Below are 72089 nucleotides of genomic sequence, written 5' to 3' on the forward strand. Positions count from 1 at the left end.
TGTCAGATGGTTTAAGAGCACAGTACCAGCTGTGGGTAAGAGGGCTTATTAACATATCCTCATCAACATTGGGTCTAATCAATATTTTAATTAAATACTTTTTAAAAAATATTAAGGAATTAAAAACCATACTCCATTGATGTTGAGAATGAACATTGGTTTTCAGCAGTAGCACATGAAATATCTTTGTTGGAGGTGAATCTAGGGAGAAAGGTTTGATAGATAACATGGGAAGTACCCTGGCTTAGAATGAATGAAAAACTGATTTCACCTTTACCTCTAAAGGAGGTTTTAGGGTTCTTCATTGGTTTGACTTTTTTTCCTTAATAGCATTTCCTGTGACTACAGAACTCAACAGCACACCAACAAAATAACACCGATATGGAGGTCTCAGTCTGGATGCATAGCATCACTGAGCATCATATATTACACTTTTGGAACATACATCTGGACAAAAGTTAGGTACAAGAAGCTGCTGGATCAGTTTAGACAGTTGTGACCAACTCATTGTGAGAATGGAAAAAGAAGATCCTGCCCAGAGGACATTTCTTTTCTTAGTTATGATGGTTAAGAAATAAGCCTTCAGCGAGGAAAATTAATAGTCATCAATTGATTAATAATTATCACACAATTAGCCTTCTTTATGTGTATATGTTGGAGAAGGCAATGGCACCCCACTCCAGTACTCTTGCCTGGAAAATCCCATGGGTGGAGGAGGAGCCTGGTAGGCTGCAGTCCATGGGGTCGCGAAGAGTTGGACATGACTGAGCGACTTCACTTTCACTTTTCACTTTCATGCATTGGAGAAGGAAATGGCAACCCACTCCAGTGTTCTTGCCTGGAGAATCCCAGGGACGGGGAAGCCTGGTGGGCTGCCGTCTCTGGGGTCGCACAGAGTCAGACATGACTGAAGCGACTTAGCAGCATGTGTATATGTGAGCAATGTGCTGTTTTTTCCATATGTTTTTACACTCAATGCCTACAATAACCTTTTTCATCCCTGAGTGAGGAAACTGAGACCCAGAATGTTTAAAGTTCCTTAAGGTCACATAGGTAGTAAATTGGAATTTGGGGTAATAGATTTCCCTCCTTCTTTCTCCCGCTCCCTCATCACTGTAGGCAGTAAAGCAAAGTATTAAGAGCATGAACTCTGAACTGACAATACAGGTCTCTCAATTTTTGTTCCAATATTTGTTATCTCTATGAATCTGGGCAACTTAACTCTTTATGGTTTGGCATGCTCACCTATGAAATGTATCTATTAACAGGACCTTTTGTATTGATTATACTAAATGCAAAACAAGGCAGTACTGATGAATACAGAACACTATCTAGTATTTACTAAATAAGTAATAAAATACAAGCATTTTAAGATATATTGAGGGCATTTATTTTTCTTATTTAAAAATTACAATAACACTTCAAGGCAGGTGCAATTATCATTAGCATTTTAAAGATGAAAAAAGAGAGAGTTAGAGAGATCATGCACCTAGCCCAAGACTGGACCACAGTAAGCGGTTAGCCAGTATTTAAATCCACACAGTCTAAGTTAGAAGCCTCTGTGCTAACCCACTGGATTCTATGGGCCAGTGCTCAAAAGCCCTATTTTCTTCAGCCTATTTCATTGCCTTGCATTGGTACACTGCTTTCATTTGTCCAAGTATTCCATTATTTGTCTCAATTTTAAGATGTTTTATTATTATATTCCCCCACATTTTGTAGATAAATTGAGACTCAGTAAAACACTTTCCTAGCTAATCTAGTACGAAAGTGGCAGAATCTAAGTCTTCTGACATCCTGCAAAATGACATCCCGAGCCTCACAGCCTCAGGTTCAAATGTCAGCTGAGGCTTCACCTGCTTCCTAACAGGAAAAACTTGCAAGGCAATCAGCTTGAGTGGGAAATAGATTGGAAGAGATAGAGACAGATTGACATGTATTAATAAAACAAGGCAGACATGTAACTAAACACAGAATCTGTCATTTGTTCTGTTTTTCAAATGCCCCTTGGAACTTACTGCATTATAGTTTAATTGATTTTTACACTGATAGGTTGAGTCTTATGACTGACCAATCACAAAACATGAAGGACGAACGTTGGAGAGACTAAGAGCAAATGGTCAGAGATAATATTTAAGATTCTCTATTACTCAGAAGGTGGAAGAAAGATCATTATTTGACCTGACTACTTTATTAGCATAACCAGTGGAGATGGTTCCCATTTAGGAAACTATTAGTACAGATGGTGTTACCCAGGCCCTCCTTTATAGCTCATATGACCTAAGGACAAGATTTGTGTCCATCTCATTTATCTCTGTATGCTGATACTTTGAATGGTTCTTGTCACTTAGCAGACACCCAAACAATTATTAAATAAATTACTTAATCTGAAAACTACACCAGCCTTCACGGATTGTCCTGTGGTTAATAAAGATTTCCAAATACCAGGGCATTCCTGTTGTTGAATTGGGAGACCGACTATCTTTGCTCTAACGACTGGATTACATGGGGTTTCCCAGGTGGTGCTAGTGGTAAAGAATTTGCCTGCTAATGCAGAAGAAATAAGAGATGCAGGTTCAATCCCTGGGTCTGGAAGATTCCCCTGGGGTAGGAAATGGCATCCTACTCCATTATTCTTGTCTGGACAATCCCATGGACCGAGGAGCCTGATGGGCTATATTCTCTGCTAAAATAAATGGATTACATATTCTCTGATAAATCAAAATTATGTAAAACAACCCCTTAAGTGTCTGTTCTCATTACTTTATAATTATGAAATTTTGGTTGTCATTTAAATTCTCAGAGCCTTGGTTTCCCACTTTATAAGATGCTAAATATTTTTATTCAGATTAACTATGAGTAAACATATTATAAAAGGAAGATAATGATAGCACCACTTCATAGAAGATTCTGTAATTCTAAATATTAAATGAGCTCATACTAGTTAGAAGCATTTAGATCATTGACTGGCAGATTGTAAGCATTCAATCAATGTTAATTAAAATATTATGATCATGAGTACACATGGAAAATAAATGAATTTATTGATTAAATTGAACTTTTAACAGGCAAAGATTAAAAAGCAAAGATTCATTGATCTGAAAACATTGAAATATCCAGATAGGGATTTGACACCAAGGGGATTATTTTGTCTTGTCCTTTGTCCCACATGTCCTAGAGTATTTTGTCCTCAAGAAGATAAATGCTTTTGCTATATCTTTTGCACCATTTAGCATGGTGCCTTGTAAGTAGATATTCAGTACATATTTTCTGTTTAGTCCCTTAACCAGAACATGAATCTAAAGTTAAGAATCAGAGAGGAAACATTTTGAATATCGTAATTGGTGACAGCACCATATTAAGCATATGGTATGTTTTCCATGTATTCTGACTTGGTTACCTTCTTAAACAGCTACCCCTATTTGGACTTAATAAAATTAGCTTATACTAGAAAATGAAAGGGATCTAAAAACATCTTTAAGTAATCAAAAGAGTCTGGTTCTGATGACGCTCTACTAAATGTCAGTGGCCATACTGATGGAAGTATGAGGGGAAAAAAGGTGAGCAGCCATCCGTTGGTTACTGCTAACTAGAAACTGCTAACTAGAAACCATCCATGTCACTTTGGTAGTCAAAGGGAAAAGAAAAAGCATTAGAGCTGAGGATGGCCATGGATGCCAGGCAAGCTCTGAAAGATGAAATAGACGGTGGTAATTGTGTCTTCTTTCAGGTTAGAGTCAGTAATATAAGATTCCCATTACTCTTTGTCAAAATGTTGATGAGAGTCAATACTAATGAACCAAAAGCCCTTGAATATCCAGACTTTGCAACCTAAAAACGATCGGTAACTCACAGTTTGTATAGTTCACTTGGAAGGAAAGGTGGTGAGGAGTACTTATGCTATGCTATAACTCTCTCTGGTGAAAACAAAAACAAAGTTGTTTTTCTAAAGACGTAAATACCCACCCATGTTTAATTTTAGGCTTCCCAGGTGGCGCTAGTGGTAAAGAACCCATTCTGAAAATGAAGGAGACTGAAGAGATGTGGGTTCTATCCCTGGGTGGGGAAGATCCCCTGGAGGAGGGCATGGCAACCCACTCCAGTATTCTTACCTAAGAATCCCATGGACAGAGGAGCCTGGTGGGCTACAGGACATCAGGTCACAATGGGACACTACTGAGGCAACTTAGCATGCACACGTTTAATTACAGCAAGGGCAGAACATAACCACATGTAAGACCCTACATATTTCACAGTTCATTCATGTAATAAATCCCAAACTATCTATTGTGAAAAATCTTTTTTTTCTGTGTGTATGTATATATGTGTGTGTGTTTCATCCTTAGTCCAACGTGGACCTATATGTTGATCAACTGCCCATGACTTGTTCATAGTTTGAATGGCTGTAACTCACTCTATGATACTCAAACTAATTGGCACCCAGATCAATGCAACAAGTATGAATATCATACATTTGAATATCCAGGCAACACCAAATTGTTAGAAAAGATTCTAAATTCTTTATCTCAGTTTCTGTCATCAGCTCATCATAGAGCAGCAAGTAACAAAGACTTTGTGTATAAGCATAAGTTGGTGAGCATACTTTCAGTTATGCTGTAGTCAAGACTCTCCAGTCTATAAGCAGGACAGAATTGTATGATAGAAGATGAAACAGAGAAAGTTAGAAATGCTGGCAGTTAAATTACCATGAATGAAACAATGAAAACACACTAAGATAAAAAATCTTGTGGGAAAAAGATAAAAATCTTAACTTCAGTTTTTGGGTAATAGGGAACCTCAAGTTTATAAAAGCAACAACAAAAAGCTAATGTTCAAGATTTAAGCTGAGGAAATTGTGCCATAAGTAAGCACACTGATAGACACAAGTCATCTATTCATTTACGTACAAACATATTTTAGAGGTCCATTCTGTGGACAGCATTGGTTAGTTGCTAGGAGAGCTATTAAAAAAGCATAATACTTACTGATGGTCCTCAAGAAACAAAACAGAGATGAATGATAGAAGATACACAAGTGAATATTTAAATAATAATATGAGCTAAACATTAAAATTAAATTAATAAAAATATAAGAAATTCAACTGACATTCAGTATGTCATTCAATATTACTCCTTGGGACAATTAGCTATTTTAGGCTGAGATTGAGAGTGGAAAAATAATTAAAGGAGCAGAAATGTGTGTAAAACAATCATCAGTGATAATTATAATAATCATTTATTGAAAGACAATTATATGCTAATAATACTTATTTAGAGGTATCATTCAAAATACTTTAGAAAAGGATATTATTTAATATTACAATAGAAAGATTTTTTTTTTAGCTTTATTTGATGTTTAAAAATATTAAGTAACTTGTTCAGGGCCACACAGCTAATAAATATCACAGGTCTGTTTGAAGGTATTTCAACTGAAATACCTTTGCTAAATAATGACTGTATATAATGTGCCATTTAGAAAGGTTAGCTCTAAGCTGTTACCATTAGCTACTATACCCCTATACACCTTATGAAATGTGAGGCACTATACAAATGTTAGCTACTATCATCATTATGTCTTAAAAATTTTTTCATAAGAATCAAAATATGTATTCTTATGAAGATAGGGCTTCCCAGATGGTGCTAGTGGTAAAGAATCTGCCTGCCTACACAGGAGACATAAGAGACTTGGGTTCAATCCCTGGGTTGAGAAGATCCCCTGGAGGAGGGCATGGCAACTCACTCCAGTGTCCTTGCCTGGAGAATCCCATAGACAGAGGAGCCTGGTGGGCTATAGGCCATAGGGTCACAGAAGAGCTGGACATGACTGAAGCAAATTAGCATGCACATGAATGCATGAGTAGCTGTATATGTAAAATGAAAACCTAACAATGCCAATTACAAAATCATGCTATAAATCTTAACTCAAAAGTGGAAAGTCAAATAATCTAATCACAATTTCCCTTTCTTTTGACAGTTTATCAGTTAGAATCCATCTTAAACATTATTCAAATATTTATCTCTCACATAAAAGAAATCTGGGAGTAGACAGCTCAGAATGGTATTGTGACTTCATATCTATTGTAGATTTATCAATCCTCAAGGTCCTCATGGTCCAAGATAACTGCCAGAATTCCAGCCGTCTTGTATGAATTCCCAGAAGCACAAGGACTTCAGTTAGCTTCTTTATAAATGCTTTCCAAAGCCCTACCTATCAATTATATTCAGTTTCATTTCATTTGATAAGCTGGAAACACAGACTCACGTAGCCAAAAGGATATGGGAAATATGTTTTAGGTGAGCATATTATTGTCCTGAATATTAATAAAATCAGAATAAGTAAGGGGAGGAGAAATTTATACTGGTGAGCAATTAGCATTTCCTAAGTATGATACAAAGTAAAGAAGTCAAATTAACAAAAGATGGTATTCATAGGAATATGATTTGCTCTTCTAATTATGTTTATACAAAAATTAAAATGTTTGCACAGACTTATTGTTCCCTGAGTGATTGAAAGCTTCTTGTGTGTCCTTCATCCCATGAGAAAAATTAATAAGATAATGTGATGTACTGAATTCATGCCTTTTTAACAGCGATATTTTGAGTATTAAGAATGCAACATTTTAGTTATAAGAGGAGAGGAATTTATAAGCAATTTACGAAGATCAGAAAAGATGTGGCAAATTTACTAAAGGCATAGAGGAAGTAGCTGTTCTCTATGTCGGGGAAGAGGCTTTAAAATAGTACCTATGAATTGTTCAGAAGCGCTTTGTATTAAAAATGGTGTGAGAAGTAGATAGTCCAAGATCTATGGCAAAAACTGTCTCTGAACTGTCACAGACAAATACTAGAGAAGAAACAGCCATTGTGTACAAATACAAACACACTGAAAGATCAAAACAGTTTTACAGGGAACACTTTCCACAAACAACAGGTGATTTACATTGTTGTATATCAAAGGGAAAAATAAAATTGTTGAAATGCTGAGAACAAAAGATCTAGAAAGAACTTGTACTTTGACTCCTTTATTATTCATCAGCTTCTCTGATGTGGCTTAGCCAGTGGCTCAGACAGTAGAGTCTGGCTGCAATGCAGGAGATCTGGGTTTGATCCCTGGGTCAGGAAGATTCCCTGGAGAAGGGAATGTATGTACTCCAGTATGTTTGCCTGGAGAATTCCATGGACAGAGGAGACTGGTGGGCTATAGCCATTATTACTCTTATTAAATATTTAAGAAAATAATATTGTATTTCCAATTACCATAAAATCTCAGAAATATATTTTCATTTTTTAAAAATGGAAAAGGACTAAATAAGTGAAAACTTTAAAAATTATTGAGGTGTAAAATTAGCAGATTCATCATAGACAGTGTTAGGTGAGAGAGGCAATAAGGAGGTAATTTAAAAGTAGTAAAAGCATATAATTATTTATTTCTGAAAAAATTAGTGGGTTAATCACAAAACATTTTAAATTTTGTCTCTTTAATGGTTAAAGTACTATTTATGGAGGACTATCTTCTACTTAGAGATAAACTAGACATAAAAGATAAAATTGCAACATTATTCAATGTATTTAAATGTGCACTGCAAAATTATTTAAAATTTCCTCCTACCAAATAAAACAAAAAAGCAAAAGAAGCTGAGACTTTACACGTGGCATTCTCCATGAGTAAACTATTTAAAATGACTTCTAAATTTGTTAAAGCAGGTAATTCAGAAGATATGCCCACTGATTGACCTTTGATCTAGACGAGAGCAATCTGAGTTCCTCACCCCTCTCCTTGTTCTTAGAATGTAAGTTCTGCACCCCCTTCCTATGACAAGAGCTGAGAGCTGTTCCAAAGACACAGCCGAGAGCACAATGTGTCACTGGACAGTATAAGTGGCTGAATACAAGTAAGGCCTCTATATCAACTTTCAAGAATCTGGCAGGTGGATGCAGAGACTGACTTGTCTTGCAACTGCCCAAGATAAACCTCCATGTAAGTTTCCTCCCTTACTAAACTTGTCACCTACCAATGTGAAAGCCCTTGGTGGCTCGGTGGTAAAGAATCCACCTGCCAATGCAGGAGATGCAGGAGATATGTTTGATCTCTGGATTGGGACGATCCCCTGGAGAAGAGAATGGCTACCCACTCCAATATTCTTGCCTGGAGAATGCCATGGAAAGAGGAACCTGGCAGACTACAGTCCATGGGGTCACAAAGAGTTGCACATGACTGAGCACACACATACAACAAAACAACCATTTTTCTTTAGTTTTTCCTTGCCCTGTGTATGCAGGGACCATTTTGCAAGCCAATGAAATTTAGTTGTCACAATCCCATATAGATAAGAACATATTAAAAATATTCACATGACAAAATTCAACATAAATTAGAATTTTTAAAAGATGTGGTGTTAACATTGAGAAAAAAAACTCTTATGGAATGGGGACAAAATGCAAAATCCAACAAAAATATCATAAGTCCAAGCCATTTTAAAAGATGCAGCACATAATGCCTGCAATGACTTTAAAAAGACCAAAATAAGTATTAAAAACAATTGTGAAAGCAGAGTATTTTATTAGCAGCAAAAGTAGGACACTATATAATGGAATCTGAAAGATATTTGGGAATTAATAAATGGCATCATGAGCCAACATGTCCTATCCTAAATTCTAAATCTACAAAGCAGACAGCAACCACTAAGCTTCAATTTAAAAGTAAATTAGACAATAAGGTCAAACTTCAAATACCTATGAACTTGGTGGTATCAGGTTTTTGATTCATAAGTAAAAATTACTCAGGTTAATGTGCTCAGGGTCACCCAGGAAATGATATCCAGCGTGAGACCTGGGCCCAGACAGGATCTGCTTTTTCCCCCATGTTAAGGAGAGGAAGATCTTCTGTTTGTTAGTTTATCTTATTCAGTAATTTTGAGATATAAATCTTTATAAGAGTAATCTCAAGATAATAGTTCAAACATATTTGTCATCAACCAAAAATATTTTCTATTTATTTTCAGTAAAATAAAGCAGTTCTATTGAATAGCAAATTCACCTTGCTTTTTAGGGAAAAAACAGTATCTATTTGCAATAAACAAATATAAAAATACCTTTAAAATAACATAAAGCATAGCATTATCTCTGGAAAACTATGAAAGTTTCATTTCATCCATGAAATGTAGATAGGTGGCAGATAAGTGCTATAGCATTTTCATTATTTAAGGACACTCTTCCTACATAAATAAAAACAGAAGAGAAAGGTAAGACTACACCAAAGTCTATTTTTTCAAAGTGAAAATTTAAATCATATAGCTGTTGAACGTACATGCAGAATATCTTAATTTTTTTCATGGAAACATTTGGCAGTAAGAACATATTTCTGTATGATAGCTGATAAACATTTTGAGAAGAAAATGAGAGAGACTATGATAGGAAAAAGAAGATCAAGAATATCCTTCCATACTAAAATAATGAATATTTTATCCTTTTTTGATGATTCAATAGAATGCTTATTACTCTAGCAGGCTATCAGTATTCAATTAAATATGAGAAACATCGATAGCACCTGGACTCAAATCTACTAACTCTTTTAAAGATAAAACAGGCAGAACACTTTAAGCACAGAATGCTCTAACAACCGGAGGTCTTTGATATGAATGTATAATTTTGGCATCAGAATTTTTCAGATATTGTTCACATCAAGCATGTGTTACTTGATAAAAGACAACATACTAAAACAAAAGAAAACCAAAATGACTATAATATCTTAATTTAAGAATTCTACTCCAGTATTCTAGCCTGGGTGAATTCCATGGACAGAGGAGCCTGGTGTGCTACAATCCATGGGGTCGCAAAGAGTCAGACACCACTAAGTAACTAAACAATAACAACAAGAATTCAGACAAGGTGTTGAACAACGTTAACAGAGAGATGGGTTTGGAGAGCAAGCAATGGACTGGGTAGCTGTCAGAAGAACAGGGCTTCAGGACTAAGCATCATTCAATTTGCCAGTTATGTTATTTCAACACAGTCACTGCTCTTCAGCCTCAGTTTTCTCATCTATAAACAGAAGCATTACCATTCACTGACAATCTCATAGGATCACTTTGTGACAAAAGACAAAATAAACATCAAAATAAACAAATGAAAATATCTAATTCTAAAAATGATATGTTAGATTGTAGGCAATCAGAGAGAAGAGAATCTACCTGTGTCATCTTCCAATCCCCTGAAGTGCTTATTATAATGCCTTATACATAGTTGAGATTTTAAAAGTAATTGCTAAATTCAGTTGTCCCAGACACCCTCTTAAAGTTATTTGTCATGTCTTGCAAGAGCAGGGGCTTACCGACGCACATTTCCCTAATGGCCTAGCAGAGCGATAATGAACAAAGAAATCTGAGTTACAGGTCACTGTACAACTTCAAGAAGACCTCTGTTGATGCCTCTGCAGGTCAGCTGGCTAAAGCACAAAGTAGTCAGCATACAGAGATCCTGTCTCACTCTGGGTAAAGCAGGTATGGCTGGGAGGAAAACTTCCTGAAAAGCTTAAGTCATGCATAAGTGAATGGTGGCGCTAGTGATAAAGAACCAACTTGCCAATACAGGAGACAGGAGATGCAGGTTGGATCCCTGGGTTGAGAAGATCCTTTAGAGAATGGAATGACAATGCACTCCAGTATACTTGCCTAGAGAATCCCATAGAAAGAGGAGCCTGGTGAGCTACAGTCCATGGGGTCGCAGAGTCAGAAACCACTGAAGGAACTTAGCACACGTGCATTCATAAAGGGTGTCTTCTATGAAAAATTCCTACAATGGTAGAATGTGGCCCTCATGTTATTTTAGGCACGCAAATAAGGGTGACTCAGGAATTGTTAGGGGAAAAAAAGCATCCTGTGCCACAGTGGTTCTAATACTGTAATTTCTAGGATACAAGGGATCCAAAAGCGTGTAGTAATAGAGCTCCAAATCCCAGGCCCTCCAAAACTTTTAAAGACCTAATGAAAACTGGACAATTACTATTCAATACTCTTATTGCATGTTCAGTAGCATGTGGCCCTGAAATGTATATACAGAGAATTAAATAGCTTAATGTGTATGTGCTAAGTCACTTCAGTCATGTCCAACTCTTGGCAACCCTATGGATCATAGCCTGCCAGGTTCCTCTGTCCATGAGATTCTCCAGGTGAGAATATTGGAGTAGATTGCCGTGCCCTCCTCCCGGGGATCTTCCTGATCCAGGGATCAAACCCACATCTCTTATGTCTCCTGCATTGGCAGGCAGGTTCTTTAACGCTAGCACCACCTTGGAAGCCCAAAACAGTTTAATATATGAGCTCAAAATGGGAAAAGCTGAAAGGGGAAAGATTAGGAACCATTGGACCAGACACTCTAATAGCTAAAAATTCAGTCTTATATTAAAAATTTGAAAAAATTAAATTAAATTAAAAACATAAAAATCTGAAAAAGAGTAAAACTCATTGAATTATTTATCAGAAGTTGATACAGGCTTCTGGTTCCCTTGAGATGGTGAAGGAGAAAACGTTGTCAAAGATTACATCACACAGATTCAGAAAATGCCCCTTGTATTTAGGTTAGAGGTCACAGGATAGCTCCAAATTCAACTTGGCTTATCCAGCCACAGTTCTGCGGCTAGTAGTTCCACACCAGTTACTTGCAATACACAGACTGTCACTCTAATTTATGACTAATGGGAGGCATTTACCTCAGTTGAACTAAAGTAATTTGTGGACAGGAGATTTTCTGGACTTTAACCATATGTTTCCTTGTCTTCAAGGACCTGGTCATTAGAAAGGAAAGGAGCAGATTGTCAAGGATGCTCTGAATCAGATACCTAAGGACACGTGACCCATCAAAATTTACCAAGTCCCTGGCCACTCGGATAGCTCCATATGCAAATACATCCAATATAATGAAATTATTGTTGTTGTTGTTATTCAGTCGCTCAGTCATGTCCAACTCTTTGTGACCCCATGGACTGCAGCATGACAGGCTTCCCTGTCCTTCACCATCTCCTGGAGTTTGCTCAAACTGATGTTCATCGAGTCAGTGATGCCATCCTATCATCTCTTTCTCTGTCACCCTCTTTCTCCTCCTGTCTTCAATCTTTGCCATCATCAAGATCTTTTCCAATGAGTCTGCTCTTCAGATCAGGTGACCAAAGTATTGGAGCTTCAGCTTCAGCAACAGTCCTTCCAGTGAATATTCATATCCTTTAGGATTGACTGGCTCAATTTCCTTACTGTCCAAGGGACTGATAAGAGTCTTTTCCAGCATCACAGTTCAAAAGCATCAATTCTTCAATGCTCAGCCTTTTTATGGTCCGGCTCTCACATCCTTACTGAAAAACCATAGTTTGACTCTATGAACCTTTGTTGGCAAAGTGAAATCTCTGCTTTTCAACATGCTGCCTAGGATAGCAAATTGAGGGCTTCCCTGATGGCTCAGTGGTAATAAATCTACTTGCTAATGCAGGAGACATGAGTTTGATCTATGGGTCAGGAAGATCCCCTGGAGAAGGAAATGGCAACCCACTCCTTGCTTGGGAAATCCCATGCACAGAGGAGCCAGGCAGGCTACAGTCCATGAGTTCACGAAAGTGTCGACATAACTTAACGACTAAACAACAACAACAACAAAGTTAAAACTTGCAAATTATGAATCAGCTATGCACAAAGTATACCTTTACTTTTAAAAACTGAATAAAACTTTGCTCTCAAATTTCCATCCATCTAAAATGGTTAACTTCTATTGCATTCCTGTCAACCCAGTCCCACCTAGCTATACTTTAGCCATACTCAGGTAGTGTTGTTTCAGAGAGTGTCCGTGTGGCCATTGAGTCACTTGGAGAACAGTGTCTCAGAGTTTCTTCTCTTTCTTCCTAGCTTGGCCCATCGTTCTGGCAAAGATCTGAGTTTAGGATCAGTGCAAAGAATGGGTTTGCCCACCTTTCATGGAAGGGGCATATATCAGGTTCTTCCTGGTCTCATTGAAGTGTCTCTTCCTGACTGATCTGGGCCTGTTTACTGAATGCTCTGTTCTGGCACCTGCTGAGTCAAAAACTAATCCTGTGTGCACTCTGGGTTATTGTACTAACTAATGGGATATAGTAAAGGACATGGGAGCCTGGTGTGCTGCATTGCATGGGGTCACAGAGTCAGACAAGACTTAGTGACTGAACGATACACTACTGATGATGGAGGAGACTGCCAAAGTCTACAGTCTTGGCAGGTCCCTAGACTCTGAAGGCTTTTTTTTTAATTTACATCTTTGCGGAAATAGTTTGTCACCAATAACTGTTAATGTCTTAGAATATTGTTAATTGAAATTCTGAAGAAATAACCAAGGACTCACATACACTTGTAAGAAAGAATTCACAGGGATCATTTGCACATTTTTCCAAGTTTTCCTCAGTAATAATGCTTTTGCAAAACTATAGTATGATAACCAGTATATTGATATGATACAATCCACCAACCTTATTCAGTTTCCTAGTTTCACTTGTATTAATATGTGTATACATATGATGTTCTATACAGTTTTATCATCTGTGTAGGTTCATGTATCAACCCCCACAGCTAGGATGCTTAACAGTTCCAAAATCATAAGAATCCCTTATTTTGTCCTTTTATATACCACACTCATATCCCTCTCACCCCCATGTCTCTACCTCAATCCCTGTGCAAACCTCTAATCTGTCCTCTCTTTCTAAAAGTTATTATTCCAGAAACGTTATAAAGATAAAAACATAATTTATGTAGCATGTGGGTGTTTTTTGTTTTTGTTCCTTTGCTCTTTTGGTTCAGCATCATCTTCTGGAGAGCAATTCAAATTGTCCCATGTACCAACATTCATTCTTTTTCATTACTGACTAGTATGCTATCATAGGGACTTCCCTGGTGGCTCAGCAGTAAAGAATCTTCCTGCCAATGCAAAAGACATGGATTTTATTCCTGGGTCAGGAAGATTCCCTGGAGAAGGAAATGGCTACCCACTCCAGTATTCTTGCCTGGAGAATTTCATGGACAGAGGAGCCTGACAGGCTACAGTCCAAGGGGTCACAAAAAGTTGGACATGACTTAACAACTAAAACAACAGCATGCCATTGTAGGTATATACAATCTTTTGTTTAGCCAGTCACACCAGGACATCTGGGCTAATTGCAGTTTTAATTATTATTATTAACATTTATGCAAAGTATTTGTGTAAACATAAGTGTTCATTTTTCCTGGGATTAATGACAAGGAGTAAAATTTCTGGCTGTTAATGTATTTTCATGTTTAGTTTATTTTAAGAAAATGTCTTAAGTATTTTCAAAAGTGACCATACTGTTTTGTATTCCTAACAGCAGTGTATAATTCAATTTCCCCATATCCTCACCAGCATTTGGAGTTGTAGCTGTTTTATATTTTAGCCATTTGGAAGATATGTAGAATGGCTCAGTGTGGTTTTAACTTACATTTGCCTAATGTTTAATGATAATGAACATCTTTCCATGTGCTTATTTTCCATCTGTGTATCATCTTCAGTGAAATATGTTCATGTGATTTTTCCATTTATAGTTGGATTGCTTGATTTTTACTGTTGAGTTTTGAAAGTTTTTATATTCTAGAATTTTAAAAGTTTTTTATATTCTATATACTAGTCCTTTGTCAGAGATGAGGCTCTCCCATTCTAGAGCTGTCATTCATTCTCTTCACATGGGCTTTCACTTAGCAGGGTTGTCAATTTTGTTAGGATGGAATTTAACTAACTTTCCATTTATGACTCATTGTTTTGGTGTTATGTCCAAAGTTTTTCTAAATCTTTATAGGCTTACATTTTTTTAAATTTTATTTCTTTTTGGATGTGCTGGATCTTCACTTCTGTGCAGGCTTTTTTTCTCTTTAGCTGCGGCAAATGGGGTCTCCTTTCTAGTTACAGTGCACAGGCTTCTCATTGCTGTGGCTTTTTTTGTTGCAGAGCACACGCTCTAGGGCATGTGGGCTTCAGTAGTTTCAGTTCATGGGCTCAGTAATTGCAGTTCCTGGGCTCTAGAGCACAGGCTCAATAGTTGTGGTACACAGGTTCAGTTGCTCTGTGGAATGTGGGATCTGCCCGGATCAGGCATCAAACTTGTGTCTCCTGCACTGGCGAGCAGTTTACCACTGAGCTACCATGGAAGCTCCTACACTCTACATTTTAAATCTCTATTTCATTGTCAGATAATTTTTGTGTACAGTATAAGGTTTTGACTTTTGCTGGACCATAGGTGTTCAATTGCTCCAATACTATTGGTTGAAAAGTTAATCCTTTTGGCACTTCATTGCTTTTTCAATTTATCAACATCAGTTACGCATAGCTGAGTGGTCAATTTCTAGGTTCTCTCTTCTGTTCCATTGATCTGTGTCTGTATCCTGACATGCTCTACTGTTTTGATTGTTACAGATATACATGAAGGTTTAATTAACAATGCATTATCAGTTGTCCTATTTTATTCTTTGCCAGGATGTTTGCTCTAACTATCCTATACATACCTACGCCTTTTTATGAGCATTTTAGAATAAACTTGTCTATGTCTCTAGAAAAATAACTTGCAGGAACCTTGATAGGCTTCCCTGGTGGTTAACATGGTAAAGAATCTGCCTGCAATGCAGAAGACCTGGGTTCAATCAGTGGGTTGGGAAGATCTCCTGGAGGAGGGCATGGAAACTCATGCCAGTATTCTTGCCTGGAGAATCACCACGGACAGAGGAGCCTGGTAGGCAATAGTCCACAGGGTCACAAAGAGTTGGACATGACTGGCCGTCTAAGCACATAAATGACTTTGGTGAAAATGGACATCTTTACTATGTTCAGTGGCTCAATCAATTAAATAAGAACATCTCTCCATTTATGCAGGTCTTATGTGATTTTTTTTTTAATCAGTACCTTGTAATTTTCAAAAACCAGATTCTGTACATGTTAAGTGTATAATTAAGCACACCATTCTGTGGAGAAACTACAGATTTTTATGGGTTTTTAAGTTTGGTCTCTTCATGCTTATTGTTAGGATACAGAAATGTGTATGTATTATTTGTGTAATCTGTCTGTGACCTTGCAGTTCATGGGAGGAGCTTTTGGTAGAGTCTTCCTTGTTCTCCTTCCTTTTCTAATAGGAATATATACACTTCTTCATGAATGGCTGACCACAGGAAGGCTCCAAATGAGGCTTGATTCTTTATTTTTACCTTGATAAAGCTCAGATATGAGATTGTTTCTGAAATTTTTCTCTCAGAAAACCTCATTTTGCAAACAGAAAACTTCAGACTGAAAATACGCTTAAATTTAAGATGACTATTTTGAAAGATAAAGCCAAATAGTGAATTTATTATTCCAATCTGTAGCCATCCTTTTCCAGGAATCATAAAAGTTTTTATTTTAATGGATACAGAGCAGGATGACAACTAGGAATAATTAGTGGATTACTGAAAATGAAAATACTTTCATTTAATAAATTCCTATTATCTCTGTGACAAACTAATGGGTCTGGCAGGAACATTTTCCATTCAACCTTATTAACTGAAATGTGCAAGACAAACAAGAATGGAGACTACATTTAAACTTTGTTTAGTTTTGTGACACAAGGTAGACTAATCAGAAACTCCAGGAGTAAATCATATTGATTTCTCATACAACCATGCAAGATAGTGAGCACAGACTGACCAGCGTAGCATGTAAGTGCTGACTGATGGTGTATGGCTCCCAAGACAAATTGACAATGGAAGAAGCATGCTTTCTAGAGGAAAGATTGGCAAATTTACTGTAAGGGCTCTGATGGTAAATATTTTAAAGTCAGGGGCTCTACTGTTTCTGTGAAAACTACTCAGCTCAGCCACTACAACACAATAGAAACCACATAGAAATGGATGGCCATGGTTATGTTTCTATATAACTTCATTAGGTACTGAAATTTGAATTTTATATAATTTCCACAAAACAAGAAATAGTATTCTTCTTTTGATTTTTCAATCACTTAAATTTTTCAAAATCACCCTTAACTCCTTGCATGTACAAAACCAGGTGGTGAGTTTGATTAGACCTATGAGCCATAGCTTGCCAGTTCAGTTCAGTTGCTCAGTCATCTCTGACTTTTTGTGACCCCATGAATTGCTGCACGCCAGGCCTCCCTGTCCATCACCAACTCCCAGAATTCACTCAAACTCACGTCCATCGAGTCAATGATGCCATCCAGCCATCTCATCCTGTGTTGTACCCTTTTCCTCCTGCCCCCAATCCCTCCCAGCATCAGAAACTTTTCCAATGAGTCAACTCTTCGAATGAGGTTGCCAAAGTACTGGAGTTTCAGCTTTAGCATCATTCCTTCCAAAGAACACACAGAACTGATCTTTAGAATGGACTGGTTGGATCTCCTTGCAGTCCAAGGGACTCTCAAGAGTCTTCTCCAACACCACAATTCAAAAGCATCAATTCTTTGGCGCTCAGCTTTCTTCACATTCCAACTCTCACATCCATGCATGACTACTGAAAAAACCATAGCCTTGACAAGACGGACATTTTTTGGCAAAGTAATGTCTCTGCTTTTGAATATGCTTTCTAGGTTGGTCACAACTTTACTTCCAAGGAGTAAGCGTCTTTTAATTTCATGGCTGCAGTCACCATCTGCAATGATTTTGGAGCCCCCAAAACAAAGTCTGATACTGTTTCCACTGTTACCCATCTTTTTGCCAGGAAGTGATGGGACCAGGTGCCATGATCTTCGTTTTCTGAATGTTGAGCTTTAAGCCAAATTTTTCACTCTCCTCTTTCACTTTCATCAAGAGGCTTTTTAGTTCCTCTTCACTTTCTGCCATAAAGGTGGTGTCATCTACATATCTGAGGTTATTGATATTTCTCCCGGCAATCTTGATTCCAGCTTGTGCTTCCTCCAGCCCAGCTTTTCTCATGATGTACTCTGCATATAAGTTAAATAAGCAGGGTGACAGTACACAGCCTTGATGTACTCCTTTTCCTATTTGGAACCAGTCTGTTGTTCCATGTCCAGTTCTAACTGTTGCTTCCTGACCTGCACATAGGTTTCTCAAGAGAAATGTCAGGTGGTCTGGTATTCCCATCTCTTTCAGAATTTTCCACAGTTTGTTGTGATCCACACAGTCAAAGGCTTTGGCATAGTCAATAAAGCAGAAATAGATGTTTTTCTGGAACTTTCTTGCTTTTTCAGTGATCCAGCAGATGTTGGCAATTTGATCTCTAGTTCCTCTGCCTTTTCTAAAACCAGCTTGAACATCTGGAAGTTCATGGTTCACATATTGCTGAAGCCTGGCTTGGAGAGTTTTGAGCATTACTTTACTAGCGTGTGAGATTATGCAGTAGTTTGAACATTCTTTGGCATTGCCTATCTTTAGGATTGGAATGAAAACTGACCTTTTCCAGTCCTGTGGCCACTGCTGAGTTTTCCAAATTTGCTGGCATATTGAGTGCAGCACTATCACAGCGTCATCTTTCAGGATTTGAAATAGCTCCACTGGAATTCCATCACCTCCACTAGCTTTGTTCATAGTGATGCTTTCTAAGGCCACTTGACTTCACATTCCAGGATGTCCAGCTCTAGGTGAGTGATCACACCATCGCAATTATCTGGGTCATAAAGATCTTTTTTGTACAATTCTTCTGTGTATTCTTTCCACCTCTCTTAATATCTTCTGCTTCTATTAGGTCCATACCATTTCTGTCGTTTATCGAGCCCATCTTTGCATGAAATATTCCCTTGATGTCTCTAATTTTCTTGAAGAGATCTCTAGTCTTTCCCATTCTGTTGTTTTCCTCTATTTCTTTGCATTGATCACTGAAGAAGGCTTTCTTGTCTCTTCCTGCTATTCTTTGGAACTGTGCTTTCAGATGCTTATATCTTTCCTTTTCTCCTTTGCTTTTTGCTTCTCTTCTGTTCACAACTATTTGTAAGGCCTCCCCAGGCAGCCATTTTGCTTTTTTGCTTTTCTTTTCTATGGGGATGGTCTTGATCCCTGTCTCCTGTACAATGTCACTATCCTCTGTCCATAGTTAATCAGGCACTCTATCTATCAGATCTGGTCCCTTAAATGTATTTCTCACTTCCACTGTATACTTATAAGTAATTTGATTTAGGTCATACATGAATGTTCTAGTGGTTTTCCCTACTTTCTTCAATTTAAGTCTGAATTTGGCAATAAGGAGTTCATGATCTGAGCCACAGTCAGCTCCTGGTCTTGTTTTTGCTGACTGTATAGAGCTTCTCCCTCTTTGGCTGCAAAGAATATAATCAATCTGATTTTGGTGTTGACCATCTGGTAATGTCCATGTGTAGAGTCTTCTCTTGTGTTGTTGGAAGAGGGTATTTGCTATGACCAGTGCGTTCTCTTGGCAAAAATCTATTAGCCTCTGCCCTGCTTCATTCTGTACCCCAAGGCCAAATTTGCCTGTTACTCCAGGTGTTTCTTGACTTCCTACTTTTGCATTCCAGTCCCCTATAATGAAAAGGACACCTTTTTTGAGTGTTAGTTCTAAAAGGTCTTGTAGGTCTTCATGGAACCATTCAACTTCAGCTTCTTCAGCGTTACTGGTTGGAGCATAGACTTGAATTACTGTGATATTGAATGGTTTGCCTTGGAAATGAACAGAGATCATTCTGTCATTTTTGAGACAAGTATCATTGCATCCAAGTACTGCATTTTGGACTCTTTTGTTCATCATGATGGCTACTCCATTTCTTCGGAGGGATTCCTGCCCGCAGTAGTAGATATAATGGTCATCTGAGTTAAATTCACCCATTTCAGTCCATTTTAGTTCGTTGATTCCTAGAATGTCGATGTTCACTCTTGCCATCTGCGGTTATCCTTTCCGGTTTACCCATTGTAGCTTGCCAAACCCTGGTCTAACATCCTACAACAATGTGTCTCCCTGAAAACCATTAAAGCTGTTTTGCATGCATGCATGCACGTGCACACACGCACACACACACACACACACACACACACAGCAATATTTCTTCTGTGAGAGTACTTACAGAAGATATTTTTTTCATCACATTAAAATCCAAAGACATGCATATGTGAAACAACAAAACATATCTCTTTTTGTTTTGCTAGTGAGAATATTTTGTTAATTGTCTGGATAAGAATATTTTTATACCAAGGGACACTGCAATTCAATCATAATGATTTTATAACCTTTATACTATCTTATTCTTTCCTTTTAAGTTCCTAAAATAATAAGTTACACAATTTTTTGGTAAGTGACAGGCAGCAAAATTAGATTTTGCCGTAATAAAGAATGGCTATTTGAGCTATCTCAATAAAACACAGCTGTCCAGTAATCTACTTACTTGAGCAGCACATCTTTCTCTTTAGTGAAACCCAGCAGAATCTGTTAAACTAAGTATTCCATAATGTACATCTGAAATTTAGAGTGTTTAGTTTTAATTGGTAAACCTATATGTGACTACTATGCGTTGGCACTGTGCTAGGATTTTGAATTCCAAGAGGAAGAAGAAGAGGTTTCTGCTTTTGCCAAAATATGTCAACCTAATTATTTCTTATATGGATTTATGAATGCATACACTCAGAAATACACAGATTCACAGTCAGATGCAGTTATATAGAAAACAGAGGTAAGACAAAGAAAGTAGAAGAGGGATCATGAAAGTAATCCCCATGTGGAACTGTGAAGAAGGAATAAATATTCTTCTGAATGAACCAGAGGAAGATCCTTTCAGAGGTAGAAAACTGATGGACTAAGCCCTGGAACTGATCACCTGATGTCCCCAGGGAATACAGATGAGATTAGGGCTAGACATATGTGTGCTGGTGCAGGTTTAATATGTCGTAGTTTTAACATGTTAAACATGTCCTAGTTTTAATGAGTCCTATTAATTTGTCAGCTGCAAAGTTCAAGACCGTTCAAAATTTTAGTAAACAAGGCTTAAAAAGAGTTTCAGAAATATTCAGGATAGATTTCTTCTTTCTCTTCAGACTACACATAGTAGCATTTGTAGGTGAGTAGTAAGAAGAGTCAAGTAGACTGATTCTATCCGTGAAAGTCACCCTGCATTATAGTACTTCAAGAAACCTGCTGCTGCTACTGCTGCTAAGTCACTTCAGTCGTGTCCAACTCTGTGCGACCCCATAGACAGTAGCCCACCAGGCTCCCCCGCCCCTGGGATTCTCCAGGCAAGAACGCTGGAGTAGGTTGCCATTTCCTTCTCCAATGCATGAAAGTGAAAAGTAAAAGTGAAGTTGCTCAGTTGTGTCCGACTCTTAGTGACCCCATGGACTGCAGCCCACCAGGCTCCTCCATCCATGCGATTTTCTAGGCAAAAGTACTGGAGTGGGGTGCCATTGCCTTCTCCATCTGGTAAAAGGACTCAACTAGGACATAAAATTAAGAGCAATAATATACACAGGCTCTTGGTTTTTCTGGGTTTATGGGTTTGATTTGGAAGTATTGTTATTGTTGTTGTTCAGTTCCTATGTTGTGCCGGACTCTTTGTGACCCCATGGACTGCAGCATGCCAGGCTTCCCTGTCCTTCACTATCTCCTAAACCTTGCTCAAACTCATGTCCATTGAGCTGGTAATGCCATCCAATCATCTCATCCTCTGTTCCCCTGTTCTCCTTCTGCCCTCAATCTTTCCCAGCATCATCCAGACTTATTTTCCAATGAGTCAACTCTTTGCATCAGGTGGCCAAAGTACTGGAACTTCAGCTTCAGCATCAGTCCTTCCAATGAATATTCAGGGCCTTTAGCATTTACTGCTTTTTCTCCTTGCTGTCCAAGGGACTCTCAAGAGTCTTCTCTAGGACCGCAGTTCAAAAGCATCAATTCTTTGGCACTCAACCTTCTTTATGGTTCAGCTCTCACACTTGTACATGACTACTGTAAAAACCAGTAGTATTGGAGGTAATAAATTAGCTTAAGCTCAGAAAGAATGTGAGACTGAGGCACTGCATGCAAATATCCACTTAGACTCCAAAAAGTCAACGAACATATAAAATATGGCCTTTGTTAGTAAACTGTCAGTAGCAAACAGTTACATATTGCTTCAATTGGGAAAAAAAGAAAATTTTCATAGGAAAAATTTTTTTCTGGAAAGTAAATATATTCAAGTACTATAGTGTGATAGAAAGAACTTGGTTTTGCATGCATGCATGCATGTCAGGGAACATTTAACAATAGGATTTCTGCATGCTGTTTTCTATTTCTCAAGGATTCTCTGTTCCTTATCAGTACCTATTCCAAGAAGGAGTAGAGCTGCACGCAGTTCTCAGGACTGAGGTCAGAAGATGAGGCATTCAGTGACTCTTTTCAGTGTCAACGACCTTGTATGTTTTAGACTATCCATATTGTGGCTATTGAGAAAATTTCATCCTATGAAATAGCTGAGTAATCATCTTACTAAAGATATATAAGCCTGCATTTCTGCTAATAAAGCACCCTTGTTCCATCAGAGCTTGGGTCCCTGTGTCTTTCTTTTGCTTTCTTTCTCTCTCTTTCTCTCTTTCACTTTTTTATTGTCAACTCCAGACTGCCAGGTTGTGGTCCATTAAAAGACCCCAGTGGAAACAGTGTCAGACTTTATTTTTTGGGTCTCCAAAATCACTGCCGGAGAAGGCAATGGCACCCCACTCCAGTACTCTTGTCTGGAAAATCCCATGGATGGAGGAGCCTGGTAGGCTATAGTCCATGGGGTCGCTAAGAGTCAGACACAACTGAGCGACTTCCCTTTCACTTTTCACTTTCATGCATTGGAGAAGGAAATGGCAACCCACTCCAGTGTTCTTGCTTGGAGAATCCCAGGGTCGGGGGAGCCTGGTGGGCTTCCGTCTATGGGGTTGCACAGAGTTGGACACGACTGAAGCGACTTAGCAGCAGCAGCAGCAAAATCACTGCAGATGGTGACTGCTGCCATGAATTTAAAAGACGCTTACTTCTTGGAAGAAAAATTATGACCAACCTAGATAACATATTGAAAAGCAGAGACATTACTTTGCCAACAAAGGTCCGTCTAGTCAAGGCTGCGGTTTTTCCAGTGGTCATGTATGGATGTGAGAGTTGGACTGTGAAGAAGGCTGAGCACCGAAGAATTAATGCTTTTGAATTGTGGTGTTGGAGAAGACTCTTGAGAGTCCCTTGGACTGCAAGGAGATCCAACCAGTCCATTCTGAAGGAGATCAGCCCTGGGATTTCTTTGGAAGGAATGATGCTAAAGCTGAAACTCCAGTACTTTGGCCACCTCATGTGAAGAGTTGACTCATTGGAAAAGACTCTGATGCTGGGAGGGATTGGGGGCAGGAGAGAAGGGGACAACAGAGGATAAGATGGCTGGATGGCATCACTGACTCGATGGATGTGAGTCTCAGTGAACTCCAGGAGTTGGTGATGAACAGGGAGGCCTGGCGTGCTGTGATTCATGGGGTCGCAAAGAGTCGGACATGACTGAGCGACTGAACTGACTGAACTGAAAGGGCCCCAACAAGTGGTGCCCAAACAGGGACCTGGTACACGTGACATTTCGGGAAAAATGACTCAGGGCCTATTGAGGTCGGTAAGTACTAAGACATGGGTCAAATGGCTAGAAAGCCCCATCATTTCTCTGCTTTACTTCACCATTTGTTTAAAGCTCGAGGACTTTTGATTTTGTGCCAATGAATAGAGGCTTGTCTTCAAACAGTGGTTGAGTGTAATCCTTGGTTCCCTGATAAAGGCAATTTTGATTTAGAAATTTGGCACCGGGTCAAAAAAAAGAAGTTAAACAAGCCACCAGACGGAAAAAAAAAAAAAATTCCAATTGATATCTGGCCCCTATGAACTCTCATTAAAGCTGTAATTCTGCCATTTCAAGGTAATTATAGCCCTCACAATATTCGACAACAGAGAGATCACTTGTTACATGAACACATGTACATCCGTGACATATTCGTGTTGATGTATGGCAAAACCAATACAATATTGTAAAGTAATTAGCCTCCAATTAAAATAAATAAATTTATATTTTAAAAAAATTAAATGATAAAACTTTACAAAAGACCCAGTTAGAACAACATAAATTATTTCAGAACTTTCCTACTAATCCTACCCCAGCTGCTCCAAATGCTCCTCCTCTGCCAGTGGGCACAAATCCAAAAGTCTCTCCCTTGCTAGACTTGCTCGCTTTCCTTGAAATTCTCTTATTTTTGTTATAAAAAAGAAATCTAACAAATGACATCTCTTAACAGACCTTAAAAAAGTTAATGAAAAGAGATCCTAATTAAATAGCCCTCATTCACTTTCTCAAGAGACACAAGAAAAACTCTATTTAGTACAAAATAAATTACAAAAACAGTTTTTTACTCACATCAGACTAGATTTACCTCTAAAATTATTTGTACTCCCCTCTCTTCATTCTCCCACGAGACTTCCTGACCCAACAGCTCCAACCTTGATATAACAAAAACATGCCTAGGTAAAAGCCTACAATTAACTCTTATCATGTTATTGAAATAGACAACCCCTTTTGCCTGAGATGTCAGCGTTAGACATCAAGCCAAAAAAAAAAAAAATGGCAGGGGGTGGGGGGACAAACAGACCTTTTAAATCTTAAAACAGAAAACTATGAGATCTCTGTCTGTCCGGATATATATGTACGTCTCAATGTATGTCTTTGTCTCTAGATAATATTGCTGAGGTTAATTTATAAAAGAGCTAAACAACAGTTCATGGTTTCTGAAAAAAAGTAAGATACATATTTTCAGTAAAAAGGTTATAAAAAATGAAATTGCATTTTATTAAGAGAAATAAAAAGTAAATATGGCTTATAGATGTCTATTCTATGAATAGACAAATAAAGTGATAAATACAGAAAGTGTAAAAAAGGTTTATGATAAGTGAAACCCAAGAAAAAAGTTCTATATGTGGTACATTTTATTTAAAAAAAAAAATATGACTTACAGATAAATACAGAAAATGTAAAAAAGGTTTGTGACAAGTAAAAAAGAATTTTATATATGATACAAGTTTCTTAAGACTTAAGACTTTACTAATAACTGCTAACTATAGCTATATTATTTTCTATGTCACTTGTTTTGAAAGAATTTCTTACATTAACAAATGTGTGACTGAGCCTATGATATAATGCTGATATGCAGTTCCACATGAGATCAATGATTGTAATAATGTAACTCTAGATATGAAGAAAAAACAAGAGAAAATATCTTCCTGGACCAAGAGGCTAGTAAGATAATGGTCCAGAGACTTTTGCCGTTTACAACGCCTGGTCCAATAACAGCACACTGAGTGGCCTGTCAGTGAAATCTTCCCTAGACCTGAAAATGAGCCTTCCCAACACCATGGAACACAATGGCCATAAAACGCCCCCCAACCATGGTCAAATATGTAACTATGAAGGGACCCTGCTGACTGAAAGTTGGTACTTGCCAGCTGCCTCTACAAAGATTACATCATGACCACTACAAGATGCTGACCTTCAACACCCTCTGAAAGGAGTTCAGGGTGGAAATCAAAAATAAAGCACTCTATGCTCTGAAAAAAAACCCAGAAAAACCAGCCTTCAGACAGTCAGATATTTTCAGGTAAAGATTTTATGAGCCCAAATTCTTACATCTTCTCATACCTAAAAAACACTAATGTCATGAACCAATGTCTGTCTTAGTTCTCCTGGTAGCCCCTGAACAGCTTTTCTACTAGTAATCTTTGGGCCATGCACCTTTAACTTTCTTAAGTTTGTTTCTTCCAAAATACAACAAATCTCCAAATAATAGTATGACAAAAATATTCCCTGACCAACACCTAGACAATGCTGAAACAACTCACCTTATCATTCCATGGACTCTCATTTCCCTCTGTTAATACACCCTGACCGAAAACATGTAAAAGAAGCCCAGAACCTCACGACACCCCTGTACAGCCTGAAGAAACCAGAGCAGTCATCACCCCTTCTCCCCTGAGACTGCGTTCCCAAATGCCTGAAAAAGAAAATAGGAAAACTTGCTATAAACACCAAAAAACTCGGGACTTAGACCAGACATTTGACAGAAACCAGTCATAGTCATAGTAACTATTACTTTCATTATAATCAATCATATTTCATACAAGCTTGTATGAAATACAATACATATTTCATACAAGCTTGTGTTCCCCTTCCTTTTGTTACAATTATATTTGTTGTTTACCATTGCCTTTATACAAAAATTATTAAAACTAAACAAACTCAATTAGTCAAGGCCCTTTTTACAAATATAATAAATAAGGGGGAATTGTCAGGGAACATTGAACAGGAGGATTCCTGCATGCTGTTTTCTATTTCTCAAGGATTCTCTGTTCCTTATCAGTTCCTCTTCTGAGAACGAGTAGAGCTGCATGCAGTTCTCAGGACTGAGGTCATAAGATGAGACATGCAGTGACTCTTCAGTGTCAGCGATCTTGTATGTTTTAGACTATCCATATTGTGGCTATTGATAAAATTTCATCCTGTGTAATAGCTGAGTATTCATCTTACTAAAGATATATAAGCCTGCATTTCTGCTAATAAAGCACCCTTGCTCCATCAATGCTTGGATCCCTGTGTCTTTCTTTCTCTCTCTCTCTCTCTCTTTCACTTTCTTATTGTCAACTCTGGACTGCCAGGTTCCGGTCCATTAAAGGACCCCAACACATGCATGCTAAGTCATGCAGTCATGTCCAACTCTTTTGCAACCCTATGGACATTAGCCCACCAGGCTCCTCTGTCCATGGGGTTCTACAGGCACAAATACTGGAGAGGGTTGCCATACTCTCTTCCAGGGCATCTTCCTGACCCACAGGCCAAACCCATATCTCTTCTGTCACCCACATTGGCTGGCAGGTTCTTTACCACTAGTGCCACCTGGGAAACCCAAACATGGTCTTCAGTTCAGTTCAATCACTCAGTCATGTCCGACTCTTTGCAGCTCCATGAATCGCAGCACGCCAGGTCTCCCTGTCCATCATCAACTCCTGGAGTTCACTCAAACTCACGTCCATCGAGTCAGTGATGCCATCCAGCCATCTCATCCTCTGTCGTCCCCTTCTCCTCCTGCTCCCAATCCCTCCCAGCATCAGGGTCTTTTCCAATGAGTCAACTCTTTGCATGAGGTAGCCAAAGTATTGGAGTTTCAGCTTCAACATCAGTCGTTCCAATGAACACCCAGGACTGATCTCCTTTAGGATGGATTGGTTGGATCTCCTTGCAGTCCAAGGGACTCTCAAGAATCTTCTCCAACACCACAGTTCAAAAGCATCAATTCTTCGGTGCTCAGCTTCCTTCACAGTCCAACTCTCACATCCATACATAACCACAGGGAAAACCATAGCCTTGACTAGACAGAACTTTGTTGGAAAAGTAATATCTCTGCTTTTCAATATACTATCTAGGTTGGTCATAACTTTCCTTCCAAGGAGTAAGCATCTTTTAATTTCATGGCCGCAGTCACCATTTGCAGTGATTTTGAAGCCTCAAAAAATAAAGTCTGACACTGTTTCCCCATCTATTTCCCATGAAGTGATGGGACCAGATGCCATGATCTTTGTTTTCTGAATGTTGAGCTTTAAGCCAACTTTTTCACTCTCCCTCTTTCACTTTCATCAAAAGGCTTTTTAGTTCCTCTTCACTTTCTGCCATAAGGGTGGTGTCATCTGCATATCTGAGGTTATTGATATTTCTCCCGGCAATCTTGATTCCAGCTTGTGCTTCTTCCAGCCCAGCGTTTCTCATGATGTACTCTGCATATAAGTTAAATAAGCAGGGTGACATGATCTTAACCATGAGATAAACCGATCCAACCAGTCCATTCTGAAGGAGATCAGCCCTGGGATTTCTTTGGAAGGAATGATGCTAAAGCTGAAACTCCAGTACTTTGGCACCTCATGCAAAGAGTTGACTCATTGGAAAAGACTCTGATGCTGGGAGGGATTGGAGGCAGGAGGAGAAGGGGACAACAGAGGATGAGATGGCTGGATGGCATCACCGACTCGATGGACGTGAGTTTGAGTGAACTCCGGGAGTTGGTGATGGACAGGGAGGCCTGGCGTGCTGCAATTCATGGGGTCACAAAGAGTTGGACACAACTGAGCGACTGAACTGAACTGAAGTGAACTAAGAATCAAAGATCTACAACTAATTAAATGTGATCATCAACACAGATAAAACTTAGTTTCTCTGTAACTTCCTTTTCTGTAGAAACATCTACCTCATAAACAGGTTGTACAAATCAAATGGGATTGTGTTTGTAAAATAATTAACACAGGCAAGATGGATGAGAAGGAAGACCCTGAGCTTACCCCCTCCCACAGACAATTATTTACGAAGAAACTATTGAAAAGAACAATCTGAAGACAAGCAAAAAACATTTGCTACTAAAGATACAAAGAAGGAACCATAGCAAGATGGGTGGAAGGGGCAAAGACTAGATACAATAAAGATCCACACCCCCAAGTAGTTGAATAGGAGAATAATCACAATTTACAGAGGTTCTCCCCAAGAAGTCAGGGGTTCAAGCTCCACATCAGACTTCTAAACAAGGAAGATTGAACTCCAGAATGTCTGACTTTAAAGGCCAACAGAGCTTGCACATGAGAGAGTAGGGTAGCTCTAGGAAACAGGGACTCCAATCTTAAAGGGCACATGAAATTTTCACATGCTCCAGGACCCAATGAAAAGGCAGTAATTAGAAAGAAACCTGGATCAGAACTATTTGCTGATCTTGGAAAGCCCTGCAGAGAGGCAGGAGGCAACTGGAATTCTGTCTAAGGATAGAGATTCTGGCAGCAGCCATTTTAGGCTGCTCATTCTACCAAGGACATTGGTAATGATTAGCACTGGGCTTCCCAGGTAATACAGAGGTAAAGAATCCACCTGCCAATACAGGAGATGTAGGAGACATGGGTTTGATCCCTGGTTTGGGAAGATCCCCTGGAGGAATAAATAGGCCACCCACTCTAGTATTCTTGCCTGGAGAATCCTATGGACAGAGGAGCCTGGTGGATTACAGTCCACAGGGTCACAAAGAGTCGGACACAACTAGCACACACACACAAAGGTAAGCATCATTCTGTAGCACACTTTCTTGCCATTTGCAACAATATGGATGGACAAAGAGGATATCATGCTAAGTTAAACAGTCAAACAGAGCCTGAAAAAAAAATCATATGATTCACTTATATGTGGAATCTAAAAAACAAATGAATAAACAATAATAAAACAGAAACAGACTCCTAGATAAAGAGAATAAATAAGGGGTTGCCAGAGGGAAGAGGGTGGGGGGGGGGGTGCCTGAAATAGAAAAAGAAGATTAGGAGGTACAAACTTCCAGTTACAAAATAAATTAGTCGTGGGGATGAAATATACAGCATAAGGAAAACAGTCAGTGATATTGTAAGAGAATTGAATGATGACAAATGATAACTAGACATTTTGTGGTGAACATTTTATAATGTATATAACTATTGAATCACTATGCTGTGTATCTGAAACTAACATAGTGCTGTCAGTCAATTATATTTCAATAAAAATAAATAACTAAAAAGTATAATAATTAGTGAAGAAGGTTTATATTAAAAGGCATATACAACCATGTAATTCCCTGAAGTTGTACATCCCAGAACAATCCAAGGATTGACCAGTTTTGAAGAAGAGCTCAGACTTTTAGCCTCCTCTAAGTCAAGTCAAAGAAGGCAATGGCACCCCACTCCAGTACGCTTACCTGGGAAATCCCATGGATGGAGGAGCCTGGTAAGCTGCAGTCCATGGAGTCTCTAGGAGTCGGACATGACTGAGCGACTTCACTTTCACTTTTCACTTTCATGCATTGGAGAAGGAAATGGCAACCCACTCCAGTGTTCTTGTCTGGAGAATCCCGGGGACGGGAGAGCCTGGTGGGCTGCCGTCTGTGGGGTCTCACAGAGTAGGACACTACTGATTCGACTTAGCAGCAGCAGCAAGTCAAGTGGGAGTGAACTGAAAATAGAATATATTCTCAGCTAATTAGAATAGTCTGTATTAGAAATTAAAAGTGGAGAATTGCTTAGCAAACTTTACAATGTTCCCTTACAAGCCAAGATTCCACAAGATTCCAGTGCCAGGAAATGAGGAGTCTTTTCACATTTTTCCTCACCGTTATGTCTTTGCTACATCCCATGTTTTGCTGCAGCAGAGATGGAGAGGTTAAAGGCCTGGCAACACAATTCAGATTGATAGTCAGCCCAGGGGCAGAAGTCTGACTTGTCAGAGACAATGCTCTCACCCTTAGTTTTGAGATCAAACACGCGTCTCAACATCTTGATTTAAAAGAGATCAATAGCACGTGGGAGGGAGGAAGGGAAACATATTTCTCCTTAAGACTCTCCTTCCCTCTCTCGAGTTATTGAATTTTCATCTTGTGTGCATTTCCCCATTGCCAAACTGTACAAAGCACGAAGCAGGTGAGTAAAAGCAACCAACTCTCAGAGTTTTTTCCATGGAGGCTGCCTCTGAAACATGCCATCCATAGTTGAGTAAAAGGTTATTAAAATAATTCCATCAGCACCTCTCAATAATAAGCCCTAGCCTGCATCAGCACTAACTAGCACTGCACAGTGACCCATACATATAAGACCCAATTGGGTGGGCCATGACGTCTGAGAAGAGCATTACAGCCACATCTCTTTCATCAAGAGTCAGATGACAACTTCATTCATGTCTCAAAGAAATTCCAAAAACATTAAAAAATCCAACACCCAAGAGCTAATTCCCCAAGAAGTAAAGCTAGGTAAACTTTAGAGAGTATCATAAAAATCAGAATTTACTAGAAAAGTGGTTCACTTCTCTGCTTCACCGGGTAAATAACATTGGCCAAACAAATTAACAATTGAAGTGTCGGTTTCTTCAACTGTAAAACTCACAGATACCATGTTCCTACATGTTAATACAAACTACAAACTATGAAAGATATTATGATTGGTATTTACTCAAGGAATGGAAAGGACAAAAAAGCAAGAATGTGTACTAAGGAGGAAGCCCCTGTTTGTTCATTTTAATGCACATACAAGTTACATCAAATCAAGCTGCTGAATTGCAAAGAAGTGCATGCATTCTACAACAGATGAAAGTGGGTGGGCATTTCTTTGTTCTTAAGTCTTTCTTGACAAATCAGGATTTCTGTCCACACGGCTGTTGGTAAGCATTTCTCTCCTAGGCTTTGAGTAAAACAGTGGAAATCTTTATTGAATTAAAATGCTGTCTCCTTGAACTGATAGACTCCCCAAAAGAAGTTGGATCTTCATAGCAATAAAATTTATCCAGTTGAGTAATGAAAACTTCTAAATATCATCTAGCCTTCCCTTAAATGACATTTGATCTCTGAATAAAACTATTGGAAAATATTCAAATTTGCAGCTATTTGGAGGGTGGAAGTGCACTGAAGAATATGTAAAAATCAAATGAATCACCAAAAACATTCCAAAATATTTCACACACAGGATCAGTCATAACAATGCAACACTCCTGATCATCTAATAAAACAAACAATGTCTTGGGTCTGTCAAACAACCAGTTGGTCAATCAATATTTTCCAAGTGTCTACTACACACCTAGTATATGATATGAAATATCAAATGAATATAATATTAATTCTTGCTAACAAAATATATAAGTTCCAGAAGACAAAGAAATGTCTAGCATGTTTCCTATGATACTAAAGAAAAACCTAAAGAACTAATAATTGTGGTTACTGCCATGTCATCAAAGTAAAATAAATACTGTGACAAAGGAGAGAAACAGATCTAGGTAGCTCCTTATTCAGGCCAAGGCAGGAAATTGTTTGGTGATCAGCTAAAACTGAACTTTAACTGTACTTTTTTTAACCTATTTTTTTTTAAATTGGAGAGTAATTGCTCTGCAAAGTTGTGTTAGTTTCTGTTGTACAATAATATGAATCAGCTATACGTACACATATGTGCCCTCCCTCTTGAGCCTGTCTCATCCAACCCCACACCCCCCCGCCCATCCCACCTCTGGAGGTCATCACAGAGCACTGATCTGAGCTCCCCATGCTACACAAGAGCTTCCCATATACAAGTAGCTCATGAAGCCCCAAAACACAAGGATCCAATCAAAAAATGGGTGGAATACCTAAACATTTCTCCAAAGAAGACATATAGATGGCCAACAAACAGAAGAAAAGATGCTCATCATCACTCATTATTCAGTTCAGTTCAGTTCAGTTTAGTCACTCAGTCGTGTCCCACTCTTTGCGACCCCATGAATCGCAGCACTCCAGGCCTCCCTGTCCATCACCAACTCCCAGAGTTCACTCAGACTCACGTCCATCAAGCCAGTGATGCCATCCAGCCATCTCATCCTCTGTCGTCCCCTTCTCCTCCTGCCCCCAACCCCTCCCAGCATCAGAGTCTTTTCCAATGAGTCAACTCTTCACATGAGGTGGCCAAAGTACTGAAGTTTCAGCTTTAGCATCATTCCTTCCAAAGAAATCCCAGGGCTGATCTCCTTCAGAATGGACTGGTTGGATCTCCTTGCAGTCCAAGAGTCTTCTCCAACACCACAGTTCAAAAGTATCAATTCTTCGGTGCTCAGCTTTCTTCACAGTCCAACTCTCACATCCATACATGACCACTGGAAAAACCATAGCCTTAACTAGACAGACCTTTGTTGGCAAAGTAATGTCTCTGCTTTTGAATATGCTATCTAGGTTGGTCATAACTTTCCTTCCAAGGAGTAAGCGTCTTTGAATTTCATGGCTGCAGTCACCATCTGCAGTGATTTTGGAGCCCTCAAAAATAAAGTCATTATTAGAGAAATGCAAATCAAAACTATATTACTAGTATTATTTCCCCACAAAATAGCCACAAAGAACTCTCATGACCTTGTCAAAAATTGCTTTGGTAGGTTAACGGAACCATCTTTCCCAATGAAAGGGCCACTATGCCTGCTTGAGGGGAAGATAATTCTGAACCACCAGCTGCCTATCATGTCTCATCCAGATGCTGAGTAAGCAAATGAAGGGAAACAGCTCTTGGTGCCTCCTGACATGCGCTAAGTGCAGGCGGCTGTGACCGGCGCGCCAACTGTGGCCAAGAGGAGCCACCGCACGTCCGAGGTCAGGGGAAGAAGCCGGCAGGACCCCCATGCCTGAAGGGCGGCGGCCAAGAGGAGTTACCCCACGTCTGAGGTTAGGGGCAGCAGCCGAGTACCAGACTGCGATGGTGCAGGAACGGCAGAGAGGAGCTACCCCGCATCAGAGGTCGCGGGGCGGGGGCCGCCGAGAGGAGATACCCAGTGTGGAGGTCAGGGGCAGCAACAAGAGGAGTTACCCCACGTCCGAGGTCAGGGGTGGCAGCCGGGAAGAGATACCCCATGCCCCTAAGCCCAAGGCCAGGGGTGGCAGCCGTAGGAGCAACCCCACGCCCGAGGCCAGGGGCGGTGGCTGGGAGGACCAAACCCATATCCAAGAAGCCTTGGCTGCAGGGGCGCAGGAGGGCCTAGAGGAGCTATCCCACGTTGAAGGTCAGGAAGGGCGGCAGTGAGGATATACCTCTCGTCCAAGGTAAGGAGCAATGGCTGCGCTTTGCTGGAGCAGCCATGAAGCGATACCCCACATCCAAGGTAAGAGAAACCCAAGTAAGACAGTAGGTGTTGCAAGAGGGTATCAGGGGGCAAACACACTGAAACCATACTCACAGAAAACTAGTCAATCTAATCACACTAGGACCACAGCCTTGTCTAACTCAATGAAACTAAGCCATGCCCGTGGGGCAAACCAAGATGGGTGGGTCATGGTGGAGAGATCTGACAGAATGTGGTCCACTGGAGAAGGGAATGGCAAGCCACATTGGTATTCTTGCTTTGAGAACCCCATGAACACTATGAAAAGGCAAAATGATAGGATACTGAAAGAGAAACTCCCCAGGTCAGTAGGTGCCCAATATACTACTGGAGATCAGTGGAGAAATAACTCCAGAAAGAATGAAGGGATGGAGCCAAAGCAAAAACAATACCCAGCTGTGGATGTGACTGGTGATAGAAGCAAGGTCCGATGCTGTAAAGAGCAATATTGCATAGGAACCTGGAATGTCAGGTCCATGAACCAAGGCAAATTGAAAGTGGTCAAACAAGAGATGGCAAGAGTGAATGTCGACATTCTAGGAATCAGCGAACTGAAATGGACTGGAATGGGTGAATTTAACTCAGATGACCATTATATCTACTACTGCGGGCAGGAATCCCTCCGAAGAAATGGAGTAGCCATCATGGTCAACAAAAGAGGCTGAAATGCAGTACTTGGATGCAATCTCAAAAACGACAGAATGATCTCTGTTCATTTCCAAGGTAAACCATTCAATATCACAGTAATCCAAGACTATGCCCCAGCCAGTAACTCTGAAGAAGCTGAAGTTGAATGGTTCTATGAAGACCTACAAGTCCTTTTAGAACTAATACCCAAAAAAGATGTCCTTTTCATTATAGGGGACTGGAATGCAAAAGTAAGAAGTCAAGAAACACCTGGAGTAACAGGCAAATTTGGCCTTGGAATATGGAATGAAGCAGGGCAAAGACTAATAAGAGTTTTGCCAAGAAAATGCACTGGTCATAACAAACACCCTCTTCCAACAACACAAGAGAAGACTCTATACATGGACATCACCAGATGGTCAACACCAAAATCAGATTGATTATATTCTTTGCAGCCAAAGATGGAGAAGCTCTATACAGTCAGCAAAAACAAGACCGGGAGCTGACTGTGGCTCAGACCATGAACTCCTTCTTGCCAAATTCAGACTTAAATTGAAGAAAGTAGGGAAAATCACTAGACCATTCAGGTATGACCTAAATCAAATCCCTTATGATTGTACAGTGGAAGTGAGAAATAGATTTAAGGGACCAGATCTGATAGATAGAGTGGCTGATGAACTATGGAATGAGGTTTGTGACATTGTACAGGAGACAGGGATCAAGAACATCCCCATAGAAAAGAAATGCAAAAAAGCAAAATGGCTGTCTGGGGAGGCCTTACAAATAGCTGTGAAAAGAAGAGAAGTGAAAAGCAAAGGAGAAAAGGAAAGACATAAGCATCTGAATGCAGAGTTCCAAAGAATAGCAAGAAGAGATAAGAAAGCCTCCTTCAGTGATCAATGCAAAGAAATAGAGGAAAACAACAGAATGGGAAAGACTAGAGATCTCTGCAAGAAAATCAGAGATACAAATGGAACATTTCATGCAAAGATGGCCTCGATAAAGGACAGAAATGGTATGGACCTAACAGAAGCAGAAGATATTAAGAAGAGATGGCAAGAATACACAGAAGAACTGTACAAAAAAGATCTTCATGACCCAGATAATCACGATGGTGTGATCACTGACCTAGAGCCAGACATCCTGGAATGTGAAGTCAAGTGGGCCTTAGAAAGCATCACTACGAACAAAGCTAGTAGAGGTGATAGAATTCCAGTTGAGCTATTTCAAATCCTGAAAGATGATGCTGTGAAAGTGATGCACTCAATATGCCAGCAAATTTGGAAAACTCAGCAGTGGCCACAGGACTGGAAAAGGTCAGTTTTCATTCCAATCCCAAAGAAAGGCAATGCCAAAGAATTCTCAAACTACCACACAATTGCACTCACCTCATATGCTAGTAAAGTAATGCTCAGAATTCTCCAAGCCAGGCTTCAGCAATATGTGAACTGTGAACTTCCTGATAGTCAAGCTCATTTTAGAAAAGGCAGAGGAACCAGAGATCAAATTGCCAACATCCGCTGGATCATGGAAAAAGCAAGAGAGTTCCAGAAAAACATCTATTTCTGCTTTATTGACTATGCCAAAGCCTTTCTGTGTGGATCACAATAAACTGTGGAAAATTCTGAAAGAGATGGGAATACCAGACCACCTGATCTGCCTCTTGAGAAATCTGTATGCAGGTCAGGAAGCAACAGTTAGAACTGGACATGGAACAACAGACTGGTTCCAAATAGGAAAAGGAGTACGTCAAGGCTGTATATTGTCACCCTGTTTATTTAACTTATATGCAGAGTTCATCATGAGAAACGCTGGACTGGAAGAAACACAAGCTGGAATCAAGATTGCCGGGAGAAATATCAATAACCTCAGATATGCAGATGACACCACCCTTATGGCAGAAAGTGAAGAGGATCTAAAAAGCCTCTTGATGAAAGTGAAAGAGGAGAGTGAAAAAGTTGGCTTAAAGCTCAACATTCAGAAAACGAAGATCATAGCATCCGGTCTCATCACTTCATGGGAAATAGATGGGGAAACAGTGGAAACAGTGTCAGACTTTATTTTTCTGGGCTGCAAAATCACTGCAGATGGTGACTGCAGCCATGAAATTAAAAGACGCTTGCTCCTTGGAAGGAAAGTTATGACCAATCTAGATAGCATATTCAAAAGCAGAGACATTACTTTGCCAACAAAGGTCTGTCTAGTCAAGGCTATGGTTTTTCCAGTGGTCATGTATGGATGTGAGAGTTGGACTGTGAAGAAGGCTGAGCGCCAAAGAATTGATGCTTTTGAACTGTGGTGTTGGAGAAGACTCTTGAGAGTCCCTTGGACTGCAAGGAGATCCAACCAGTCCATTCTGAAGGAGATCAGCCCTGGGATTTCTTTGGAAGGAATGATGCTAAAGCTGAAACTCCAGTACTTTGGCCACCTCATGTGAAGAGTTGACTCTTTGGAAAAGACTCTGTTGCTGGGAGGGATTGGGGGCAGGAGAGAAGGGGACAAGAGAGGATGAGATGGCTGGATGGCATCACTGACTCGATGGACATGAGTCTGAGTGAACTCCGGGAGTTGGTGATGGACAGGGAGGCCTGGAGTGCTGCGATTCATGGGGTTGCAAAGAGTCGGACATGACTGAGTGAATGATCTGATCTGATCTGTTCTGACACAAGTAACAAAGCTCAGACTCCTGTTGCCATGTCTGTGTGATTAGATTTATCTATCTAGAGCAGTGAGACCAAGTCACAGGTGTGAGAGCCTTCTTACCACCATTTAATGATACCCTATTTCCTTATAAACACGGGGCTTCCCTGGTGGCTCAGTGGTAAAGAACCTACCTGCTAAGAGGGAGAGGTGTATTTGATCCCTGGCTCAGGAAGATGCCCTGGAGAAGGAAATGGAAACTCACTTCAGTGTCTTTGCCTGGAATATCCCATGGACTGAGGACTCTAGCAGGCTACAGTCCCTGGGTCACAAAACAGACATGACTCATCGACTAAACAACAAGTCCCTTAGACTGTAGAAGTAACTGGAGGAGAAGAGATGCAGGAAAATTATTGTTTTTCTTGGAGTGGGCAAAAAATGATCATTATGACCTAAGTGCACTGTAAGATCATAAAAACACTTTCAAATTGAAAAACTGCATATATAAACCCTGTACAAAATATGTACATGAGACATAATCAAGGTATGAGAGGGAGGAGACTTTGCTTTAATGAAAGACTATTAGCTGAAAGGCGTATGCCTCAGGATTCCCTCAAAATGGAAACAGTTATGTGTAATACACCACCATTGTTAGAGTAATAGAACTTTGTCCATTTTCACTTTGCATTTTAAGTGCTGCTGTCACTTTAGGCTTGTTAGCTTTTCTTTCTTTTTTTTTTTTTAAAGACCATCTGCTATCCTAACCATTTTAAATACATGCTATATCACAAGTATGGTTTTCCAATTAGCTGGAATGATGGATCAGATTCAGGACCACCCCCCACCTCCGAATCAATTTTACAACTGCCAAAGCCAATTGCCGGGGGCAAGAGAATCTGTATGGTTTAAGGATTTTATAGTGTTTGCAAACCCTGGAACACTTACAGTTTCTTTTAATTGGCCAGCTTATACAGAAATCACTCTTTTCACCAACCTGAAAATGATACATTTAAAACATGAAATAGATAATTTTCCCTCTAAAATGTAATACAAAAAACTAGCTAAAAAGAAATAGCAACCATACATATTTTTAAAATGCTAACTGACTAGGAACATCTTAAATTAACAATTAATAGCTGAAAACTGATTAGCTAGCATGTTAATACTAACATGAGCTAAGTATTCTTCCACGTGATAAGTTCTGTAATTAAAATTCACTAGTGTTTGTTATTTTATTTCCAGGGACTTTAGCATTATATAATGTTAGCATATTTTAAACATTCATATTATAATTAAATTAAATTTGACTCATTACTCAAATCCTCAAAATATTTCATTGCTAGGAATGTAGGAAAAAATTTAATACAATAATTTTTAATTTAGTGATACAACAGATGGCCTAATTCTTACCTAAAAGGATTTTTATATTTTTCTTCTATTTCTTGACTTTCACCATTTCACCTAAATTTTGGACTCTGCCTTGTCCACTACCACAATTTTCATTTTGACCTTTGGAGATCCTATTGAATTTTAATGCCTAGCTTAAATTCTTTTAAATTATTTTTTCATGAGAAAGTCAACAAATTAACTATAAAAGTTTAGCCCATATGGTATTATTGTGCTCGGTTGCAAAATCATGTGTGATTCTTTGTGACTCCATGGACTGTAGCCTGCCAGGCTCCTCTGTCCATGGGATTTCCCAGGCAAGAATACTGGAATGGGTTTCCATTTTCTTCTCCAGTGGTATTATTAAGAGTCATTTTAAAAGAAAATTATAAATCTATAATATAAATAATTTTTTTACTCTCTACAAAAGACTCACTTTATTATTTTTGCATAATTTCAAGTTGTATAATGATGATTTGTTACATATATGTTTTGCAAAAGGATGACCACTAAACGATTAATTGACACCTCCATCACCCTATCTAATTACCTTTTTTTATAGTGAGAAAATTTAAGAATATACTCTTTAGCATCTTTCAAGTATATAATAGAGTGTGGTTGACTATAAACACCATGGTATACATTAGATCTTCAGAATGTAGTCCTCTTATAACTGGAAGTATGTACCTTTTGACCAACATTTTCCCATTTCCTCCACCTCCCAACTCCTGACAAATTATGTGTGCATGCCTGTTACCCACCGTAGGGGTGAACCTGACTCCTCCTGGTTCCTGTGTTTGGTGCCGGTGACGGAATCACGGCCAAATAAGGCTGTCATTGATCCCTTAGGGTACAGAGCTGTTTCTAGGTTTCCAGTTGGGACAATGGTCAGAAAGTCAACTGCCTTGATGCGGATCTTTCTTTTCAAAATGACTCTCTCCATTGCATCCTCCTTGGACTGCCCTGAGGGTTCACAGTCTCCTACCCAAATCCGGCAGCTGCCACAAAGGCACTTCTGTCTGTGGATGAATGTCAAGATGTTGTTGATGGAGGATGGTGACGGTGGTGGAATACAAGCTATAAGATGTCATATTCACACCTCTGGTTGATGTCGCTCCTCAGAGGTGACACTTTTAAATTGAACTTCCAACAATATAAAAGTGTGTTACTATCAACCCAGAGCCTTGGTACTAAATTGTTGGCTATTAAGACAAAGAAATATAAGGGTCACTGGTACCCATAGGGAGCCCCATGTTGCTCCCTGGGCTCCTACTTGGTTTATTCTGTATAGCGTTAGTAATATGAAATCTTCAGATAGAGCATTGGAAATACCATACTGTCCCAATATTATGACTACCATCACTATTTATTTATTCAGCTTAACTCACTTTAGTTACATTTATAAATAAATATTAAACAAAACTTTTCTGATAAAACTAAATCACTTTGTATTGTCAGAGACAATACAAAGACAGGCAATGCCAAAGAATGCTCAAACTACTGCACATTTACACTCATCTCACATGCTAGCAAAGTGATGCTCAAAATTCTCCAAGCATGCCTTCAACAGTATGTGAACGGTGAACTTTCAGATGTTCAAGCTGGATTTAGAAAAGGCAGAGGAACCAGAGAGCAAATTGCCAACATCCGCTGGATCATTGAAAAAGCAAGAGAGTTCCAGAAAAACATCTATTTCTGCTTTATTGACTATGCCAAAGCCTTTGACTGTGTGGATCACAATAAACTGTGGAAAATTTTGAAAGATATGGGAATATCAGACCACCTGACCTACCTCTTGAGAAACCTATATGCAGGTCAGGAAGCAACAGTTAGAACTGGACATGGAACAACAGACTGGTTCCAAATAGGAAAAGGAATATGTCAAGGCTATATATTGTCACCGTGCTTATTTAACTCATATGCAGAGTACATTATGAGAAATGCTGGGCTGGATGAAGCACAAGCTGGAATCAAGATTGCCAGGAGAAATATCAATAACCTTAGATATGCAAATAACATCACCCTTATGGCAGAAAGCAAAGAACTAAACAGCTTTTTGATGAGAGTGAAAGAGGAGAGTGAAAAAGTTGGCTCAAAACTCAACATTCCGAAAACAAAGATCATGGCATCTGGTCCCATCACTTCGTGACAAATAGATGGGGAAACAGTGGAAACAGTGACAGACTTTATTTTGGGGTCCTCCAAAGTCACTGCAAATGGTGACTGCAGCCATGAATTTAAAAACCACTTGCTCCTTGGAAGAAAAGTTATGACCAACCTAGACATCATATTAAAAAGCAGAGATATTACTTTGCCAACAAAGGTCTGTCTAGTCAAAGCTATGGTTTTTCCAGTAGTCAGGTATGGATGTGAGAGTTGGACTATAAAGAAAGCTGAGCACCAAAGAATTGACACTTTTGAATTGTGGTGAGAAGACTCTTGAGAGTCCCTGGACTGCAAGGAGATCCAATCGGTCAATCCTAAAGGAAAACAGTCCTGAATATTCATTGGAAGGACTGATGCTGAAGCTGAAATTCCAATACTTTGGCCACCTGATGTGAAGAACTGACACATTTGAAAAGACCCTGATGCTGGGAAAGATTGAGGGCAGGAGGAGAAGGGGACGACAGAGGATAAGGTGGTTGGATGGCATCATTAACTCAATGGACATGAATCTGAGTAAACTCCAGGTGTTGGTAACGGACAAGGAGGCCTCGCGTGCTGCAGTCCATGGGGTCACAAAGAGTCGGACATGACTGAACCTAGAATACCTAGAATGAGAAATGTCATCTTAGTAAATAAATCAATCAAATGTATGATGAGTTATGAAAGGACTGTGAACTAATATATCTTTTTATGAAAAATTGTATAGCTTAGGTATATACCAGACTGCAGCCTTTCAAAGAATTACCTTGTAAAGCTGTATTCTTATTCCAGCATAATTTTCATTGTTCAAAATACCTTCCTAATTCTCTTTATAGCTTTACCTCCAAAATCACTTTACATTCCATGCAAGAAAAGCAACTCCATTATACTTGAATCACATCTAGATTTTCAATCACCTGTTTCCCAATTTGATCTTCCATTTTATAAGAATGAGTCTCAAAGTTCTTGGAAGATTCCTACAATCAAATTCACTTTCACTTATTAAAATAATTTGGCCTCCTTGATTATATGTAAAGTTGTCTTTACTATACATCTGCTCCTCTCCTAAACAGGAGGCAGGAAAAATTAAGGACTTAGAGGACACAGCGAGAAAGACAAGTGACCATATATCAACTGGATCTAAATGTGTCTGTTGCCATGTAAGGGTCTGAAATGCAAGAAAGATTCAAGCAACACTTATTTTTGTATTAAAGACAGTACTAATGGAAGCACCTGTCCTGACTTGTCATTTAGAAAATGAAAACTCGGAGGAACTCCCTTTGATCTCTCCCAGACCTATTGTGACCTTGTCAGTGAAGAGTCCAACACAAACTCTCTCGGAGAGTGCGCCTCAGAATGCCCATGAATGCAGCAAATGCTTATCCCACACAGAGCTGGAGACTGAAAGTTTAAATTACAGTGAGGAACTCAAGGCCTCCGCTGTTTGCTGTTACAACACACAGGGTGCACTCATCAATTCCAAAACACACAGCTGCTTCTTTGATGTCTTTTCCTGAGAAAGTTGTTATCCCGAACTAGACAGGTTTTCCTCTATGGGTGCAAACTTGGTCTGAATTATTTAGAAAGAGAATCACTTTTCAGAAAGAGAACTCCATCATATAGGACTGTATTGTTCAAATCTGGCAAAACATCTTACTTTTATCACTGAGCATATTCAGGCCAACAACACAACAAAGATTGCAACATCTTCAAGCACACAGTTATAAAAGTAGAAAAAATTTTATTTCAATAATTTTGAAAAATATATTCAATACAGGCATTTCAAAATATTTATAACAGCAGATGCTCCATGGGACTTAATTGACTTCTGAGGTAACTTTCAAAGGCAATGAGCAAGATGATGGTTTGTTATAAAATATAGATCTTATGATCTCATAATGTATATACTTAACATTCATTCACTCGTTAAAGACACTTCTTCTAGACTCTCACTAAGTATCAGGGAATTGTTTTGTGGCTTTCTCTTAGGCAGTAAACACGGTTATGCTCTGAATGAAAGTAGTCATTGACTGTCTAATAGCATCAATTGGGGAACACAAAACTAAAATAAACTAATTTTGATGTTATGCTTGTATAAAATCACAATATTGAGACACCAAATTTTCCTAAATACATACAAAGCAAATTTTAGGGAGATAAGTCTACCCTGCAAGATAAAGAGCTAGATGCATAAATAGATAGAAGATAGATAGATAGATGATAGATGAATAGATTGATAGATAAATGGAATATGATACATAATAGATGATGTAGATCATTTAGTCACTGTCCAACTCTTGCAATACCATGGACTGTAGCCCACCGGGCTCCTCTGTCCATGGAATTTCCAAAGCAACAATACTGGAGTGTGTTGCCATTTCCTTCTCCATGGGATCTTCCAGACCCAGGGACTGAACCCGTGTCTCCTGCATTGCAGGCAGATTCTTCACCACTGAGCCACCAGGGAAGCCTTTAATAGATGATAGATAGACAGATGCCCTCATAATCCACCCACACTAGTGTTCTACTTTATTAATATCATAAAATATCTCCAGACTTGTTTCCTCCTTCCATGGAGTTTTTCCCTCCCCAACTACTTATTAGTTACTTATATTCATGTACATGCTATAAAAGAGTTTTGTTGTATAAAGTATATAGAAGTGTATTAGAACAAGAATGTTACTGAAAAATAATATAAATGGCCACAAAATTGTGGTGCAAAACACATGCGTAAGAGCTTGAGACAAAGTACAGAGAACTTCAGAGGGCAAGTTTAGTCTTAACAGGAGATGGATCCTTTGCAAAGTTGTTCTTGTCTGACTGCAGAGGAATCTTTAGACAACTAGAACTTCCTTTTCCTTTTCTCCATCTTCATTTCCTGGTGTCCACGTGAAGATTGAAGGTCTGTGTGAGAATTTGGAAAGCTTTGGTTACTGATGTAATACCTAAATCTGTTACCAAACTCATCTTCCCACTTAGGGATATTTGTATACAAATAAAAAAATCTTACATAACCCAGCCTACTAGGTGCTTAATGACTGAACTTTACACAACAATAAGAAGCTAAGGGAACTTCCTTGGTGGTCCAGTGGTTAAGAATGAATCCATCTTCCAATGCAGGGGATAAGGATTTGATACCTGGTCAGGGAACTAAAGGGCTTTCCCGGTGGCTCAGACAGTAAAGAATCTGCCCACAATGCAGGAGACCCAGGTTTGATTCCTGGGTCAAGAAAATCCCCTGGAGAAGGGAATGGCTACCCACTCCAGGATTCTTACCTGGAGAATTCCATGGACTGAGGAGCTTCCCAGGTGACTCAGTGGTAAAGAATCTGCATGTAAACACAGGAGGTGCAAAAGACACAGGTTCGATCACTGAGTCAGAAAGAGGTCTTGGAGAAGGAAATGGCAATCCATCTCAGTATCCTTGCCTAGAAAATTCCATGGACAGAGGAGTCTGGCGGTCTACAGCCAATGGGGTCACAAAGAGTCAGACATGATTGAGCGACTGAAGAACAACAGGGAACTAAAATCCCACATGCCACAGGGCAATTAAGCAACACCACAACTGGAAAAGGCCTGTATGCTGAAACAAAGACCTAGTGCTGCCAAAGAAAGAAACTAGAGAAGGAGCACTGGGGGAAAGGAGTGTCTCTGAACTTTCAAAAGTATTTCCACTTCACAGATTCAAATACAACTTGTGAGTTGGGCACTCCTGCAGCTGAGACAAGGAAGAACAGATCTATTTCTGGGCTCATTCCTTTAAAACAGGAAGCCAAGTACAAAGGCATCATGGAGGCATCTAGCCTCTTACTAGATCTGCCTGATCATCCATTTCCTCTTCTGCAAAACTGGGGTGAAAGTGTTTCTCTGAAGCATTTGTTTGTGTTAAGGATTCGTGAATGAATCCAAGTAGGGTGCATTATCTGGCACAGCATAAGGACTCCATACATAAGAGAGAGTGAAAGGAAGAGGAAGACATCAGCAGGAGGGGGAGAGGAAGAGGACAGGTCTCTGGCAATCCTACCAGAAAAGGAGGAGGCCATTAATGTCTCCACAGGACCCCCGTCGGTCCCACTCTTGATCAATGTGCTCTTCTCCTTCAATTCTGATTCCAGGGATTCACAACCTTAGCCGTACATTAAAATGGCCTGGAAGGCTTAAAATCCTGGTGCTCAGGCTGCTCTTCAAATCAGTGAAATCAGAAACCCTAGAAATTTAAAACTAGCAGCAAAAATTTATAAATCTCTATAATGTTAAGAACAATTACTCTATTCCACCCTTGTCTTCACATTCTCTCTCTCTCTCTCTCTTTTTTGGCTGTTTGCCAGTAGAACTTTATTTATTTATTTATTTTATAGTCGGTCCTTGCTCATTTTCATATTCTTAACCATCATCCATTGAGTGCTTGTTGGCTCTGGGATGGCACTTTAGGCCTGGTAAATCTAAAATATGCTGGAAACAATTTTTTTAATGAGCATTTTTTTTTAGCAAAAGAGAGTGGATGTATTAAACCACATAACTTTAGACTTCTTGGCATTGTTGTCTGTGTGCATGCTAAGTTGCTTTAGTCACACTTGACTCTTCGAAACCCTATGGACTGTAGCCCATCAGGCTCCTCTCTCCATGGAATTCTCCAGACAAAAATAGTGGAGTGGGTTGCCATGCCCTCTTCTAGGGCATCTTCCCTACCCAGGGATGAACCCATGTCTCTAGTATCTCCAACATTGGCAGGTGGGTTCTTTACCACTAGTGCCACTTGGGAGGTCTGTTAGGCTCATTTTTCAAAAGAGGAGCCAAGTTATCCTCTAACATTGTTGTTGTTATTTAGTCACTAAGTCATGTCTGATCTTTATGACCCCATGAACCCTGCCCACCAATGGAGGGTTGCCATGCCCTTCTCCAGGGGATTTTCCCTACTTAAGGATTGAATCCCATCTCTTACATTGCAAGCAGATTCTTTACCCTCTGAGCCACCAGGGTAGTCCCATCCCTAATATATTGACTCACAAATAAAAAATGTCTTGACTGGGAGAAAAGAAAGTGAGAGGCACTCAGTCGTGTCCGACTCTTTGTGACTCTTTGTGAATTCTCCAGGCCAGAATACTGGAGTAGGTAGCCTTTCCCTTCTCCAAGGGATCTTCCCAACCCAGGGTTCAAACCCAGGTCTCCCACATTGCATGCAGATTCTTTACCAGCTGAGGCACAAGGGAAGCCCTTGATTGGGAGAAGAATATATAATATTACTTGGAGCTCAAGGTCAGCCTAATATTTAAGGTTTATATGCATTTCCAGAAGGAGAAGTTTTAAAGTTCAGACCTATAGGGATTTTTCCAAATGCTCCTTCAATAAAGCTTTGCTCTGGATCACTTACATGTTTAGAAAGTAGCTGTTGATGGCTAAATTATGAGCCATAAAATGTATTTGTAAAATTACACAACCAAGCAAGAATTCTCAGAATCTCCTCTCAGAAATATCATATGCAAATTTTTGTTTCACTTGATGCTGATTTGAGTAAAATTTATTTCTATCATCTTAGAAATAAATTAGAGAAATGAAAATAGATCTAAGTTTTGAAAGCATGTTAAAAAAGAAAAACATTACCTACCTGAGCATGAAAAGAAAAAAAGATTTATGTTTTCTTACCACTATGGGAAAATGGTTACAATTATGAACAAGCCCTTTAAGGTAATAAATGAATTTTTCATAAGTCATCATTTTTTACTAGCTGTTATAATCATTTTCTCCTTACTGTATTCTCCAACTTGCCAATAACATCATTTTAACATTCTTATGTAACCAGCTATGTTCTACTATGTGGCCTAATATTTCACTTTAATATCCATTCATTTTCAACAGCTTGAGCTCTCTGAGGCCTTGCAGAAGCACTCCGTCTCTGGTGAAGTGTCAGTTTAAGTGTGATGTATTATTCAGCTTGGTAAAGGAGGTGTAACCACTCAGTGGCAATCATGAGAATTACGGGAAAAAACGTGTACAAACATCTGGGGCCCGAAAGTCATTTCACTGGCTCACAGCGTCAGGGCTTTGCTAATGGATCTTATTTAAAGTACAGGACACTACTTATACATTTTTTAAAATCCTATACTACACAACTAAAAGGACATTCTATTTCAATTTCAAAATTACAATATTGCACACAGTGCAGAAAGCAAGGTCCTCAACGCGACCTACTGATGGTTCTGAAGCTGGCATTGCAGGGGAGGCAGCCGGAAACAGGACGCAAATGCCACTGTCTTCTCTTTTTCACAACCGAAAGCTCAGTATTCATCCTAACAGATGTAGGTGAATGTTGCTGGCTGTTGTACTTATATAACAGGAAGACAGTCTGCAGGTTGTGGACTCAGAAAGCCCAAAGCAAAATCTTACTTTGCAACCATGGGCAAATCCCTTGTCTATCCCTCAGCTTCCTCATCAGGTACATGATATTGAGTTGACCAAAAAGCTGTTTGGGTTTTTCCATAAGACAGTATGGAAAAAAACCCAAACAAACATTTTGGCCAACCCAACATTATCGCTCAAATTATTTGCTGCTTCATCCTAAGGGAGAATTATACTCTCTTGCATCATTGTCTTCAGATTTGCGTGTGTGTCTTGCTTTGGCCAATGATGTGGACAGAAGGGAGATAAAATAGAAAGGTAGACAGTGTATGGTATTGACCTCCAGGGTAAGCAGTGTGAACTCTGTCCCACGGCCAGGCAGTCAGGGAAGGTTCATGAGCCAGGTTGTGACATACAACCACTACAACAACCACAGTGATGGTAATGACAGCTCTCGATTGAACACTCACAGTAGGTCACACCCAGGGCCGAGGGTGCAGGCCTTGCTTATTGTATCTGGAGCATCACACTGGAAGGAGTGTTCTGTGGTCTGCAGAAGTTAAGAAACAGTCCAGTGGCACAGAGTCAGATAGCAGTGAGTCTGGCTGGCCCCTGCAGCTCTTGACTCCAAAGCTGCAGTTCTTCAAGGGCACAGTGAGGTTGCGAGGTTGGTGGGGCTGGAGGGAGGTGGTTCTGGTGCCACTTGTGGCTGGTACAGATGGGGAGAGTCGGAAGGCATGGTGGGGGTTGCAGGTTGGGGGTCGGGGATCTGGACTTGGGTACCAGCAGTGGGCTTCTCAGGTGGCACTAGTGGTAAAGAAACTGCCTACCAATACAGGAGATGTAAGAGACATGGGTTCAATCTCTGGGTCTGGAAAATCTCCTGGAGGAGGGCGTGGCAACCCACTCCAGTACTCTTGCCTGGAGAATCCCATGGACAGAGGAGCCTGATGGACCCAGTCTGTAGAGTCATAAAGAGTCAGACATGACTGAAGTGACTTAGCATGTAGCACACACATGTGACATAAAGTGGCACTTGCTACCTTAGAGCAGTAGCATTAAGAGCCATGACATAATTCCACCATGATCTTTCTTATCCGAACCACAAAATCGGGATGTCTGGATGGAAACTGATCCCTTTACCAGGTTTCATGGAGCAAGACTGCTGCTCACTCCAATAGACACGGTATGAGACAAAAATAAACCTCTGTGGGTAAAAGCCCAGACTGATTTATCCATCTCACATAATGAGGATAATGATAGTACTTAATAAGCTAGGCTGTGTGAGTGCTAAATGAGAAAATACCCATAGAGAAATTACAAAGTGTCTGGCACACGGAAAGCATTCAATATTAGCCATTGTTATTATGGGCATACCTCAGAGGTACAGTTCCAGACCACCTCAAGAAAGTAATTATCACAACAAAGTGAATCACACAAATTTCATGGTGTCCCAGTGTATATATGTTATATTTGTACTATATTGCCTTCTATTAAATATGCAATAGAATTATGTCTTAAAAGTACATACTTTAATTTTGAAATATTGCTAAAAACTATTAACCATCATCTGAGCATTCAGCGAGATATAATCTTTTTGCAACAGTTACATCAAAGATCATTGATCACAGATCATTGTAACAATTATAATACTAATAAAAGTCTGAAATATTGCAAGAATTCCCAAGATCTGACACAGATATGAAGTGAGCAAATGTTGTTGGAACAGTGGAGACGATAGGCTTGTTTAACACAAGGCTGCCACAAGCCTTCAGTTTGTAAAAAAAACACAATATCCATGAAGTGAAATACAGAGAAATGCAATAAAATGAGATATGATTGTATGAATATCACAAAAATATCTAAGTCAAAGATGTGGGGGTGATGATGAGAATGTCTGCCTCTTACAAACGTGATGGGTTCCCTTATAGCTCAGACAGTAAAGAATCTGCCTGCAAAGCAGGAGACCAGGGTTTGATCCCTGCGTCAGAAAGATCTCCTGAGGGAGGGCACGGGAACCCACTCCAGTATTCTTGCCTAGAGAATTCCATGGCCAGAGGAGCCTGGTGGGCTACAGTCCATGGGGTCGCAAAGAGTTGGACATGACTAAGCAACTAACATTTTTGCTTCTATCCCTTCTTCACCAAAAAAAAGTCACAAATTAGATTTAGATTATGTCTTCTCTCCTACCTGTCCACTTGAGAATTGCTAATCCAGTTATAATCATTCACTGATTAAATCATCTTTATGAGTGGATAGGGTTGCCAGATTTAGCAAATTAAAATGGAAGATCCTTAGTAACATTTTAATTTCAGATAAACAAGGAACTTTTTTTCAGGTAAGCATATCCTCATGTAATATTTTAACAAATATGTTGTTCATCTGAGATAGAAACACAACTGGTGTCCTGTATTACATTTGGTAACTATTAACTGGAAGAATGTGCATTCCCGGGCTGTAGTTACACTATGTCTTCCATTCCCTCTTTCTCATTAAGCTTTTGGATCCTGAAGTAGGTTGGAAAAAGCATTTGGCATCAAGAGGGGAGAATGGAGGAGGTGGTGGGATGTATTGGGAGATGGGGATTGTCATATAAACACTACAATGTATAAAATAGATAACTCATGAGAACCCACTGTATAGCGCAGGGAACTCTACTCAATGCTCTTGTGGTAACCTAAATGGGAAGGAAATCCAAGAAGAGGGGATATATGTATAGTTGATTCACTTTGCTATACAGAAGAAACTAATACAACATTGTAAAGCAACTGTACTCCAATAATGTTTTTTTAAAAAACTATTGGAACCATAGACACATTTTGTTGTAGAAATGTAACTGTGCCAGTACCACGCACCAAAAGAAACACTAGGTTAAGGACCAAAATACTTAGGTTTTAGTCCAAGTTCTCTGACTAACTGGTTTTTCATTCTTCAACAAAATTCTTGTATTTCTCTAAGTTTCAGTTTCCTCATTAGTAAAGCAGGAAAGTTGGATTTAAAATTTTTCTAAGGTATCTTTTAGTTTAAAATTTTAAAAATCTTCAAAGGGATATTTACAACAAAAACTTTCTATTTAAACCATAGGAGTTCTTACAAAGCTTTCAAAATAGAAAGGTATAGCATCATGCTGATTAGGTCTTAGTCCATTAAGGTCTGTCCCCCTTCCCAAATATAATGAACAGTGGTTTAATATGGGCTTTCACCATGCCAGATACTTTATAAATATTAACTGATTTAAACCTTATAATTGTTCAATGAAGTAAATGCTATTAATGTATCCATCTTAGAGATGAAACTGTGGCCAGAGAAACTGAATAATTTGTTATGACCCCACAACATGTGTGGAAACTCCAGAATTTGAATCCAAGTAATCTGGCTTTATCTTCTCTGTAGGAAAACATCATATACTTCTCACACAAGCATAAAACCAAACTAATAAATAATAATGTCAAGCCTAAAATAATTACTAAGCTTTATGGAGACGAGTGGGTAAGTTCTAGCTTAAACAACTGACCTTCCATATAAATGTCACTTTGAGTGACAAAGCCCCTAGAGTTGTGCCCTGTCCTAGGTATTAAGTAAATGCTGATGAATGAACATGTCAATAAAGAGGCTTATACCTTGGACTGATTTCAGCTTCAGAGTTTTAATATTTTGACTAAATTACATAGAAACTTTGAAACTGTATGGAATAATTTTGCATGGTAGTTATAGTACATCCTATACAATGGTGGTCAAATTGAGCTGAAAATTCTCAAAAGAGCAACCATTTAGACTCAATCACCACCTTTCAAGTACAAACTTGAGCCATGAGCAACTGAGACAGCAGCCCCAGTGAATAGTTCTATTTTCTGTGGTGGCCTCTGAGACTAGGGAAAGAGACACTCAGGATCGATGCTTAATTATGCCAGCTAGCCAAAGGCTAGTGAGACTGTGATATAACATGAATAATGAGGACAAACTTAGAAATTGAAGGAGGATTATAGAAGTTAGTGACATTATTACAGGGTACACAGTGGCAGCAAGTAGGGGCTTTAGTGTAAAATGTGGCAGCTTTAGTGTAAATCAGCAATGCTTCATAAATGAAATTAACTCTAAATTTCTCATGAATTCACCTCACAGGATAAGTACTATTCTCCAAGGTGGCACAAATGGGTTGTTGAGCCCTAAGGCTCATAGAGATACTGCAAGAAATCTATAGTCCATGTATTCATCAAAAATTATCTGTATCCTGAATATATTATATGTATCATACACATTGTTACAAATACTTACCGTATACATTTGCATGCAGGTATGATTAATAAAACAAAAAAGTAAAATATTTAGAGAGTTTGGGGAAGTTATTTTTCATTCTATTTTTTAAAAATCCATCCATGGATCCTAGTATCATGTGGAGATCTGACAACATTCTCACTTTTAAAAAGACTAAGAAGCCAGATTCAAAAGTACTTGATATTAAAGCTATTTTCTACACAATTTGTTTTGAGAAACTTTCAGATAGAACCTTTGTTCAAAGATAGTCCCCAACCCAGGTGTTTTGAAATTTCACCCTCAGACTTTCTAGTTGTTTTAAACAAACCCAACATTTTGAGAGCAATTGTATTTAAGAGGCTGCACACTTCCTTTACATGGTCAAAATATAGGCAGCATGATGTAAGATTTTGTTTCTGAACAATTTAGGCTGTTATTATATGACCTATTTTCATGTTTTTTAAAGAATTTGTATGTGCAAGGGAACATGTGTATTATATTTTCCTCCCACAACCCCAATATTTAATGACAATATTTTATTGACAATCTCACATTTTGCAAGAAATAAAGAACCAACATTTTGTCTAGTGGGTTACAAATCAATACTATAAAATCTTACTAAATTCTATAACATCCTAAAGGTATAGATGTTAATATTCTCATTTTCACAAATAAAGAGAAAGAAACCTAGAAGCTGTCTGGCCAAAGGTCCTTTGGGCTAAGTGGCAGAGTCAACATTTGACCACAGAGTTCTGAATCCCTTCATCTTTCCACTATAATTTAAGACAGGCATCAGGTATGAGCCAAATCTGGCCCACCATCTATTTTTGTATGACCTGCAATGTAAAGATGATTTTTACATCTTTACATACTTGTACTTTAAATGGTTAAATGACCACATGCATAATATCTGCATTTCTTTTCTCTTGATCCACGCAGTCTAAAATGTTTACTATCTAGCTCTTTATAGGAAAAGCTTGCCAACTCCCAATTTAGACTCCCAAGATTTAGCTCCCAAGAGCTTTTCACAAGGCTGCCATTAGGAATATTTAGCAAATCACACATGTAATGTAAGACTTTCCAGAAGATATATTTTAAAGGTAAAAAGAAATAGATGACAATAGAAAAGTACAATGAAACTAAAACCTGGCTCTTTGAAAAGATAAAATTGGTAAACCATTAGCCAGATTCATCAAGAAAAAAAGGTTGTTGTTGCTGTTGTTGTTGTTCGGTCACTAAGTCGTGTCCGACTCTCTGTGACTCCACGGACTGCAGAACCCCAGGCTCTTCTGTCCTCCACTATCTCCCAATGTTTGCTAAAATTCATGTCTATTAAGTTGGTGAGAAAAAAAGAGAGAGTTTCCAAATCAATAAAATTAGGAGTTAAGAAGGAGTTCAATCAACACCACAGAAATACATAAGGACTATAAGAGACTGCTATGAACAACTAGATGACAAGAAAATGAACAACCTAGAAGAAATGGACAAATTCTTAGAAAGGACAACCTCCCAAAATGGAACCAGGAAGAAATAGAAAACATCAACAGACCAATCACAAGCACTGAAATTGAATTAGTAATTTAAAAACTCCCAAAACCCAAAAGTCCAAGACCTGATGGCTTCACAGGTGATTTCTGCCAAATATTTGGAGAAGCGTTAACCTATCCTTCTCAAACTATTTCAAGAAACTGCAGAGGAAGGAACATTTTCAAACTCATGCTATGAGGCCAGTATCATCCTGATACCAAAACCAAAGAAGCCACAAGAAAGAAAAGTACAGGCCAATAACACTGATGAGCATAGATGTAAAAATCTTCAACAAAATATTAGAAAATTCAATCTAATGATACATTAAACAGATCATACACCATGACCAAGTGGATTTTATCCCAGAGATTCAAGGATTTTTTAATATCTACAAATCAATCAATGTGACTGATGTATTACATCAACAAATTGAATAATAAAAACCATATATGACCATCACAATAGATGCAGAGAAAGCTTTTCACAAAATTCAACATCTATTTATGATAAAAAAAAAAAACCCTCTCCAGAAAGTGGACATAAAAGGAACATATCTCAACATTATTGAGGCCATATATATGACAAACCCACAGCTAACATCATACTCAATGATGAAAAGCTGAGATTAATTTTAATAATATATTTAATTTGATCTGATGGCTCCAAAATGCAATCACCATAACAATGCAATTCCAACATGCAATCAACATAAAAAACAATAAGACATTTTATAATTTTTTTCATAATAAATCTTTGCTATCTAGTGCATATTTCACTTGGGGCAATGGCACCCCAGTCCAGTACTCTTGCCTGGAAAATCCCATGGATGGAGGAGCCTGGTAGGCTGCAGTCCATGGGGTCGCTAAGAGTCTGATACAACTGAGCGACTTCACTTTCACTTTTCACTTTCATGCATTGGAGAAGGAAATGGCAACCCACTCCAGTGTTCTTGCCTGGAGAATCCCAGGGACGGGGGAGCCTGGTAGGCTGCCGTCTATGGGTTCACACAGAGTCGGACACGACTGAAGTGACTTAGCAGTAGCAGTGTATTTCACTCTTAGAGCACATTTCAATGTAGGCTAGCCACATTTAACATATTTAGGGTCCACGCCAGCCAGTGATAACTACATTGGACCACAGAGGTCCAGAGGTGGATAGCATTTTGTCCTCACCACTCCTCTTTTTCTCATTAAGGATGTTTCATTAGTTTCTCCATTAAAAATTTAGCCCCAAAGAGGGACCACACTTAACATTAGAACATCTGTGCTAGCACACTATTGTCACATTCTCCCCAAAGGCAAATGTTCCTGTTATTATTCTTTTTGCGGCAACTTTCACTGATATTAAATGGATCTTTTTAACATTAACTTGATATTTAAGTTTTTTTTTAATAGTCAATCTAGGCTATAGTTTGTGCTTGGGATAAGATGTATAAAGCTTATCCAGCCACTTTTCAGGTCTTTATCCTGTTTCAATTTCTTTGTAGCCTGCACTGTTTAGTCACGTGAATGTGTGTTATGAAATCTCTTTGTGTGTTGTTTGTCTGTCCACCACTAAAATGTGAGCCTCACAGCTGCAAGGATCTGTAAGATCTTGTCTGCTTCTGTATTTCAAGGGCCTAGAACAGTAGCAGACATATAATATTTGTTTAAAAAAACATGTATCAGTGGACAAAGAGGATAAAATGATTTACATATATAAATCAAGATAAACAGAAAAATGTCTCTGAAAAGAGCAATACAGTAAAAGGCAATAGCACCCAGTATGAATTGGTTTACTCAATCGATTTGGGTAAAACATTGGATTCACTGAACAGGAAAGGAAAGAACCTTGAAAGCAGAGGGGAAAATAAAACTGATTTTGGTGGATATTTGCTTGGTAACTTTTTTTCTAGAGCTAACTAGCCAAATAAGTTCCAGTTGTAAAAGATTCTAAAAATACCATTGGTCTCTCATTTTTATGGATGGCTGCATCTAATTTTAATTAGACTAACAATATTTTCTACCACCACTTCCTTCAGTGGAATAGTAGGTGAGTGAGAAGAGAGTCCTGTTTTTCAGTTTATTATACACACCAGCTATTTCTCTTCCTAAAATTTCTACTAGCACTACATGGTGAAGTTAGACTAGCAAAATGGAAGTTACATTTAAATGCCCAGGAGAAAAGCCTTGAGAAAACTTCATGAAACAAAAACTTTGGTTTTCATTATATCCACCAGGCCTCCAGGTTCACCTAAGATTCCCTAAGATCCTCAGAGACCTTTTAAATGCAGTAAAATATCTGTCTCAGGTAAAACTGGCAACACTTTAGAACAAAGGTTTCATAAGTGGTGGTTTATAAGGCATGTAGGATTTGAAAAGTACATTTCTTCGTGTCTTGAAGATATGTCTTATTAAGATGGCATACCCCCTTGGAGGCAATATTACTTTTTCAATAGTCAAACTTGCAATAACACTATTTCTTTTGAGGAAGGCTGGGGTATTTTATAGAGAATAGAGTGATGTTATGTGAACAAATATTATTTCAGGATATTGTAGATTTGCAGGTAGAAAGAGCTGGTCAGATTTTCAGTGCAAAGCCGGGCTAAGAGTGAGTCAAAGAAAACTGTCAGCCCACAGACAGCAACATTCTGAGTGAAAGTCTCTTGAAAATGTTGCCGATGTCAAAACTAAACCTCCTCACTTTAACATTTCCTTCAGGATTCTCCACACTGCAGCTATACGTTAAAGTTTTTCTAAAACAAGAGATATTAATCACATAATAAGTAAAAATTACCACTACCATAGACTCACTGTATCTAGAGAAGTATGCTGCTGCTGCTGCTGCTAAGTCGCTTCAGTCGTGTCCGACTCTGTGCGACCCCATAGATGGCAGCTCACCAGGCTCCCCCGTCCCTGGGATTCTCCAGGCAAGAACACTGGAATGGGTTGCCATTTCCTTCTCCAACGCATGAAAGTGAAGTCGCTCAGTCGTGTCCGACTCTTAGTGACCCCATGGACTGCAGCCTACCAGGCTCCTCCATCCATGGGATTTTCCAGGCAAGAGTACTGGAGTGGGGTGCCATTGCCTTCTCCTCTAGAGAAGCATAGAGGCTTTTAATAATTTATGAAGCTAAATTATATATGTATATATGTATGAAAGTGTTTATTCATCTGAAGTTCCTATTCAAAATAAAACTTCGAATACTAGACCATAATTAATTGATGTGTATATTATTTATATATATATTATGTTATGCATATACATGAACAGAACAATAAATATTTATGTACATATACATTGTAAACAACCACTACTATTGCTGAACAATTCTAATGTTCTTTTGTCTTGGGGTTTTGTCTTTTTTTATAGACTTCCTTGATAGCTCAGTTGGTAAAGAATCCACTTGCAATGTGGGAGACCTGGGTTCAAGCCCTGGGTTGGGAAGATCCCCTGGAGAAGGAAAAGGCTACCCACTCCAGTATTCTACCCTAGAGAATCCCATGGACTGTATAGTCCATGCAGTCCATAGGGTCGCAAAGAGTCAGACACAACTGAGCGACTTTCACTTCACTTCACTTTGTCTTTTTGGCCATGCCTTGTGGCTCGCGAGATCTTAGTTCCCCAAGGAGGGACTGAATCAGGGCCACAGCAGTGAAAGCACCAAGTCTTAATCACCTGACCACCAGGGAATTCCCTTTTCTAAATGTGAAAGTGATTGATTTTCTGATTAGTCTATGGTCTTTCAAAATCCCAAGTCATTTCACAGGTATTCTATACCCTTTGGGCTTCCATGGTGGCTCAGACTGTAAAGAATCTGCCTACAATGAAGGAGACCTGGGTTTGATCCCAGAGTTGGGAAGATCAGATCCCTTGGAAAAGGGAATGGTTACCACTTCAGTATTCTTGCCTGGAGAATTCCATGGACAGAGGAGCCTGGTGGGTTACAGTCCATGGGGTCACATAGCTAAGTGACTAACACTTTCACTTTCTACATCCTATACCAGGCTCTTGGCCCCTTGGTGTGTCTAATTCCAATAACTATCTCCACTTCATTTCAGTGACTCCTTGGACATTTCCAGGCATTGGACTTTTCCATCTTAGGAGTCTTAACTCCAAATTTTTAGTATCATAGCATAACTGGAATGCATATAATTCATCAGGAAACTATGCAGCTCATTTCTGTATTTCATTGCTGCTAAATATTTCAAGAAACTTTTTTTGTTTTCTTCTCTCTTAAGTGAGGCTCCTACTTATAAACCCCTGTCTTGTCAGCACCTTCCATTTCCTCCTACTTTTCTCCTTCCGTTTATCCATACCTAAAAACCTAGGAAACCCACTCACTCTCCTGAACCTATACTGATACTGCTGTGCATATCTGGAGGAAAGCACAGAAACTGGGTGATTCATCCCATCGAGACTTTTAGGATCTAAAGCCATCTGGGTGCCCTCTATTGGCCAGTCCAAGTTGTCCATGACTGGCTCCATTTTTCAGTATCCTGAATGTCACTCTAATCATTCATCTCATCTTTAAGTACCTTGCCTGCCAATCTCACTCTTAGCATGATGCTCCCTGATTTACAAACAGAATAGGAACTGTCACATAATGCTCTCAACTTCTTGCCATTCACTTACTAATATGCTAGCATTTGAATATGTCTCTGCAACTTTACCTCTGATATTTTCTATGCAAAGTGAATTGCTTTGTCTATGTACTAAGACCTTTCATTTTTCACTTTCTATGACATGACTTTACATCTCTTTTTCCTTACCCATTGGCCCCATATCCTTCAACGTATCTATGTATGCCTATTTCATCTCTTAATAACAATGTTGCCTTTATCTTGCTCTAAACCTAGGTACTCATTTGTTTTTTCAACAAAGATTTATTGAAAATCTGTAATGTGCTAGACATTGGCCTCTTACTAACCTTTTCTTCAACTGTGCCTTCAAAGGTCGGACTGTTTTATTTACCTTCCCTTGCATCCAGTCATTTGTACATCAATCCCTAAAACTATACTTTGATCCCCACCACACCACTGTAACAGTTTTGACAAAGATAATCAATTCACTGAACACATTTCAATTTGTCTGTTACATGCTTTATTGCATTTGACACTATCCACCACTCATTTAGCAACATCAAGGACAATCTGTTCTCTTTCTAATTCTCTCTTCACTCCTTCTCAAGTTCCTTTCAAGTCTCAAGCTCCAGTACTTCTTAGACGCTAATGTTACCCTGATCTTTGTCCTCCATACTTTTTATCTTCACCATAAGCAAAACTTTTGTACCATATGTGATTAGGATTTCCCAAACTATGGCTCTATCTAGGAGCTATCTCCTGAGTTCCAGGTGTACATTTTCACTGTTAGAGTATTCAAACTGAAAACTAACATTGTCTACTTTTTTCCCCCTATTTTGCTTGATGTCCAGTTAGAAATTTGGGATTTTCTTTTACTTTGAATTTACACTATTTCTATGAAGAATGAGTCAACAGTTTCTGTGGATTCTCGTACCTAAACTGTATCTTGAATCCTTTCTCTAAATCTCTATCCTCACTTCTTTGCTTTATATTTACTCATCAGTTGGCTCCTAAGCTACTTCAATAGCCTCCAAGTTGGTCCCTCTACCACCCATGTAGCTCTTCTTAATCCAAATTCTATACTGTTACAAGATAAATATTTTTAAAGCATAAATCTAAATGTAATACTTCTCTGAGATACCTTCAAAACAAAATAAAAATTCTTTATCATTTTTTATTCATTCACTTACTCAATATTTATGAATAGTTATGAACTGGAAAACGAGCCAGGCACCATATATGCAGTGACAAAAAACTGACCTGGTCTCAGTAGAGTTTACATTTTAGACCCTATAAAACTCTCCACTCTGACGTTCCCCACAAAATCCAACCCAGCTTTAATTTTCCAAAAATATAACTAGAATAAAACAAAACAGAAATTTTGGTGTTCAAGACAGCCTAGTCATGAGTTGAATCATTGAACATCTTGGGAATAGAAAGAAATAGCCTGAGGAATGACTTATATTTGTCAAGGGAAGAAGGTAGAGTGTTCACAGAGAGATGGAACTATGTGAAGGTAAGGATGATAAGTCATATTCTGTGACGAATTTATCTTAAAATCTGCTAAGACTTGGGATGTATTAGAATTCTTCAAAATTGATATCATTCTTTTGTACAATGAGTACTTATATGTATACTTTGCAGCTTAGCATGTAGATCACAAAATCCAGCCCCACATACATATTACTATATCAACAACAATCATTCTTTATCTTTTCATGAGGGTAAAAAGCTATCTTGAATAAAACATTAAACTAAGTCCTTCAAAAAGCTATTCATTTAAACCCTTCTTTCAAAAGCTACAGGACCTGGTTCACCGTTGCAAAATTCAAGACAGAACAAAAATAACTAGGTACCAATCCTTCTAGCCTTAGAAAACTCTGTTTGTATCAGTTACTGACATCAGGCACCTTCAATACTTCATTATAGAAAGTATTCATTTTTGTGCAATCTCTGTCAAAGTGTTCAGTTCTTCCTTTAGGATAAAATACAAATAATACTGAATCTCATGCAAGTCTCTAAGCTCATTCATTATGTCTGAAGGACCTGAGATTGGTCTGGGGCCAGGTTGGGGGTCGGGGGACATCCTTAGAAAGAAGTTCAGGCTGTTGTGACTACAGATATTCTGTGTATCTATCCCCCATGGTGCATCCAAGGACAGAAAGTAGATTTTCTATGACTGTCTGCATTAAAGAATAAATACTGTCTTTTATTATAGAATATAGATTAGACAGATGATGAAGATGAATGGCTAGATAGATAGATAGACATATAGAGAGACATAGGAAGAAAGGGAGGAAGGATGGCAAAATGAAAATGTCAGTATTTCTTCTATGGAAGCTTATAAGGACATTATCATTTTCTGTTACTTTTATTTATATATTCAAAGCAACTTCATAATTTTTAATAAGGCTATAAACTTCCTGCCCAGTTTTTTAAGTGTCTTTGGTTTTCAATGGGTCATTAAAAAGTTACTTTGGCTTTAATTAAATAAACAAAGTACTCATTGTATTCTTACATGAACCTCCAGGATTTTCAATTAGTTATTTATGCATTAAGCTTGACTGAACTGTTTACACTAATATGCTTTTATCATTTTGCCAGAAATAAACATGTGACTGGTTTATAGGACGACAGGATGCCTCCGACTTGCATACGTCTCCTGTCATTGGCATTCTGAATGTAAGTACAAGTCCCACTGCTCAGTAAACACCATTAATCTGCAGCTTATGCAAATCAGAAACTATTACTTTAACTGTTTTAATAAGTAATGAAATCAGGGCTATTGTTAGCCCACTTATCTTGAAGAGATATACTCTGTAACAGCAAAATATTATTCGGCTATTATGAATGGTATTGCTGTTACTACATTAATAAAATATTACATGATATGGAGAGATTTCTGGATTAAAGTAAGATTACATCTGAGACAATTTTATTTTTCAACAATAGTGGTAAATAGGTTACATTGATAATGTCACAAATACATTTATTTAATGCCATACTGTTTCTAGTGTACAAAAAAGATAAATTTATTTATCTTTCATTTTTTCCTCCTTACTTCTGATTCCTTTCATTTTGGGGGTGGACAGGGAAAGAAAAGATGGAAGGAAAGCTTGAGTTGATTGTTCTTTGGAGGATAACAGAAGGAAAGTATTGAATACAATAAAGACATTGGGCCATCAAGAGATTTCAAATGCAGTATTACAAAAATAACATGATTTCCTGAGATCCAAAACATTTATATTCTTTAGTAATGAAGACTGTAACCTCAAGAGATATTGCGCAAATGCTCGTGTGTGGGCTACAGATCCCTAGAGCCTCAATACCCTCAATAAATTATTGTCACTGGAAACAAAAGGATTTCTCTCACTCCAAATAACATGGTAGATATTTGGTTTATGGAAGTATGTGCTTCAGGCCTGCTTTTATGTGAGGCATTGAGTCTCACTCTGCTGATGTTTACTGTTTCTAGAATAGCACCTAGAATATGGAGTGAATTTACTGAAAAATTAATTCAGATTAAGTTTCAGGTCCTCTAAATTGCATGGGTCCCTTCCAAAGCTCTTACTGCAATGTATGATTCATTGTATTTTTATATTCTTTACTTAAGGACAAAATTGCATGTGCTTTAGGCACCACAAACCTGGATCCACTTCTTCTATCTATATATTTATGTTAATTTTTTCAGTTTTATGAGATATAATTCATATACAACACTGTGTAAGTTTAAGGTGTATAGCATAGTGACTTCAGTTACATATATTGTGAAGTGATTACCATAATAATCTTAGTTAATAGCCATTATCTCACATTAATAAAAAAATCCTTGTGATGAGAACTCACAGTATTTACTCTCTTAACATCTTTCAAATATATCATACAGAAGTTTTAGCTATAGTTATCCTATTGTGTTCAATGTATTACATACCCAGTACTTACATATCTTATAATTGAAAGTTTTTACCTTTCTCTGTCTTCATCCAATTAATTCTCCCTACCCACATTCCTCATCTCTGATGAACACACATCTTTTCCTATGTGTTCTCAGTCACTAAGACGTGTCCAGCTGTTTCTGACCCCATGGACTGTAGCCTGCCAGGCTCCTCTGTCCATGGGATTTCACAGGTGAGAATACTAGAGTGGGTAGCTATTTCCTTCTCCAGGAGATCTTCCCAACTCAGGAATCGAACCACGTCTCCTGCCTTGTAGGTGGATTCTTTCACCACTAAGTCACAAGGGAAGCCCCTTTTTCCCTATGAGTTTCCTTTTTTCTTTTTTAGTTTCCACCTATCAGTGAGATCATACTGTTTATCATATTTTGTGTATCTTTCTCTGCCTGACTTGTTTCACTTAGCATAATGCCATCAAGTTCATCCGTGTTTCTTCAAATAGCAGACTTTCCTTCTTATATATGTATATAACTTCTTTATTCATTCATCCATTGATGGTTACTCGGGTTATTCCCATGTCTTGGCTGTAATATATAATTCTGATATATGCACAAGAGTTCAAATATCTTCCCATGTTAATGTTTTTGTTTCCTTTGGATATATTCCCAGAAGGGGAATTGCTGAATCATACAGTAGTTTTATTTTTAATATTTTGAGGAACCCCCCACCCATACTGTTTTCTGTAGTGGCTGTAGCAATTTACAGTCTCACCAACAGTGCACAAGGATTCCCTTTTCTCTACTTTCTCACTGGCATTTTTATATGTTGTCTTTTTGATGCCAGCCTCCTCTAATGAGGTGATATCTCATTGTGGTTTTGATTTGCATTTCCCTAATGATTAGTGAAGAGGAACTCAAAAGCCTCTTGATGAAAGTGAAAGAGGAGAGTGAAAAAGTTAGCTTAAGGCTCAACATTCAGAAAACTAAGATCATGGCATCTGGTCCCATCACTTCATGGGAAATAAATGGGGAAACGGTGTCAGACTTTATTTTTCTGGGCTCCAAAATCACTGCAGATGGTGACTGCAGCCATGAAATTCAAAGACGCTTACTCCTTGGAAGGAAAGTTATGACCAACCTAGATAGCATATTCAAAAGCAGAGACATTATTTTGCCAACAAAGGTTCGTCTAGTCAAGTCTATGGTTTTTCCAGTGGTCATGTATGGATGTGAGAGTTGGACTGTGAAGAAGGCTGAGCACCAAAGAATTGATGCTTTTGAACTGTGGTGTTGGAGAAGACTCTTGAGAGTCCCTTGGACTTCAAGGAGATCCAACCAGTCCATTCTAAAGGAGGTAAGTCCTGGGTGTTCTTTGGAAGGACTGCTACTAAAGCTGAAACTCCAGTACTTTGGCCACCTGATGCGAAGAGTTGACTCATTGGAAAAGACTCAGATGCTGGGAGGGAGTAGGGACAGGAGGAAAAGGTGATGACAGGATGAGATGGCTGGATGGCATCACTGACTCGATGGACATGAGTTTGGATGAACTCCGGGAGTTGGTGATGGACAGGGAGGCCTGGCATGCTGCAATTCATGGGGTCGCAAAGAGTCGGACACGGCTGAACGACTGAACTGAACTGATTAAGTCAACATTAGGTGGCAGCTGAGTCTTATTGAAGAAAACTATTAAATGATATTGAAAATCTGTCTTAAATGCTAATATGCCCTTTTATCCATACCTTGTTGACCCCCTAGTTAGCCCCTTAAGTCCCCTGCATATGAACATGTTCAGTTTCAGTAGCAAGTTCATAAGTCCAGTGGTTCATAAATCCAACATAATTAGCCTAGGTACCCAACCAACACAATCGACTATATAGTACTGCATTGTAATAGGTTTATAATACTTTTCAGACAAATAATACATAAAAAACAAACAAGCACAAAAAATTAAAAGAAAAAAAAAACATTTTAAATCTTACAGTACAGTACCTTGAAAAGGACAATACTATCAGTTACATTACCACTGCTTTTATGCTTGTTTCCAGACATCCTGGGCTTGAAATAAAGATACTGTATTACTGTACTCTGTACAGTAAGGCACATAGAGCATAACCACTTGTAGAGTATGCATGCATGTGACAATGTACGCTAGATGAACTAATTATGTAATTGGGCATGCAAATGTACATTCACATCTTTGAAAGTTTGCAGCTTGAAGGTTCGTATGTAGGCAACTTACTATATTCTAAATCTTTTCCAAATGTTTGAGATTCCAGAATCCTCCACTTACCCCTCACTCTCAGCTCTTGTTTCCTCCTCTCCCTTTACAATAGGTACATATAGCACTTTGAATAGAGAAGAACACAAGATCCATAAATGAAAGTTGAAATTACTGAGTCTATGTTCACTTTAAAGTAAAGTCTTCAATACACAAATCATAAATGGCACTGGCTATGGAAAAAATAAAATAAAAACAGAAATGCCATTATCATCTTACTGGGATTAATTAATACCATCCCCACAAGGAAGTGTCTTTTGGTTAAATTGAAAAGAAATGTTAAGGTTACAGGTCACTAAAATATTACCAGAGATTACTTTTAACGAACTTAATCCTAAGTGAGTATTTACATGTTCTTCATAGTTACTAACTTCTATGGCTTTGAATTTCAGAGTATATTTTATATAGTATTGTTATTAGGTTATATATTTATGTGTTCATGGCATTCCTATATAAATTTAAGTCCTCAGTAAGAGATTCAGTGCTGATGTCAGTAACGGATTGGAAAACAGTAAAACACAGGCACTAAACTAATGGGAACTTTAATTTTAGAAAAACAGTAAAAATTTTGTATTTCATTTAAGTAGACAGGAACCTCATTAAAACTGTCATGTACTTCTTTGCTTTTCACACATTGAAGGTATAAAAAATGTTTTGCTATAAAAAAGCACAGCTGCTAATTAGAAAGGACTTTAATTAACAGATCTACTTAGAAAAAGGTAAACACTTTGCATTTCACAAATTTGAGACTTTTGTTGCCATATTTGATGCATACTAAATATTTTGTCAATTACAGACTAACTGATGCAAGATATTTCCATATGGATCATTTGTATAATACTAGCTAGCATGTATGTATTAAGCTTCTTGCTAGTGTCAGATATTATTCTCAGGGCTTTATTTGTATTTTCCAAGCTAATCAAGGAAATATTGCTTGATCTTCATCCTGTAGATAAGCAAACTGAGGCTCAGAGAGGTTAAATAACTTAATCATGGTCACACTGAGCTAGGTTTATGATACATGATTCAAGATATACGATTGTATCTTGATATATGATTCAAGAGTTAGTTCTCTTCACCTGCTCTCTGTGAGCAAATATGCAGAATTTATTCTGAAATTTGTATTGTCATAAGTCAAGGATGTTACTGGAGTCCCTTACATCATATGTAATATAGAAAAGATCGTTATGACTAATTGTCTCATCACAGAAATCTCAGTAGTTGAATAGATTTTATTGGCAGCAGCAAGACCTAGTGTAAAGCTCAAAACATCTGGAATCAAACAGTTTCAGGATTCAAAGTTCACTTGTCAGTCAATAGCTGAGTAACTGTAGGCAAGTTTCTTAGCTTTTCTGAATTTTAATCACCTTACTTGTGAAATATGGAAAATAATGCCTCCTTCTCAAGTTTTGCATATTACAGATATAAGCTATAGACATAAATAGTGTTTCTGGATATGTATGTGTTACCTCATGACCTAAAAGCAGATAAAGAATTTTTCACCATTTTGAAAGAATGCTTATAATGATCTGATTTAAAATAGAGTATACATTATATCCTTGAAACTCATTATATCTTAATGCTTCCAGTTCTGAAGTAACCAGGACCCTTCTTCCGCTTTCTGAAAGAGGATGAAACCTAGAAAAAATAGTCAAAACAGTAATAAAATTATTGATACAAGTTCTATTGTGAAATAAACAAAAAGAAAAATGAAATCTCCTCATGCCAGAAGTGAAGGAACCTGGAAAATCAGGCCTCTTCTTAAATGTCGGACTTCAAGATTTTGGCTGTCTTGCTCAGGAAAGTGGCAGGAAATTGTTATCTTAAATTCATACAATTGATGGTTATGAATCAAATACTTACTATCAACATGAGGAGGGAATTCCAAGCTATGAAATCAATGTAAACTCTGCAATAGTGGTTAAAGAACCCTCCTGCCAATGAAAGAGATGTAAGAGACATGGGTTCGATCCATGGGTTGGAAAGATTTCCTGGAGAAGGGCATAGCAACCCACTCCAGTATTCTTACCTGGAGAATCCCATGGACAGAGGAGCCTGGAGGGCTACATTCCATAGGGTCACAAAGAGTTGGACACAACTGAAGTGACCTAGCATGAATGCAAGCATGCACGTCCTGAAACAAAGAACCCCTGGGTTTCAGAGCAGAAGCAAGAGTTAAACAGGAAAGGTTGGAGAATGTGGAGCACACAACACTCCCACAGAGGAGAGTCTCTGCTGAATGTGGGCTCACAGTGAAAATCTATAAAGCAAGTGAAAAATGTTCTCCCCCGAAGGAAAGACAGCAGACACTAATTAATAATTTCTGAATCTTTATCTAGAAAAAACTTTTTAAAAATGCACCATGGAAATGCATTCCAATATACATTCAGTTCAGGTCAGTTCAGTCGCTCAGTCATGTCCAACTTTTTCCACGCCAGGCCAGGCCTCCCTGTCCATCACCAACTCCTGGAGTTCACCCAAACCATTGTCCATCGAGTTGGTAATGCCATCCAGCCATCTCATCCTCTGTTGTCCCCTTCTCCTCCTGCCCTCAATCTTTCCCAGCATCAGAGTCTTTTCCAATGAGTTTCAGTATTGGAGTTTCAGCTTTAGCATCAGTCCTTCCAAAGAACACCCAGGACTGATTTCTTTCAGAATGGACTGGTTGGATCTCCTTGCAGTCCAAGGGACTCTCAAGAGTCTTCTCCAACACCACAGCTCAAAAGCATCAATTCTTTGGCACAGACAAATATTGTTTGATTCCTCTTAGGATCTTGGTACCTACCTAGGAGGTAGCTAGAACAGTCAGATTCAGAGAGTCAGAAGGTGGGGAAAGGGGAATGGGGTCTTAGTGTTTAGCGGAGACAGAGTTTCAGTTTAGCAAGGAGAAAAATTTGGGGGATGGATAATGGTGAGAGGTGCACAATATTGTGAATGTACTTCGTGCCACTGAGCTGTAGTTAAATATTATGTTTAAAATAGTATATCTTATATTTTGTGACTTTTATGACAATTAAAAAAAATTGTTTTTAAATGCACCACGAGGACTTCCCTAGCAATCCAGTGGTTAAAACTGTGCTTCCACTGCAGGGGATGTGGGTTCAATCCCTGGTTGGGGAACTAAGATCCTATATGCTGTGCAGTACAGCCAAAAGATTAAAAAAAAAAGGCACCATGGTTTTGGATAGTTACAAATTCTAGAGACTGAGAAGTCCCATAGTAGGTCATCCAGAAGTTGGAGACCCAAGGAAGGCCAGTGATGTAGTCTGAAAGCCAGAGAGCTGATGGGGTAGATTCCAGTATGAGTCTGAAGGCCTGAGAATCAGAAGTACAGAGGGAAGATTAAATCTCAGTTCAAGCACTCAGGCAGAGAGAGAGCAAATCTTCCCATTCCTCACCTTTTTGTTCTCTTAAAATTCTCAACAGATTGAATGATGCCCGTTCACAGTGCAGCGGGTAACGCACTTTACTCAGCCTATCAACTGAATTGTTAATCTTCTCTGGAAACGTCCTTAGAAATACCCCTAGAAATAATGCTTAACCAGATATTTAAGCATCTCAAGATCCACTCAAGTTGGCACATAAAATTAACTATCACAGTGTCACAAGTACTTCATGCATCTGAATGTCCTTTGATTCTTAGTACTAACAGTTTCTGTTAAAATAAAATATGATTTCAAAGAGGGAATTAAGAATAAGACACTGTACAGAAGAAATGCTAAGGTTTAAAAAAAAACAGCTGATAGTTCATTAACAGCATCTATAAAATCTTCCAAATCATAATGCTCAGTCTTAAGACTTGGGTCCCCCTGTGACTCACAGTCACAAGAGAGTGCATTTTAATTCCACATGAAAAAAATACTCGTAAATAATTTATACTTTTAAAACAAAATGTCCATGACACCTCTGACATTTCAAAAAAGCTAAACCATTCTTATCTTTCTTAAGTGAACTGTGTAAAATATTGGCAATTGAAGAGTTATAAGAATGTTTACTATGAATTTATAATCCAACATTCACCAAAATCTTACTCAGGACATTTGGATGGGGTGGATTTTAGGATCTATTATCCCGTAGTATTTTCATTTCTGTTTGTACTGTGTCAACTCTAAATAAAGCGGTGTCTCTAAACCTCACTGAAAGGAATTTTGACTTCAATAAAATAAAGTTTAATGACAAATTGCCAGTTTTTACAATATAACAATAATATAAAAGATCAACCTAGACTCTCTACACCTTTTGAAAACTGATATTTGAATCTTTTATTCTCTAAATTGGTCATGTGTGTGTGCTTAGTCACTCAGTCAAGTCCAACTCTTTGCCATCTCATGGACTGTAGCCCAACAGGCTCCATGATATTTTCCAGAAAAGAATATTGGAGTGGGTTGCCACTTCCTCCTCCAAGGGATCTTCCCTACCCAGGGATTGAACCTGCGTATCCTCTGTCTCCTGCATTGACAGGCAAATTCTTTACCATTTAGCCACCTGGGAAGCGTCCTTGGTCAAAATCTCTTATTTAAAGATTCACGTGAAGAACCCAGAGTCACAAGACAAGAAAGAGAATCTTTAAATAAGAGAATTTGACCAAGAGAGATTCGTTTAGTTTTCATTTCCTGGTTTATTTTTTAAATTTTCACACTAAAATTGTCTTAGATCATTAATAATTAAGATCAGACATAATAGCTGAAGAGCTGGTGGACATTGTGCAGATATGCCTTTGTCATCACTCTTCTCTGTTAAAAAGAGAATAAACCAATTGACAACCAAACACATAGTGTCAGTAAACAAAGTCAAACTGTTAACAAAAAATAACACCTCACTGCTAGCATTTGAATATTAAAATATTTACATCTTCCTTTTCCTAACACAAATTTGCATACATAGTATAGAGCTAGGATGAAAATTCAAAATGTGGAACTCAGATCTTTCAAAACAGAAATAAAATACAATTAATGAGTGATACCTACAGGTTTTTCCCCTCTCATGTGTTGTCAGCATGCCAGTATCTCTCATCAGTCTATGAACCAACTGGGATGCAGAAAGAGGCAAACGCAAGTAGATTAAATCTTTGATGGTTCCTGTTGGGTGTTATATTCTTTTAATAGAGCTTCAAGAGGCAGCAGGCACACACAGTGCATGCCATGTATGATCGATAGAAAGTGGAGGTTTGCTTACCCAATGCTTGACAATGAGGAGCAACACCTCCTCTGGCATTACGAATTTGAGCACTGACAGCCAGGGCAGGTACAACCCACCTGCAGATCGTCAAGCCAAGCACAGATTTAATTCTCATCCATCATCAGAAACACAGTTTCTCTGAAAAACGTGAATGCATCTCGTTTTGTTAACACATGATGCGTTTGATAGAATCTGTGGAGGTTTTTCCTCCTCAAATATGAAAGCCAGTTGTCAATTTAAATTCAACAACTATTTGGATGTGTTTCTGATGCTAGGCATTGTTTCAAGCGCTAAAAGGATATATTATTGAGTTCCTGCCTTCCTAGAACTTTTAGTCAGGGACTGGGTTAGGACGGAGTTAAAGCAGTGTAAACATTACTAAGATATAAGACAGAACCATTTGCCATCACTTCATGGCAAATAGATGGGAAAAAGTGGAAACAGTGTCAGATTTTATTTTCTTGGGCTCCAAAATCACTCCAGACAGTGACTGTAGCCATGAAATTAAAAGATGCTTGCTCCTTGGAAAAAAGCCATGACAAACCTAGACAGCATATTCAAAAGCAGAGACAACACTTTGCCAACAAGGGTCTGTGTAGTTGGAAGTTATGGTTTTTCCAGTAGTCACATACAGATGTGAGAGCTGGACCATAAAGAAGGCTGAGTACTGAAAAATTGATGCTTTTAAATTGTGGTGCTGGAGAAGACTCTTGAGAGTCCATTGGACTGCAAGAAGATCAAACCAGCCAATCCTAAAGGGAAATCAACCCTGGATATTCATTGGAAGGACTGATGCTGAAACTCCAATATTTTGGCCGCCTGATGCAAAGAGCCTACTCATTGGAAAAGATCTCAATGCTGGGGAAGATTGAGGGCAGGAGAAGAAGTGGGTGACAGAGGATGAGATGGTTGGATGTTATCATTGACTCAATGGACATGAATTTGAGCAAACTCCGGGAGACAGTGAAGGACAGGGAAGCCTGGCATGCTGCAGTCCCTGGGGTTGCAGAGTCAGACACAATTTACTGATTAAACAACAACAGCAACAAAGCAAATGCAAATATTACTAAGATACAAGACAGAACATAACTGATTTTAAAAGAATGTGGGTTCATCTCTAGTTAAGGCAATGAAGAAAATCTTCTTAGAGGTTATCTTTATGTGGTATACAGCAATAGCTTTGCATTTTAAAAGATGTAATCATTTTACACTTAAGTATATATTTTCTCTCAAAAAAATCACTTAAAGGAGGTTACTGACTCCATCTTACAAAGAGAGAAAACATATTTGATGAAATAAAGCAAGAATAAAGTTAGAAAGTTGTACAAATTGTATGAAGACTGTGACTCCAAATTCTGCATTGCTTGAAAAATGTCATTGGTTCTTCTAGCATGGATTTGGAATCCCTGATCTGGGGTGTTGATAGAAACTAGAATATAGAAATGAGACTGATGGAGGCTGAATACTGAAATATAAGGGTGAGTATGAGGCCGAAGGAGAGAATATAAATAAAAAGAGAAGGAAAATAAGGAAAGAAGCTTGGAACAAGATTTATATTCAACAAGAGTGAAAATAGTAGGGCAGGAAATACAGGGTCATGAAAGAATTTGGGGACAGAAAGAGGGAGCATCACAAGAAAAATCAGTAAGCTATCAGCGAGAAACTGCTGCATCCCCAATGCCACCACAATATCTTGAATATATTCTAAATAATCATTAGTTCAAGGAAAGCATGACCCTGATCCACCTACACTGACTTTCTCTTTACTCTTTACTATTTGAACTTAAAACCTTGATCTGAAACACAAAATTTTGGCCTTAATTTTATCCTTTTAACTCATGGCAACTGTACATTCTCCTTATACACAAAATGTTGCTCATTCCAAATCATGATCTCAAGCATTTTGGCAGTTGTAGCCCTATTTACCCCATAGCCCTGCACCTACACCTAGTCTGAAGACATTTTGACCTTATTTGCTCTCTTTCCACCTTATCCCAACTAATAGGCAAACAAATGTTATGTTGGCAAAGGGAAATACATTGTGTATTTAAAAATAAAAATGCTAAATATTATTAGCTCATTAAATTTTCCAGTGTTTGCATGAATCTCAGCAATAGATGCAACTTGGGCTCAAGATGGAATGGGACCCCTCTCCATTATATTGGCTTAGGATAGTACACTCTTACTGTAGACATTACATAAATACTATTCTTTCATCTTCATTCTCTCATCAAATGATCAAATCATCATAAAAATAAATTAGTCTGAGTCGTTTCTAATATCTTACCTAAACTTTTCAGCCATCATCTGTCTAGGCTTAAACTGTGCAGAAAGAAATGAACTCAAATAACCTTCCACACCTCTCCTCCCCAGTAAACCTACCACATCTGCATAGTGTCTGGACATGGAAGGCACTTAGTATCTGTTTGATGAATGAAGGAATGTGCAAATACCTCCCTATCCACCTACAACTTCAGATTCAAGGAACATGAAAGCATAGAAGTGTAAAAAAAGAAAAATGGAAGGCAGTAATGATTAATTCAAGTTGCATGGTGCCCACACACTCAATGCAGAAGAGAATGTGACAGTTGTACATACTCCCAACATGCGTGGTGGTAAGAAAATTATGTGAGTTATTAAAGTTATTTAGTTATAAAACTGAGGTGGAGAAATATTTTAAACCAAACATTTGAATTTTTTCTTTGTACATAAATAGTTGAACCCAACCCAACAGTGAAACCCAGTTTAATTTTTGACCTTCAACTTTTATTGAAAAGCACTTTTCTCATAGGCAGCCCCACATAAATACTTGAAAAGAGAGACTTAGGCTCCAATTCACCAGATTTGTCTTCCCTACAGTACCTTTTACTTTATTTCCCTTTCAACTGAAATCCACAAAACCATATTGCCTTGTTTCATAGCTAGAAAGTTAGAGTGAGACCACTTAAAGTGTATGTACCATAGTTTGTTATAAGAATTAGAGACAATAAAAATATTGGAAATTCAAGACAATATTAATTTTCTTGTTTTAGGCTGTCTTTACCCACGAATCTAGAGGGACTATTTTGAATATCTACTCAAGCATACATAGTTTAATTTTATCAAGTTATTTGTTGCTTCAATGCAAGAGGTAACTCAAACATGTTATTGAATGAACATCATATCTTTTCAAATTTACTTTGAGCTTCAAAATGGTGATATTTAGGATACTTGTGGAAAGTGAACAGTCTTGCCTTTAAAGTAAAATAGATATCATAGACTACTAGGGGGCTTCCAGGTGGCTCTAGTGGTAAAGAACCCACCTCTCAATGCAGGAGACTTAAGAGACATGGGTTTACTTTCTGGGTTGGGAAGATCCTCTGGAAGAGGACATGGCAACCCACACTAGTATTCTTCCTGGAGAATCCCATGGACAGAGGAACATTTCAGGCTGCAGCCCATAGGGTCACACAGAGTCAGACATGACTAAAACAACTTAGCAGCAGTAGTAGCAGACACCAAGGGGCTTCTCAGGTGCAATGGTAAAGAATCTGCCTGCCAATGCAGGAGACACAAGAGACGTGGGTTCAATTATGGGTTGGGAAGACTCTCTGGAGGAGGAAATGGCAACCCACTCCAGTTTTCTTGCCTGGAAAATCTC

Source organism: Bos indicus, chromosome 2 (genome assembly GCF_029378745.1).
Source record: "Bos indicus isolate NIAB-ARS_2022 breed Sahiwal x Tharparkar chromosome 2, NIAB-ARS_B.indTharparkar_mat_pri_1.0, whole genome shotgun sequence".
Taxonomy (NCBI): domain Eukaryota; kingdom Metazoa; phylum Chordata; class Mammalia; order Artiodactyla; family Bovidae; genus Bos; species Bos indicus.